At 34.1% G+C, this 72,089-nt stretch overlaps 3 protein-coding genes across 3 annotated transcripts; 2 read left to right on the top strand and 1 right to left on the bottom strand.

Annotated features, from left to right (window-relative positions):
* Window positions 1-36,878: 36,878 nt before the first annotated feature.
* Window positions 36,879-37,940, top strand: LOC133038408 (uncharacterized). The gene has a single exon (XM_061116550.1). It carries the CDS (start codon window positions 36,879-36,881, stop codon window positions 37,938-37,940), a length of 1,062 nt encoding a protein of 353 aa, XP_060972533.1.
* On the top strand, window positions 37,085-45,239 carry LOC115717101 (plastidal glycolate/glycerate translocator 1, chloroplastic). Its single transcript, XM_030646045.2, has 8 exons — window positions 37,085-38,866; window positions 39,155-39,470; window positions 41,071-41,332; window positions 41,491-41,606; window positions 42,579-42,688; window positions 43,284-43,461; window positions 44,525-44,654; window positions 44,865-45,239. The coding sequence occupies exons 1-8, from the start codon at window positions 38,546-38,548 to the stop codon at window positions 45,013-45,015; spliced, it is 1,584 nt and encodes a 527-aa protein (XP_030501905.2). The 5' UTR covers window positions 37,085-38,545; the 3' UTR covers window positions 45,016-45,239.
* Window positions 45,240-49,174: 3,935 nt separating this feature from the next.
* On the bottom strand, window positions 49,175-50,065 carry LOC133038407 (uncharacterized). The gene has a single exon (XM_061116549.1). It carries the CDS (start codon window positions 50,063-50,065, stop codon window positions 49,175-49,177), a length of 891 nt encoding a protein of 296 aa, XP_060972532.1.
* Window positions 50,066-72,089: the final 22,024 nt, after the last annotated feature.

Genomic DNA, 72,089 nt, shown 5'->3' with positions numbered 1-72,089 from the left:
TTTGTTATCTCTTACATGATCAACAATTCTAACTCCTCCGACATGGACAAGCTCGAAGCAGAATTACGAGCCCATGAACGGAACTTGATTGCAATGGGTCCCCCTGGGTTTGCAATCAATAATCGAAGGAAAAGGACTAGGTATGAAGGATCTAGCAAAACTGCTTCTTCAAGTACAATTATCAGACATGATCTTCTATGTTCGAATTGTAATGAAAAGGGACATCATGAAGAACGATGTCCCAGGCTTCTAAACAATTCAAACGAAGGTAATGCTTTTGTCTTTGAATCATGTGTTTTAGAGAACGAAAAGTCCATCTGGATTGTTGATTCTGGGTCTACTAACCATGTATGTTCTTCACTGCAATTGCTTGAAACTTGGGAAAATCTGCTTCCAGGAGAGTTAAAGCTTAAAGTTGGCAATGGCAAATTAGTATCGGTCAAAGCTAGAGGAAAAGCCCGCATCAAGTTTCAACAAAGATTTTTAATTTTAGAAAATGTTTTGTTTATTCCAAACTTTAGTAGAAACTTGATTAGTGTCTCATGTTTGCAAACACAATCTTTTATATTGAATTTTTCGAGTACAAATTGTTCAATTTCTCGTAATGGATTTCAAATATGTGTTGCGATAATGGAACAAGGGCTTTATGTTTTAAGACCAAGTACTCAAATCTCACTAAATAGTGAACTTTTTCAGTGTAGCTAAACCTAGAAACCTAAAAAGAAAAGAGATTGATAATGATGCTCAAACTTATCTATGGCATTTACGTTTAGGTCATATAGGCTTTGATAGACTTAATAGGCTCACCAAAGACGGTCCATTGAAAAATGTCGTCTTAGGTGAACTGCCAGTATGCGAGTCCTGCCTAGAAGGAAAAATGATTAAACGTTCTTTCTCTGCAAAGGGAGAGCGTGCCAAAATCCCTCTAGGGTTAGTGCATTTCGATGTCTGCGGACCTTTGAATGTCAAAGCCCGAGGTGGTTATGAGTATTTTGTCACTTTCATTGACGATTTCTCTAGATATAGTTTTCTTTACCTAATGCAAAAGAAATCTGAAACGTTTGAAAAGTTTCAGGAGTTTCATGCTTTGGCCCAAAACCAATTAGGTAAATCATTAAAGATCTTGCGAACTGATAGGGGTGGAGAATATATGGATATGCAGTTCAAAGATCATTTAATTGAACTTGGAATTGAATCCCAATACACTGCCCCAGCCACTCCACAACAAAATGGAGTTGCAGAAAGAAGAAATCGCACTCTTTTGGAAATGGTTAGGTCTATGCTGAGTTATTCAACTCTGTCTACGTCCTTCTGGGGATATGCTATACAAATGGCAAATGACATTCTAAATGTTGTTCCATCTAAAGCAGTCCCTAAGACACCCGTCGAACTTTGGAATGGTCGAACACCTAGTTTACGCCATTACAGAATTTGGGGGTGCCCTGCTCATGTCTTAAGAAAGAAAGAAGGCAAACTTGAATCACGTACCGAAGTATGCATGTTTGTCGGAAATTCTAAAGAGACTAGGGGTGGACTATTTTATAGTCACAAGGATAACAAAGTGTTTGTTTCTACAAATGCTACTTTCCTTGAAGAGAACTATATTAAAGACTACAAACCGAAAAGTAAAGTTGTTCTAGAGGAATTGCTATCAGATATAAGTCCTTCCAATGTTCCGTCCTCTTCCACTCGTGAAGAAGACAATCCCACTCCCTCAGTTGAACAAACTGAGGAGTCTACTACTAAAGTTTCTGTTCAGAAGACAACAGTACCTCGTCGTAGTGGGAGGGTTTCAACAAAACCTGCTCGTTATGGCTTGGATGGTGAAATCAATATGGTCGTAGGTGACGGTATTGATGAAGATCCATTAACCTATAAACAGGCAATGGCTAGTCCGCAACGGAAACGATGGTCAGCCAGCATGGATTCAGAAATGGATTCCATGAAAAAGAACAAAGTCTGGGAATATGTAGACACACCTGACGACTATCATCCGATAGGATGCAAGTGGGTTTACAAGAAGAAAAGAGGAGCTGGAGGCGAAGTCGAAACTTTTAAAGCTAGACTTGTAGCCAAGGGTTATACCCAAAGAGAAGGTGTGGACTATGAGGAAACTTTTAGTCCTGTTGCCATGCTCAAATCAATCAGAATTCTTCTCTCCATAGCTGCTGCTTTTGATTATGAAATCTGGCAGATGGATATCAAGGCTGCCTTCCTTAATGGGGTACTTGAAGAAACCATCTATATGGAGCAACCAGAAGGCTATGTTCTTCACAGGCGGGGAAAAGAAAGTTTGCAAGTTAAACAGGTCTATCTATGGACTTAAGCAAGCTTCTCGCTCATGGAATAAGAGGTTTGATGAAATCATCAAGACCTACGACTTTCTTCAGAATGAAGATGAACCTTTTGTTTACCAACTCAAGGAAGACCAAATAGTAGTATTCCTGGTCCTTTATGTTGATGACATTTTGATCATTGGAAACAATGTCAAGAAAATGACTCACATCAAGGAATGGCTCAACACTCAATTCGATATGAAAGATTTGGGTGAAGCAGCCTATGTTCTTGGTATTCAGATTATAAGAAACCGGAAGAACAGATCTCTTGCTCTCTCTCAAACAACCTACATAGACAAAGTCTTAGAGAGATTCTCCATGAGCAACACCAATGGGGCAAACATGCCTTCTAGATATGGTATTCGTCTATCTAAGGAACAGTCTCCGACTGATCCTCAAGAGATAGAGGACATGGCAAAAATTCCTTATGCCTCTGCAGTTGGAAGTCTAATGTATGCAATGTTATGCACTAGACCTGACATCTGTTATGCTGTTGGAATCGTGAGGAGGTATCAGTCTAATCCAGGACAAGAACATTGGAATGCAGTTAAGTATATTCTGAAATACTTAAAGAGTACAAGGAATCTTGTGTTAGTCTACAAGGGTGGTGCTTTAAATCCCATAGGCTACACTGATTCAGATTTCCAAGCAAGTCTTGAAGACAGGAAATCTACATCTGGGATGGTGTTTACTCTTGGGGGTGGAGCAGTGGTTTGGAGAAGTGCTAAACAAACCGCGATATCGGACTCAACTATGGAAGCTGAATACATAGCAACAGCCGAAGCTGCTAAAGAACTTGTCTGGCTAAGAAAGTTCTTCACCAGCATAGGAGTTGTTCCTGGAATGGAAAAGCCTCTGGTACTACTCTGTGATAACAATGGAGCAATAGCAAACAACAAAGAACCTCGAAGCCACAAGAGAAGCAAGCACATTGAAAGGAAGTATCACATTATCAGAGAATACGTGGCAAGAGGGGATGTACTAGTTGAGAAAGTTGACACAGAGGACAACCTAGCTGATCCATTTACCAAAGTCCTGGCCGTGACAGCCTTTGAAAAGCACCGTCAGAATTAAGGATTAATTGATATGTACTAATTAGTTTTATATTAGTGCAAGTGGGGGTTTGTTGGGTTTTATGCCCTAAATAAAACTCCATTTCAATGTAATCTATTTTATTCAACATCAATAAAGAAACAGAAGTATTTTTCATTCATTTGTGTATGTTTTGGTTCACTTTATCAATTGCTTGTCTATTTGATTTATAAATTCATCTTAAACCCTTTTCACATACTTGATCATGTTTATTGTGCCGTCATCACATTGGAAAGTAAACATGACTATGTGAATAAAGTTTCCTAGATTTATCAGACACAGGGTTTTACTGATATGATAATCTACAACAAGAATTTACTTGTATTTGGAGAAATACTATGTTCTTTCCAGAACATTGGTTAAAGTAAAGCTGAGGTTGGATGCATGGAGTATGTATCGGACGGGACCGATATTGAACTTTGACTTAGATTTAGTTAAACTTACCGTAGAATCTATTCAAGTCAATATCGCCAAGTTGATCCTAGATCAAATGATCTTAATCCTGTTATAATTAGGCTCAATCTTGAAAGGCTATTCGTGTTCTTTGATTTGTTAGTTAAGCCTACTTTTAGGTCAGGGTGATACGTACATTTTGGGAACACGGTAGTGCAATTGAGTGGGAACGCTAGCATAAACATGGAATCTATAGCTTCTATCTGGCGAATAGTAAGCAAAGGATGATCTCCTTCGAGCTTGACCAAACGAAAATAAATGGTGGAGATCTCATTTCACATAAGCTGAAATATCATTTATACGGGGTCAAGTGTTTTAAGGATAAAATACATAGTAGGGTGTTACGGTAATCTAATCCCTTTACTTTGTAGATCATTCATATAGAGAATCATTGATCAAATTAGGATTATAACAATGGATAACTAATGATGTGTCTATATGGTGGAACATATAGAGCATTCTATATACTGAGAGTGCAATTCTAAGTTCTATGCGTGGATTCAACGAAGAATTAATAAGTTAGTGAATTTTAGTGCTAAATTCTTGATCTACTTATTGGAAGCTCGGTTATATAGACCCATGGTCCCCCCACTAGTTGAGATAATATTGTTTGTAAGACTCATGTAATTGGTTTTGACTAATCAATTATAATTCACAAATTAGACTATGTCTATTTGTGAAATTTTCACTAAGTAAGGGCGAAATTGTAAAGAAAGAGTTAATAGGGGCATATTTGTTAATTATGATACTTTGTATGGTTCAATTAATAAATATGATAAATGACAATATTATTTAATAATTATTTATAGTTCTTAAATAGTTAGAATTGGCATTTAAATGGTTGAATTAGGAAATTGGCATTTTTGAGAAAATCAGATATAAAAGGTGTTAAAATTGCAAAATTGCAAAAAGCAAGGCCCGATCCACTAAGCCATGGCCGGCCACCTTTGTAGGCTTTTTAAGTTGATATTTTCATTATTTTAATGCCAAATAATTCAAACCTAACCCTAGTGGAGTGCTATAAATAGATAGTGAAGGCTTCAGAAAAATAACACACTTCTGATTCAGAAAACCTGAGCCTCTCTCTCTACCTTGGCCGCCACCCTTTCTCTCTCTTCTTCCTTGATAATTTCGACCTACCTTAGTGATTAGAGTAGTGCCCACACACATCAAGTAATACATCAATCATAGTGAGGAAGATCGTGAAGAAAGATCATCAGCAAAGGAGATTCAGCATCAAGGATTCAGAGAAAGAGATCCAGGTTCAGATCTTGATAATACTCTGCTACAGAAAGGATTCAAGGGTTAGAGATCTGAACTGAAAGAGTCATTTAATTCCGCTGCACCCAATGTAAGGTTTCTTGAACTTTATATGTGTTTAATTTATTGTTTTAGAAAGTTCTTATTTAGGATGTTAATAAACATACTTGTGAGTAGATCTAAGATCCTGGTAAAATAATTTCCAACACGAATATCTCTTGATTAAAGCTTATTATTTAAAATAATGTATTTTTAATTAATCATTTATTTTAATCCATATATTTTAATAATGAAAATTATTTAATTTAAAGTTGGTCCAAAATTAATTAAAAATTAATTTTCAACTTGAATTTAATTTTCAATATTTCATTTTTGAAAATCATTATATAATAATATATAAAATTTCAAAAAATTTAAAATATAATAAAATAAATACTTGAAAAATATCTAATTTAAGTTGTTCTAAAATAACAAGATTTTCAACTTAAATTATTTTTCAAAATTTAATTAAATAACAAATTAAGTTACTAACCACTTAATTTAAAAAATATTCCATTTTAAGTTGATCTAAAATTAACAAACTTTCAACTTAAAAAATATTCCAAGAATCTTTCAATAACTAATTCGTAGAATTCCTCAACTTAATTTTTAAATTTAAAAAATATTCAAATTCAAGTTGATCCAAAATTAGCTACAAATAACTAATTTTCCACTTAAATATATTTATTGAAATTTTTAAATAATTAAGCTTCAGAAGAATCTAATTAGTTATTCATTCTTTATTTAATTAAATACAGAAAAATACATTTAGTTTATCTTGAATTTGAATTTCATTAAAGTAAGTGTGTTTTTCTAAATTAATTTCAAAATATTCAAATGAAAAATTAATTTCATATATTTCAAAATTAATTATGTTGCTAATCAATTTTATTAGGTTAAACTAGTTTAATAAACCTAGTACATTTATTCAAATTAGGCAAATGGGCCTTCACAGTTGGGGTTGTTCATGCGAAGGAGGGCTGGGTTCAGTATGTCGTACCCACTGCTATGGTCCCCTAACTCTCACACAAGGCCCAAAAGAGAGGAATTTAACCTTAAAATGAACAACTGTTATTAATTAAATAGGCCCATACACTAATTGGGCCTAAATAAAATTTATCATGGTGTGACATTTTATTTAGCAACCTAGTCTATTTTAATTAAAAAATTAAATGGGCTACGTATATGCATCAAAGCCCAAAGCAAACATATAGGCTCACATAGGCACACAGATTTGGATGGATCCTATCATGTTACTAGGTCATACACAGATGAAAGAAGACTGTAAAATTTACCTGTTACAAATTATTGATTTGACCTATTGACAATTGAACCATGGGTTAAAATCAGATCATTTGATCTGTCAACAAGTTAACCATGGAAATTTAGATGAAGCAATAATAGGTTTTATAAAACTTGTTTTGACAATCAAACAATACATAAAATACATACAGCTACAACAAATTGGATAGTTGGATATAGGGTTTATTTAATTTTAAATTAATTCAATTTAATTTAATAATTTCGAAAAAATAAATAAATAATAAAAAAATAATTTTTTTAGGAATAAAATAAATAATAAATAAATTAATTAAAATAATTTAAAATTAAACGTATAAATTTGAAAAAATTAGGTTTCAACTAACCTAAGAATCTTTTACAAAAAAAATGCTAACAACTTTTCAAATTTCATATTATTTTTAAAAATTAAATATTCAATAAAATAAAATAATAATTTAATATCATTTTTTCTCATTTTATAATTTAATTTAAATAAAAAATAACAAAATTTAAAAATTAGCAAATTATCCTATTTCTATTTAAAATTTCTTGATTAAAATAATCTTATTTTAAATTTCAAATAAGGTCAATTTATTAAAAAAAATAATTTAAAAAAATTAAATATCTGACCTTAAATTTAAAAATAAGATAAAATAATCAAATTTAAAAAAAAAAATAAGAAATTAAGCAAAAAGATAGATATTTACCTATTTTCAAATTCAAATTTCACTAATATCTTAAATTAATTTAAAAAATACTAATTAATTTATTTCTGATAATTAGATTTGAAATATGAAAAAATAAAAATGTAAATACAAAATTACACAAAAAATTAGAAATTAATTCCATGAAAAAGCATGAAAAAATTGGAAAAAATTGCATTTGGCTCGGATGGTATGCAATGCATACCATCCAGGCGCGGATTGGGGCTGATTTCAGGCACACGGATGCTGCCAGCAGCATTTTCGCGTGCGCAGCAAGCCTTCAGACACGCTCAGCGCCTTCAGACCGAGAATTCTCAAACATGTGCGTGTCTGATGCGCGTGCACCCGAGAATTCTAAGACACCCGCTCGCGCATAAGGGTGATGTCACCCCTGATATTTTCTGATTTTCAAAAAATCATAACTAATTCAAATAAAATTGAAATCAAGTTCTGTAAAAAAATGAATTGCTTAATTTTTCACAAACTATCCAAAAAAAATAGTTGTAGAACGAAAATTCAATTATTTTTCATAAAAATTTCACAAACATCAATCAATCATCAAATAACACACAGATCAACACGAAACCATCCAAATCACACATAAATCGTTTTAAGTCCAAATTTCTTGAAAATAAATCAATTACCATGGCTCTGAGGCCAGTTATTGGAATTATTTTACCAGGATGTAGATTTACTAACAAGTATGTTATTAACATCCTAAATATGAACTTCTAAAACGATATGAAATAATCACATATAAAGTATTAGGAACCTTACAGTGGTTGCAGCGAAATATAATGTCTCCTTCCACTCAGATCTCTAACCCTTGTATCCTTTCTGTAGCAGAGTATCACCAAGATCTGAGTTCGAATCTCCTTCTCTTGAAACTGGATTCTTCACAGCCTTACAGACTATGATTGAGTACCACTTGATGTGTGTGGGCACTCACTCTTTCACTATAGGCTACAATTTAGAAGAGAGGAAGAGTGAGAGAGAGGTTTCGGCTAGGTATAGGAAGAGAGGCTCAAAAATTTTACTGAAGGAATGAGATGCATCATCTTTTCCCTTAAGCCATCACTACCTATTTATAGGAAACCACTTACGGTTAGGTTAGATTTAATTAGCATTAAAATAATAGAAAAAAAAAAGTGACAAAATCAATCCCTAGTGGCCGGCCATGGATGGTATCGGGCCCCACTTTGCAATTTTGCCATTTTGTCATTTTTCCAACTTATTTTCTCAAAAATGCCAATTTTCCAATTTAACCACTTAAATGCTAAAACTAATTATTTAATAACTAAAAATTAATTATTAAATAATATTGTCATTTAATATATTTATTAATTAGACTTAAAAAGGCCTCTTAATTAATAAATAAATCCTAAAAACTCTTTCTTCACAATTAAGCCCTTACTTAGTGAAGATTCATAAACTAGATATAGTCTAATTTTAGAATTATAATTGATTAATCAAAATCAATTAACTGAGTCTTACAAGTAGTATTGTCTCAACTAGTATGGGACCATGGGCATATATATCTGAGCTTCCAATAAGCAGCTCTAGAATTTACCAAGTAAATTCACTGACTTATTAATTCCTTGTTGCATCCACCATAGAACTTGGAATTGCACTCTCAGATATATAGAACGCTCTATATGCTCCACAAAATAGATATGCTATTAGTTATCCATTGTTATAATCCCAATAATCAATGATCCTCTATAGATGATTTACATTGTATAGGGATTAATTTACCGTTACACCCTTCAATGTATTTTATCCTTAAAACACTTAGCCACCTATAAATGATATTTCAGTGAACTAAACATAATCACTGAAATGAGTACTCAACCATTTCTCTCTGTTTAGCCAACCTCGAAGGAAATCATTACTTCACTTCTATGTCCTGATAAAAGTTATGGATTCCATATCTATGTTTAGCGCTCCCACTCAATTTCACTACCATGTTCCCAAAATGTATGTATCACCCTGACCTAAAAGTAGGCTTAACTAACAAATCAAAGAACATGTATAATACTCTTGAGATCGAACCTAACCATGTCAAGATTAAGATCATTTGATCTAGGATCAACTTGGTGATATTGAACTGAATAGATATTACGGTAAATTTATCATATCTAATTCAAAGTTAAATATCGGTCCCTTCCGATGCATACTCCTTACATCCAACCCAAGCTTTACTTTAACCAATGCCCTAGAAAGGACATAGCACTTATCCAAGGTGCACGTAAACTATGTTGTAGATTATCATATCAATTAAACCCAGTGTCATGATAAATCTAGGAATATATATTTAATCACATAATCTTGATTACTTTCCACTGTGCTGACGACACAATAAACAAGAATATTAATGTGATAAGGGTTTGGATGAATTTATAAATCAAATAAACATATAAATGATAACATGAACCAAATGACACATTAAATAAGTGATGAAAATGCTTCTGTCTCCATATTGATATTCAAATGATAGAGATTACATTGAAATAGAGTTTTATTTAGGGCATAAAGCCCAAAACGTACAACTTCCAAGTATCTTCGTCTCGTTGAACAAGGGGATTTTCTTCTGGAGTTATTCCTTCTATTAAGAAATCTGCCAAGGCTTCGCCCTTGGTGGATGTTCTTGGGTGATAAGTTATGTCAAACTGCCCCAGTTCAATTGACTATTTTATTAATCTTCCAGAAGCATCAAGTTTTTATAAAACTTGTCTCAAGGGTTGATCAGTTAACACCTTAATCGGATGTGCCTGGAAGTAGGCCTTAATTTGCGAGATGCATGGATTAGGCATAAGGCAAGTTTTTCAAGAGGGGGATACCTCGATTTTGCCCCCAGTAACCTCTTACTAACATAGTAAACAAGTTGTTGGTGCTTCCCCTCTTCACGCATTATTGCTGCACTTATCGTATTTTCTAAGGCAGCCAAGTAGGGAAGTAATGTTTCTCCAGTTATTGGTTTTGCCAAAACTCGAGGTGTCGATAAATGCCTTTTCATGCTCTTGAAGACCTCCTCGCACTCTTCTGTCCACTCAAACGTTTTGTTGCCTCGAAATACATAGAAGAATGGTAGGCACTTATTAGTTGATTTCGAAATGAATCTGTTAAGAGCCGCCATTCTTCCTGTTGAGGCTTGAACTTCCTTCGGTTTAGTTAGTGATGGCATCTCTATCAAAGCCTTAATCTTCTCAAGATTTGCTTCAATGCCCCTCGCGTTGACTATGAATCCTAGAAATTTTCCTGAGGAAACTCCAAAGGAACATTTTTTCGGGTTAAGTTTCATATTTTACTTTCTTAATATATCGAAGCACTCCGCGAGGTCTATTGTGTGATCTCTGATTTTTATTGATTTTACCAACATATCATCGACGTAGACTTCCATGTTTTTTCCTATCTGTTTTGCAAACATTTCGCTCACTAGTCGTTGATATGTGGCCCCAGCGTTCTTCAAACCAAAAGGCATGACTTTATAACAATAAAGTCCCATGTTTGTAACGAAGTTTGTATGTTCCTGATCAGGTACATGCATTTTAATCTGGTTCTATCCAGATTATGCATCCATGAATGACATAAGCTCGTGTCCAGCAGTCGCATCCACTAACTGGTCGATCATTGGTAATGGAAAGCAATCCTTTGGGCACGCCTTATTTAAATCTAAAAAGTCGATACAAGTTCTCCAAGTTCCATTTGGTTTTGGGACAGGAACAGGGTTGGATATCCACGAGGGATAAAACGCCTCGCGTATAAATTTGCTAACTAACAACTTATCCACTTCCTGCTTGAGTGCCCCTTGTCTCTCAGAATCTAAGGGTCGTCTCTTTTATCTCTTGGCTGGGTAATTTGGGTTGACATTCAAGTGGTGACATATAATTTTAGTGTCAATCTTTATCATATCTGAGTGGCTCCAAGCGAATTGATCTTGGTTTGCCATCAAAAAACTTATTAGTTGCTATTTTAGTTTTTCATCCAAGTTTTTCCCAATGAATACACACTTTGTGGGATTTTTTGGATTTAAATAACTTCTTCTAATTCCTCAATTGGTTTCAATTAATTCCGTTCATCTTGAATCCGAGGATCAAGATCCTCATCCCGTCTCTCGCCTTCTTCAGTCATGACTGCCATTAGCTGATGACCAGCTTTTCTATTTTGCATCTCTATGCGGTAGCATTCATGAGCCAGTAGTTGGTCACCTCGCACCACTCCTACACCTGTTGGTGTTTGAAACTTTAGGGATATGTGCTTAATTAAAGTAATTGCCCCTAGTCCAATCAACGCTGGTCGACCCAGCAGTATATTGTAGGCTGATGGCAGGTCGACAATTAGAAAGTCTTGCATTATAGTAGTGGATAAAAGTGTTTCACCCACAGTTAATGGGAGCTCGATTATTCCTTGATTGGCAACATTTTGGCCTGTAAATCCACATAGATTTACCATACAAGGTTTTAACTTTGCTTTTTCCAGACCCATTTTCTTCAGTGTATCCTTATAAAAAAATATTGACTGAACTTTCATTGTCCACCAGCACCCTTTTTATCCTTTTGTTGGTGAGCTAGATGGTAATCACCAGTGGGTCGACGTGAGGATACCTCACGTTCTTTGCATCCTCCTCCGAGAACACAATCGAAGGTTCCTCAATCTTAGCTTTCTTAGAAGATTTTGGAGCAAAAATAGACTGCTCATTCTTAACTTCCTTTACATATCTCTTTTGGGCATTGTTACTTTCTCCAGCGAGATGTGGCCCTCCCGAGATAACCAGAATGTCCTCTCCTTCAAGAAGAGGAGGTTGTAATCTTTGGTTGGCTTATTGGGCGAATTTGGCTGGTTTTTTCCATCGCCTTGTCTTTTCACATATTGCTGGAAGTAACCTCGTGAGATAAGACTTTCTATCTCGTCTTTCGGCTGACGGCATTCTTCTGTCACATGCCCAATGTCCTTATGATACTTATAAAAATTTTTTGCATCTCTTTTATGTCTCGCATGCCTCATGGGTTTAGGTTTACAGAATGTGACCCTATGCTCATATGCGAGATAGATATTTTCCCGAATTTCATTAAGCTCGGTATAAATAGTGTAGATTGGCATGTACTTGTCGTGCTTCTTCTATTTTTTTTTTTGTCCTTAGCTGATTCTTTGGAGTCATCTTTCCTCTTAGAGCCTCTTGGATTGTTAGCTTTCGTTGAGAAGGTACTTATCGAGACAGTGTTGGGTTTACTTCCCAAGCCAGTCTTTAACAACTTCATCTCTTTTCTTGCTTCCTATTTTCGAACAAACACCTGAGCTCTCTCATTGAACTCATTGATATTTTTCACTGGGCGACCGTGCAAGTCATCCCACAGCTCGCCTCCAGCAGTTGAGAGATCAGTCGTGATCTCTGCTTGGAAAGCATTAAGCTGGAGACTGTCGTTTAAATTTCTAACCCTTGCAGCAGCTGTACTAAAATGACTTAAGTAGGCCTTAAGTGTCTCGCCCGACTGTTTCTTTATGTTAGTAAAAGAAGACGTTTCAGGTTGCCCATCTCCTGCTGCCTGGAACTATTTCTTGAAGTCCTTAGACAACTGTTCCTTAGAGGTGATTGAATGATGGGTAAATTTATTGAACCAGTTGCTCGCTGTCCCAACTAGCGAGGTAGGGAATAAAATACACTATAAGTTAATCGTTACATTGCTGGCTCGCATGATAGTATTAAAATTATTGAGATGAGCGACTAGATCTGTAGTCTCGTCGTATGACGAGACATGGGGGTTTTTAAATCCTTGGGGGAATTCAGCGCTCAGAATGTCTGGGTGGAAAGGCTCGGGCTCCTTGTTTGAGTCGTAACCAGGCAGTTTCCCGAATTCCCCATCTTGGTATCTCCTGAACTTGTCCTCCAACTCAATGATTCGCAATTGGATAGGATCCTCTTGCTTTTGATCGAGTTGTTAGCGTAAGTCAGGTTTCTTTTGATTTAGCTGATTACGAAGATCCGACTGTTGTGGATCATAGTTACTTACAAACCTCATCCTTGAGTAACTTTCAGCTCTAGTTGTGCCTGTACTCTCTCGATCAGTACTGCGATGAGTTCTATCCCCTCCTCGTCTAGATCGACTATGAGTTCTTGTACATCCCGAGCTAGAACTTGCCTCATCACGTACCGGCCTTCTCCTTTAGGAACAGGTTGATACATGCCTTCACTTGGGATTTGTATGTGCCCCTTCCCTATCAGTGCGAGAAGGACATTGACGGTGTCTCAGTGGCAACCCACTTGTCCTAGGTTGAGTCCCAAGATCTCTCTCGTTACCACAAGGGATCACCTATTCCCTAGTTCGGGGTTGCCTCATGCTTGCATTCATGCGAGAAGATTCTGGTAAATCACGATTTCCATTTCCCTGGGTTGTAAATCCCTGAGGCCTCCGAGGCACTTCTTGATGATGTGTCTGGTAATTCAGTTGCTCATCTTCAGGGACATCCTCAGTTTCCCCAGGTTGTTCTTCCTAAGCGTTTTGAGGGTCCACCTGAGTTGTCTCCTGCCTCCTGGTTCGTGAGTCGCGAGGTCTGCCTTGTGGCCTCCTTACCCCAGGATCAAGTTGGTTTTGAGTGTTGTCTTCCTAAGCCGCCCTGGCCACGGCTGCCTCCCATTCCAACTCAGCATTTCATCGGTTCGCCTCCTCCAAACATCGCTTAAGTTGGCGATTTTCCAACTCAACCAACGGTACAGATCTGGTGGGGTCATAAGCACCCCCACTCACAGAACCGCCAACGTCTGTGTTGGGCACTTCATTCCCAGTTTTTGGGTTTTGGTCACCTTCACGTTGGCTTCTCCTCGAACGTATTGACCACATAGATCGTGTTGTCCGTGAATTGGGAGGCCTCCATGAGCCCGCCAGCTCTATTCCAGGACAATGAGTAGTCTCTTCAGGTTGATTATTATCATTTTCCCTGTTGTCAGCAATGGAGAAAAAAATTTCCTTTTGGTTATGAGGGTTTTTTTTTAGCTTTTTTCACTTAGGCTCTCAATGAAATCACCAAACTGTCAACATATATTTTTGTTAACGATAATAAGCCTATTTTCGTGATAGGATCAGCATAGAAATTAGTATAAATCTACGAAAAAATAAAAGATCAAAAATAACACCAAATTTTTACATGATTTTGCAGTTAACTCTGCATAGTCCACGAGTCAATCTTATTCAGATTTTTCTGATACAAACTAGGGTTCTTTACTCTCAACGATTTTTTGGTCCCCTTTTTCTGTACATTCTACCCCTATTTATAATAATATAGTTGGCAATTAATTACATTCAAATTCGAATTCCACAACAATATTTCCCCAAAATTGTGGGCCTTAATTACGCTCCACGTAAATAAATATAGTTTATTATTTGAAAATCACACATCTGTGACTTAAACTGCTTTTAATGAGTCAACGCTGACATGGATTAAGACACGCTGGAAAGTGTATCTTGTCGGGGCATCTCACTAGGTACTTGAACACTCGATAGCAACAATAACCCTGACATCGAGTTGGAGCTATTCCCATGTCTTTCTGAGGTTGAAAACATAACGCTCTATCTGAAAATTGTAGTTCTTGATGCCAAGATGAACTTCAACAACCAACTGTTGGATTTTGTGCCCTAAATAAAACCCATTTCAAAATAATCAGATTTACTAATTTATAAAGATCAGAAATTATTTTTTTTTGCCTGGTTCACATGAAGTGGGTACGACATACTGAACCCAGCACCCCCTCACATGAACCACCCTAATTGTGAAGGCCCATTTGCCTGATTTGAATGACTGTACTAGGTTAATTAAACTAGTTTAACCTAATAAAATTGATTAGCAACATAATTAATTTCATTTATTTTGAAATTAATTTAAGAAAATCATAGTTTAAATAATTTTATTCTAAGCTAAACTATATGTATCTTCTTGTATTTAATTAAATATAGAATTATAACCATCTAGCTTCTTTCTGAAGCTTAATTTAAATTTTTCATTAAATATTCCTATTTAAGTTGATATTTAGTTATCTACAACTAACCAACTTAAATCTGAATATCTTTTGGATTTAAAATTTCAAAATTAAGTTGAGGAATTTTAGGCATTGGTTATTAAGATTCTTTAGATATTTTTTAAGTTAATATTTTTTCGAATATTAACTTAAAATGGAATATTTTATATATTTTTTAAGTTAATATCTTTTCGAATATTAACTTAAAATGGAATATTTTCAAATTAAGTGGTTACAACTTAATTTTTGATATTTAATTAAATTTAAATTTGAAAATATTTAAGTTCTAGATTTTTTCTAATACAGCTTAAATTAGATATTTTTTCAAATTTTATGGAAAAGATACTTAGTCCAATAAAATATTTGCTAGATAGTTATTTCTACACTACTTATTATTTTTAATATTAAATATGAAAATATTATACATTGTGAAATTAATTATTTATATAATTAATTTTGGTACAATTTATTTTAAGTATATTTTTCCTAGTATTAAACTAGAGATTAATAATTTAGCCTTCTCTACACGTAATTATTTATTTCTTGAATTTAATATATTTAATTAATTTGAAAATTAAATATCTAAGTTGATTTTCATCATCATACTTAAATATTTATTTTTCATGACACTTTATTAAATATAAAATTATTTTTAGTTGAAATTTATTTTTTCAACTAAATTTAAATAATTTTCAAAATATATTTTTTCTTTATTTTATTAATCAAATTTCGTAATTGCATTTCTTAAATGCTGGAAATTCGAATTTTATTTGAAAAATAGATTAAAGTTGTAAATTATTTATTTTAATTTTGGACCAACTTAAATCAATGATTTTTTCATTTATTGATTAAATTAAAATAAATGAAGTAAAATATATTTTATTAGAAATTTAATTAATTAGTCAAAGGAAAATCTAGATAGGTGATATTTTTGCTTGAAGTATTTTTCTAGTGTATTTAATTAAATAGGAAAATTATATTTTTTGTTGTAAATTAATTTTGGGCCAACATTAAATTAGAATAATTTTTCCAGGATTAATTTTTTATTTTAACATGCATTTTCAAAAATTGTGTCCTTGAATGCTTTAATTTTTCGAAATGCAATATATATTTATAGAAAATTAAATTTGAGTTGTAAATTAATTTAAATTAATTTTGTAACAACTTAAATTGAATATTTTTTCTAAATATTTATTGGAAATTATTACTAAGATGGAAATAATTCATGTTATTTTCATATCCATCTAAGTAAAATTTATAAATATTAAATTAAAATTTATATTTAGAATTTTTCATTCTAAATTAGAAATTTTAATTAAATAAATATATATTTAAAATAAATAGATTAAAATAAGCATCAATGAAAATACAGCTCTCTTTAAATAATGAGCTTGATTATTATTAAGATATTCGATCACTATTGTTGGTCTTACAATAGTTAAATAATTTCAATATAACCTCGAGACGCTAGACTTCGTCCCCCTATGGATGGTTATTTGTTGAACGCATTTAACACCGTAAGATCTCATTTGATAAGTGTTTTGTAAGTTTTCGTCTCTATTAGACTCTCCCCTACGGTGACTACTTAGAGATAAACTTATAAAACATGAAACAATGGTGGAAGCTCATAAAATGAGAATAACCTTGACTCTCGCCTACCGGGACAACGTTGGATTCTTATTTTGATCGAATAAAAGGTTGCTAGAATGGTTTCTATTTTAGATGAGATGACAACTCTATTCAATGAATGATACTTTGACTCTCGCCTACCGGGATACTGTATCAGTTTGTTGAAAACCTTGGAAATTATTTAGGATTGTATGTTTTAGTATTTTCACTTGTCATTCCTACTTGCTATATGTTTAATAATTTCTTAATTGTGTATGAATTTATATTGAACCATGTTATTTTCTGTTATTAAATTGTAGTTTAATTTTGAATCTTCATTGTTGGTCTAACTTGGTTTGTTTATCTAATGAGATAAATCCCTAATGGATTTTCACCATTAGACATACATAATAGTGTTAGATCTCGAAAGATAAATATTGTATATGCGACATCTAGCTGTTCATCAATTGATGACACCTTAGACTAGTATTTTTACGATATGAAACAAGAAAATTATATAAATAAGATTACTTTGACTTTCGCTAATCGAAGCATCGTTGGATTCTTATTTAAACAACGAAATTATCCTAATTCCTCTTAGCTTATTCATTGCGAATTAGCTCAATAACATATCATTGGATGAATGGTCTATAAATCATTTCATGTCATTCTATATTTTCTCTTAAGAAATTAAATGACGCATATGATTATAATCCTGAAATTCTATTCCCGATTGATATAAATCCTCAATCTTAGAAATCTCCTACTTGTATGGGCAAATCAGACTTAGAGTTAAATTAGTAGTGGTGGTCCAAGAAAGAATTACTCATTATATTTGGTTGAATTTAAGTCTTTGACTTTAATTTTAGAATCCAAACATAAATTATCTTATATTTCTATTTCCAGGAAGCAATACAGTTACACTTTCCAAGTGTTTAATATCCATCTTCTATTAATGGATTCAAACTGTATGGAATATGAGTTTAGTATTCTGTGACCAGGATCCACTTGCACTATTCTAAGAACTCTTTGATGTAACTAAACCTAAGTCATCAAAACGACACAACCACATTTTTATTAATCTATGGCATTTGTATCTTGTTCATAGTGGATTTGAGAAGATCAATCTCTACAAAGAGTTAATATGCCTATATCCACTGAATGTAGTTCATCTCATTCGCAGATGGATGTACATTCAGGGGTGGATATGAGCTTTTCGTTGTATTCTTAAAACAATAACTCTAGATATACCTTTTAGCAAGAAATTTGAAATGTTTGAAAAATTTCATTAATTTCTAGCAATGGTTAAAACCATTAAGGTAGGTGGTTAAAGATCTTGCGAACTGATAGGGGTGGAGAAATAGTTAGTAGATATGCAGTTCAAAGATCATTAAATTAATTTTTGAATTATATCCAAACTTACCTCCCCAGAAATTTCGAGTTGCATGTTGATGATTAGTTACTAGTCGTTGCCTAATTCCTTCTATGGTAAAACAATTTCAGAATGATGTAATGGTTGTATACTTAATGTAAATCATTACTAGATTCATGGATGACCTAATCAAAATCTTAAGAAAAGCTAGAACTGTTAACCATGGTTTGTTAGCTATTCTAAGTGATTAGGGGTGGACCATCCCATAGTCAATAGATAAAAAAGTGTTTGTTCAAACAAATACTACTTTTCTAAGAAAATGACTAAGTCTGAAAATAAAGTAGCAAATAAAAGAGATATTTTTCTTGATTCCAAAAGTGTTCTATCATCTTATATGACATATGATGATCCCACTGCCTCTGTTGTCTTGCCACAATCGAAGAGATCAATACCATTTAGTTTTCTTCGACATAATTCACGGTACCTTGTCGTAGTGGGAGAGTTTCTAGGAACTTCACTTCTTATGACTTGGGAGACACTAGTGATTAAAATCCATTGTGAGTTTAAACAAGTAATGGATTGTCAAGATAAGAAACTAAGAAGAAAGCAAATAGAACTATGGTTTAATCCATTCACATGGAATAACCTAAAGTTTTCTAATACAAGGACATAAAAGGAAATTTTCATTTATAAGTCTATTCAATGTACTTAACAAAACTTCCTGTTCCTAGTATAATAGGTTTGAGTTTATCTAAACCTATGGCTTGTGGTATACCTGGTAATTACTTACTCTAATGCAAGCAACTTACTTTAATAAGATGCTGAAGCATTTTCTTTCTAATGGAAATCTATAGAAGCTTCACAACTTCTTAGGCATAGATTTTATTTATCTAAGAAAAAGTCTAAACTATTCCAGAAAAGATAAAGCCATGAAAGAATTTCTTATATCAACAGTGAGAGGTCTTAGATATGCTTTTGTATGCCTTAGACCAGACACCTGCTGTTGAGTGCGAGTAATGAGTAGGTATCAGATTAATTCAGGAGAAGAACATTGGAAGACAATCAAGTAAATCTTAAGATTAAGAAGAGGAACTATATGTTAGTCTATAAGGGTGTGTTTAAAACTCTTAGACTACACCACATTAGATTTTGAAATTTGCCTTTGTGCTAGAAAATCTTTCTAATAAGATGGTGATTACTCTGGGGGTAAAGTAGTGATTTTGGAGAAGTGTAAGAACCTATCTGAAGTCTCTTAGTCCACCAGAGAAGGACTGAATGTTAAAGTTGCAGGAAAGGTACTTATTCAGTCTAAGGAAAGTTCTATACATTTTTGGCACCATTCTAAATTGCCTAAACTACTAGTGTTATTTCCCTATTAACCAAAAGTAGTTGCCAAAAGTATAGAATCCAGTATCCCAAGAGAGTATACATATAGAGAGGAATTTCACATTATAAATAATTTTGTGATTAAGGAAGAGTAATGGTGGAGAAAAGGTTGTGGTTAATTCAACCTTTCAGATCCTATTACGAGGAGTTTACTACTACTACACTTGATTTGTATATCGAGGTGTTGAGATTATTTGAAACGCACTTTTTGTTTTATATTAGTGCAAGTGGGAGTTTGTTGGGTTTTGTGCCCTAAATAAAACTCATTTCAATATAATCAGATTTACTTATTAATATAGATCAAAAATAACATTTAATGTTGCATGGTTCACATGATTTATTTCATGATTATATGTACATAATGTATAAATTCGTCTGAAACCCTTTTCACATACTTGATCCTGTTTATTGTGCTGTCAACACATTGGAAAGTAAACATGACTATGTGAATAAAGTTTCCTAGATTTATCCAGAGCATTGGTTAAAGTAAAGCTCAGGTTGGATGCATGGAGTATGCATCGGAAGGGACCGATATTGAACTTTGACATAGATTTATTAAACTTACCGTAATATCTATTCAAGTCAATATCGCCAAGTTGATCCTAGATCAAATGTTCTTAATCCTGTTATGATTAGGCTCAATCTTGAAAGGCTATTCATGTTCTTTGATTTGTTAGTTAAGCCTACTTTTAGGTCAGGGTGATACGTACATTTTGGGAACACGGTAGTGCAATTGAGTGGGAGCGCTAACATAAACATGGAATCTATAGCTTCTATCTGGCGAATAGTAAGTAAAGGATGATCTCCTTCGAGCTTGACCAAATGAAAATAAATGGTGGAGATCTCATTTCACATAAGCTGAAATATCATTTATACGGGGTTAAGTGTTTTAAGGATTAAATACATTGTAGGGTGTAACGGTAATCTAATCCCTTTACAATGTAGATCATTCATAATAAGATCATTGATCAAATTAGGATTATAACAATGGATAACTAATGATGTGTCTATATGGTGGAACATATAGAGCATTCTATATACTGAGAGTGCAATTCTAAGTTCTATGCGTGGATTCAACGAAGAATTAATAAGTTAGTGAATTTTAGTAATAAATTCTTGATCTACTTATTGGAAGCTCGGTTATATAGACTCATGGTCCCCGCACTAGTTGAGATAATATTGCTTGTAGACTCATATAATTGGTTTTGATTAATCAATTATAATTCTCAAATTAGACTATGTCTCTTTGTGAATTTTTCACTAAGTAAGGGCGAAATTGTAAAGAAAGAGTTTTTAGGGGCATATTTGTTAATTATGATACGTTGTATGGTTTAATTAATAAATATGATAAATGACAATATTATATAATAATTATTTAAAGTTATTAAATAGTTAGAATTGGCATTTAAATGGTTGAATTAGAAAATTAGCGTTTTTAAGAAAATCAGATGCAGAAAAGATAAAACTGCAAAATTGCAAAAAGTGAGGCCCAAATCCACTTGGCATGGCTGCCACTTTTGTAGGAAATTTAAACTGATATTTTCATTATTTTAATGCCAAATAATTCAAACCTAACCCTAGTGGAATGCTATAAATAGATAGTGAAGGCTTCAGGAAATTTACACTAAATTTCTACACTTCTGATTCAGAAAAAACTAAGCCTCTCTCTCTCCCTATCTTTAGCCGCCACTTCCCTCTTCTTTTCTTCTTCAATATTTCGAAATTCTTAGTGTAAGAGTAGTGCCCACACACAGCAAGTGATACCTCAACCATAGTGAGGAAGATCGTGAAGAAAGACTTTCAGCAAGAAGGAGTTTCAGCACCAAAGATTCAGAGAAAGAGATCCAGGTTCAGATATTGATAATGCTCTGCTACAGAAAGGAATCAAGGGCTAGATATCTGAACGGAAGGAGTCATTATATTCCGCTGCACCCAATGTAAGGTTTCTTAAACTTTATACGTGTTTATTTCATCGTTTTATAAAGTTCATATTTAGGGTGTTAATCAACATACTTGTGAGTAGATCTAAGATCCTTGTAAAATAATTTCGAAAACACCCTAATGGTGGCGACTGTATAAGACTTGCAAGAGTATGAAATAATGGTGGAAGCTCTTAAGATAGAATAGCCTTGACTCTCGCCTAAACGGGACAACGCGGATTCGAATCTTGATCGAATAAAAGGTTGCTAGAATGTTTATCATTTTAGATGAGTTGACAACTCTATTCAATGGATGGTAGCTTTGACTCTCGCCTAAACGGGACTCTGATATTAGTTTGTTGAAGACCTTGGAAATTATTTAGGATTGTATGTTTTAGTATTTTCACTTATCATTCCTACTTGCTATGTGATTAATAATTTCTGAATTATGTATGAATTTATATTGAACCATGTTATTTTCTGTTATTAAATTGTAGTTTAATTTCGAATCTTCATTGTTGGTCTAACTTGGCTTGTTTTTCTAATGAGATAAATCCCTAATGGATTTTCACCATTAGACAAACATAATAGTGTTAGATCTCCAAAGATAAATATTGTATATGCAACATCTAGCTGTTCATCAATTGATGACACCTTAGACTAGAATTTTACAATATGAAACAAGAAGATTGTATAAATAAGATTACTTTGACTCTCGCTAATCGGAGCATCGTTGGATTTTTTATTTAAAACGAAATTATCCTAATTCCTCTTAGCTTATTCATTTCGAATTAGCTCAATGACATATTTTTGGATGAATGGTCTATAAATCATATAAAGTCATTCTATATTTTCTCTTAAGAAATTAAATGACGAATATGATTATATTCTCGAAATTCTATCCCGAAATGATATAAATCCTCAATCTTAGAAATCTCCTACTTGTATGGGCAAATCAACTTAGAGTTAGATTAGTAGTGGTGGTCCAAGAAAGAATTACTCATCATACAGTTACACTTTCACAAGTGTTTAATAACCATTTTCTATCAATGGATTCAAACTGTATGAGTTTAGTATTCTGTGACCAGAATCCACTTGCACTATTCTAAGAACTCTTTGATGTAACTAAATCAAGTCATCAAGAGACACAACCAAATAAATCTATGGCTTTTGTATCTTGTTAAGTGGTTTTGACAAGATCAATCTCTGCAAAGAGTTAATATGCCTATATCCACTGAAAGTAAGTTCATCTCATTCGCAGATGGATATACATTCAGAGGTGGATATGAGTTTTCGTTGTATTCTTAAAACGATCACTCTAGATTTTACCTTATGCAAAAGAAATTTGAAATGTTTGAAAAATTTCATGAATTTCTAGCAATGGTGAAAAGCTATCAAGGTAAGTGGTTAAAGATCTTGCAAACTGATAGGGGTGGAGAATAGTTAGTTGATATGCAGTTCAAAGATCATTTATTTGATTTTTGAATTATATTCAAACTTACCTCCTCAGAAATTTGATTTGCATATTGATAATTAGTTACTAGTCGTTGCCTAAATCCTTCTATGGTACTATAATTTTAGAATGATGCAATGGTTGTATACTTAATGTAAATCATTACTAGATTAATGGATGACCTAATCAAAATCTTAAGAAAAGCTAGAACTGCTAACCTTGGTTCGCATGTTTGTTAGCTATTCTAAGTGATTAGGGGTGGACCATCCCATAGTCATTAAATAAGAAAGTGTTTGTTTAAACAAATACTACTTTTCTAAGAAAATGACTAAGTCTGAAAATAAAGTAGCAAATAAAGGAGATAATTTTTTTTCTTGATTCCAAAAGTGTTCTATCATCTTATTTGACATATGATGATCCCACTGCCTCTGTTGTCTTGACACAACCGAAGAGATCAATACCATTTAGTTTTCTTAGACATAATTCACGGTACCTTGTCGTAGTGGGAGAGTTTCTAGGAACTCACCTTCTTATGACTTGGAAGACACTAGTGATTAAAATCCATTGTGAGTTTAAACAAGTAATGGATTGTCAAGATAAGAAACTAAGAAGAAAAGCCAAGAGAACTATAGTTTGATCCATTCACATGGAGTAACCTAAAGTTTTCTATTACAAGGACATAAAAGGAAATTTTCATTAATAAGTCTATTCAATGGACTTAACAAAACTTCCTATTCCTAGTATTATAGGTTTGAGTTTATCTAAACGTATGGCTTGTGGTATACCTGGTAATTACTTACTCTAATGCAAGCAACTTACTTTAATAAGATGCTGAAGCATTTTCTTTCCAATGGCAATCTATAGAAGCTTCACAACTTCTAAGCATAGATTTTATTTATCTAAGGAAAAGTCTCAACTATTCCAGAAAAGATAAAGCCATGAAAGAATTTCTTAAATCAACAGTGAGAGGTCTCAGATATGCTTTTGTATGCCTTAGACCAGACACCTGCTGTTGAGTGGGAGTAATGAGTAGGTATCAGATTAATCCAGGAGAGGAACATTGGAAGACAATCAAGTAAATCTTAAGATTAAGAAGAGGAACTATATGTTAGTCAATAAGGGTGTGCTTAAAACTCTTAGACTACACCACATCAGATTTCAAGACTTGCCTTTGTGCTAGAAAGTCTGCTGATAAAATGGTGATTACTCTTGGGGTGGAGTAGTGATTTTGGAGAAGTGTAAAAACCTATCTGAAGTCTCTTAGTCTACCAAAAAGAGACTGAATGATAAAGTTGCAGGAAAGGTACTTATTCAGTCTAAGGAAAGTTCTATACTTTTGTGGCACCATTCTGACTTGCCTTAACTACTAGTGTTACTTCCTGAATAACCAAAGAGTAGTTGCCAAAAGTATAGAATCCAGTATCCTAAGAGAGTAGACATATAGAGAGAAATTTCACATTATCAAGGATTTTGTGATTAAGGAAGAGTAATGGTGGAGAAGAGGTATTGTTTAATTCAACCTGTCAGATCCTATTACGAGGAGTTTACTACTATTACACTTGATTTGTATATCAAGGTGTTGAGATTATTTGAAATGCACATTTTTTTTATATTAGTGCAAGCGGGAGTTTGTTGGGTTTTGTGCCCTAAATAAAACCCATTTCAATATAATTAGATTTACTTATTAATAAAGATCAGAAATAAACATGATTTATTTCATGATTATATTTATATAATGTATGAATTCCATTTAAGTCCAGAACATATGAATTTGTTAATGATTATAGTGTTGTCAGCACAGTAAAATATAATCTTAATTATATGTTCGAAAGTTTATTCCCTGATTTGTCAGAACATTGGATTTAGACTGACATGGTATAATCAGCGATAGGTATTCTTACACCTTAGAAAAGTGTTGTGTCCTTTCCAGAACATTGGCAAAGTTTACCAGTATTGGATGTATGGAGTATACATCGGAAGGGACTGATATTGAACTTTGATTAGATATATTAGAATTTACCGTAATATCTATTCAATTCAATATCACCTGTTGATCCTAGATCAAATGATCATAATCCTAATATGATTAGGTTCAATCTCAAGAGTGTTATTCGTGTTCTTTGATTTGTTAGTTAAGCCTACTTTTGGGTCAGGGTGATACGTACATTTTGGGAACACGGTAGTGCAATTGAGTGGGAGCGCTAACATAAATATGGAATCTATAGCTTCTATCTGGCGAATAGAAAGTAAAGGATGATTTCCTTCGAGCTTAACCAAAAAAAAATAAATGATGGAGTACTCATTTCACTTAGCTGAAATAACATTTATACACGGTTAAGTGTTTTAAAGATAAAATACATTGTAGGGTGTTACGGTAATTTAATCCCTTTACAGTGTAAATCATCTATATAGAGGATTATTAATAAAATTAGGATTATAACAATGGATAACTAATGACGTATCTATATCGTGGAACATATAAAGTGTTCTATATGACTGAGAGTGCAATTCCAAGTTCTAAGAGTGGATTCAATAAGGAATTAATAAGTTAGGAAATTTACTTGGTAAATTCGGTTCGACTTATTAGAAGCTTGGTTATATAGACCCATGGTCCCCATACTAGTTGAGACCATACTGCTTGTAAGACTCAGTTAATTGATTTTAATTAATCAATTATAATTCTAAAAGTTAGACTATGTCTACTTTATGAATTTTCACTAAGCAAGGGCGAAATTGTAAAGAAAAGGGATTCTAGGTTTATTTATTAATTAAGATATTTTATATGTCTAAATTAATAAATATATTAAATGACAATATTATTTAATAATTATTCTTAAGTTATTAAATAATTAGAATTGGCATTTAAATGGTTAAATTGGAAAATTGGCATTTTTGAGAAAATGGGAATGAGAAATAACAAAATGGAAAAGTTGCAAAGTGAGGCCCAATTTCCTTATATGGGCCTCCCACATGCATAGGCTTTTACCATTTTAATTTTTCATTATTTTAATGCCACACAATTCTAACCTAAACCTAGAGGGCATTCTATAAATAGAAAGTATTGGCTTCAGGAAACTCATAACTTTGCACATTGTTTCCTTCAAAGAAAAGCCAAGCCGCCCCTTCTCTCTCTTTTCTTCTCTTCTAATTTCAAAATTCCCTTGAGTGATAGAGTAGTGCCCACACACATCAAGTGGTACCACAATCATAGTATGTAAGACTATGGAAAATCAGCATCAAAGAAGGAGAGAAAGAGATCCAGATTCAGATCTTGATAATGCTCTGGTACAGAAAGGAATCAAGGGCTAGAGATCTGAATGGAAGGAGTCATTATATTCCGCTGCACCCAATGTAAGGTTTTCTTAAACTCTTATGTGTTTATTTTCATTGTTTTAGAATTCATATTAGGATGTTAATAAAACATACTTGGTAGTAAATCTAGATCCTGGTAAAATATTTCCAACAGGTCTAACTTAGCTTGTTGTTTTTAATGGGACAAATCCTAATGAATTGTCATCCATTAGACAAACATAATAGTGTTAAATCTCGATAGATAAATATTTGTAAATGCAACATTTAGCTGTTCATCAATAGATGACACCTTAGACAAGTATTTACAATATGAAACAAGAAGATTATACAAATAAGAATAACTTTGACTCTTGCCTACCGGAACATCATTGGATTCTTATTTTAAATCGAAATTATTCTTTACTTATTCCTCTTAGCTTATTCATTTCGAATTTGCTTACATAGTATATCATTGGATGAATGGTTTATAAATCATTTGCTTATAATGTCATTCTATTTTTTTTTATAAATTTGACTGGCGCATATGATTGTATTCCCGACATTCTATCTTAAAATGATATAAATCCTCAATCTTAGAATCTCCTACTTATATATGCTTACTTTAGGCAAATTAAACTTAAAGTTAGATTAGTAGTGGTGGTCCAAGAAAGAAGAATTACTCATGTATATTTGGTATAACTTTAAGTCTTTGACTTTAAATTTTAGATTCTAAATAGAAATTTTATATTTTTATTTCCAAAATACAATACAGTTCAACTTTCACAAGTGTTTAATAACCATTTTCTATTAATGGATTCACACTGTATGTTAAAGTATGGAATATGAGTTTCGTATTCTGTGACCAGGATCCACTTGGACTATTCTAAGAACTCTTTATTGTAACTAAACCTAAGTCATCAAAAGACACAACCACATGTTAGTATCTATGGCATTTGTATCTTATTCATAGTGGTTTTGACAAGATCATTCTCTGCAAAGAGTCAATATGCTTATATCCACTGAAAGTATAATCATCTCATTCGAAGATGGAGGTACATTCAAGGGTGGATATGAGTTTTCATTATATTCTTAAGACGATCACTCTAGATTTTACCTTATGCACAAGAAATTTGAAATGTTTGAAAATTTCATGAATTTCTAGCAATGGTGAAAAAACATTAAGGTAAGTGGTTAAGGATCTTGCGAACTGATAGGGGTGGAGAAATATTTGATCAATATGCAGTTCAAAGATCATTAAGTTGATTTTTTGAATTATATCCAAACTTACCTCCCCAGAAATTCGATTTACATATTGATGATTAGTTACTAGTCGTTGCCTAAGTCCTTCTAGGGAAATACCCTAGTGATAGGAAAATTTCAGAATGATGGAATGGTTGTGTACTTAGTATAAACTATTACTAGATTCATGGATGACCTAATCGTAATCTTAAGAAAAGCTAGAACTGTTAACCAAGGTTTGCAGGTTTGTTAGCTATTCTAAGTGATTAGGGGTGGACCATCCCATAGTCATTAGATAAGAAAGTGTTTGTTTTAACAGAAACTACTTTTCTAAGAAAATGACTAAGTTTGAAAACAAAGTAGCAAATAGAGGAGATATTTTTTTTTCTTGATTCCAAAGTGTTCTATCATCTTATTCTGCATAAGATGATCCCATTGCCTCTGTTGTCTTGACACAACCGAAGAGGACAATACCATTTAGATTCTTAGACAAAAGTCATGGTTCTTTGTCGTAGTGGGAGGGTTTCAAGGAACTCACCCCTGTTATGACTTGGAAGACACCAGTGATTAAAATCCATTGTTAGTTTAAACAAGTAATGGATTGTAAGAATAAGAAACTAAGAAGAAAAGCCAAGAGAACTATGGTTAAAACCATTCATATGGAACAACCAAAAGTTTTCTATTACAAGGACAAGAAAGGAAATTTTCGTTAGTGGGTCTATTCAATGGACTTAACAAAACTTCCTGTTCCTATTATTATAGGTTTGAGATTATCTAAACCCATGGCTTGTGGTATGCCTGGTAATTTACTTACTCTAGTGCAAGCAACTTACTTTAGTAAGATGCTGAAGCATATTTCTAGTGGCTAAATCTATAGAAGCTTTTCGAGAAGAACGCATTGGAAGGGACCGATATTGAACTTTGATTAGATATGATAAATTTACCGTAATATCTATTCAATTCAATATCACCTAGTTGATCCTAGATCAAATGATCTTAATCCTGACATGGTTAGGTTCGATCTCAAGAGTGTTATTCATGTTCTTTGATATGTTAGTTAAGCCTACTTTTTGGTCAGGGTTATACGTACATTTTGGGAACATGGTAGTACAATTGAGTGGGAGCGCTAAATGTCACGGGCTCACCTTTTCAGGCAGCGGAACACCCGTGCAGCACCTTGACTTCTCTAAGCCAAGGTCAGCCTTCAAACCATCCGAGTAACAATGGGCTCATTTTTCGCGCGACCGTGTGCCTCGTGCACACTTCCGTCTCTCGAACAACTCCCGCCGAGTCATGCTCGCAAGCATCCATGAGTGCATCCATGCATCGAGGCTCTCTAGCCAAGATACTCGCACTGTCCATAGGTTCTCACTATGATAAGGCAAATCCCAACACCGAAGCTCACCTTGTCACTCCTGACCAAGGTAGCATGTGTGGCAAGATGCCAACACCAAGCTAACGTGCCAACGCTTCTATCATGCCCCATTCAATACTGTTCGAACAGTCTCCCTCGTCACCCAAGGACTCTCACACGTCCATGGACTAATCCTCAAGGCGCCATGCCTCCACGCATGTTGGCAGGCCCTCAAGACAAGCCACCAAGCTAGTTGCATACATTAGACCTCTGTCCCTTTGCAAAATGGTGCATCCGTCCCATGCGCGTATACCAACTAGCCCACGAATGACTACCCGTGTCATCTCGTGTTGAGACTCGTGGCCAAGGCGCACCACAACGTCTCTTAGAGGATCTAGGCCACGTCCCATGCAAGCGACATACCGGCAAGCCAAGGGAAACGTACCAGTGAACCTCTGGCAGCTTTCTTCAACGCACTACCTGGTCGGCCTGATAATGTCCATGAGTTGGACATATGAGTCCCCTCGTGGTCCTCATATGCCCGCCCTACTAGCCCCACTGACTAGTAGTAGCTCACTTAGCACCAAGGTGCAAGGGGTGGTGGAGAGCTGACACCAGGGCACCCCCTTAAAGAGCATTATGAGCTTTTAGCCTTCTACCAGGAACATAGATGATTTTTGCTCTGTAGACATATGGGAAGAACCATATACCATCACCTAGTTTTGCCAAACCGATTGCACCATTCCATTTGTAGACCCAAATAAATGGCGAATACCAAGTCCCGTCCTGATCCGGACAATATTGAAGATATTTACAAAAATGCCACTGCATACAAACTAAGCATCAGCATGCCACCTGCATGCACCACAACATGCACCACCACTTAACCACCACTTGGCCAACTTGTGGGCATCACTTAGTTTGTAACATGCTATTTTGGACTGCACATAACACTAAACATAGATATGGAATCTATAGCTTCTACAGGTATTTAGAAGTGAAACAATGATTACCTTCGAGCTTGCTACATAGAGATAAATGGTTGAGATCTCATTTTAGTGATTATATTAATTCACTAAAATATCATTTATAGGTGGCAAGGTTTTAAGGATAAAATACATTGCAAGGGTGTAATGGTAATTTTATCCCTATGCAATGTAGATCATCTATAGAGGATCATTGATTATTGGGATTATAACAATGGATAATTAATAGCGTATCTATATCGTGGAACATATAGAGCGTTCTATATGACTGAGAGTGCAATTCCAAGTTCTATGAGTGGATGCAACAAGGAATTAATAAAGTTCTGGGTCTGCTTATTGGAAGCTCGGTTATATAGGCCCATGGTCCCCATACTAGTTGAGACCATACTGCTTGTAAGACTCAGATAATTGATTTTAATTAATCAGTTATAATTCTAAAATTAGACTATGTCTAGTTTATGAATTTTCACTAAGCAAGGGCAAAATTGTGAAGAAAAGAGATTCTAGGTTTTATTTGTTAATTAAGAGACTTTGATTAGCCTAATTAATAAATATATTAAATGACAATATTATTTAATAATTAATTTTTTGTTATTTAATAATTAGAATTGGCATTTAAGTGGTTAAATTGGAAAATTGGCATTTTTGAGAAATGAGATGGGAAAATGACAAAATGGCAAATTTGCAAAGTGGGGGCCCAATCTAATACCCATGGTCGGCCACTTAGTGTATGTTTTACCATTTAATTTTTTCATTATTTTAATGCCAAATAAATCTACCTAAACCTAGTGGTTGCCTATAAATAGATAGTGATGGCTCACACTTAAAGATTGATGAGATTTCTTGTCTTCAGAAAATTGAGCCATCTTTCCTATTCCTATAGCCGAACCACCATCCCCTCTCTTTTCTTCTTCAAATTTTCATACCCTTGAGTGATAGAGTGAGTGCCCACACACATCAAGTGGTATCTCAATCATAGTGTGGAAGACTGTGAAGAATCCAATCAACAAGAAGGAGAATCAGGCTCAAGGAAAGAGAGAAAGAGATCCAGGTTCAGATCTTGATAATGCTCTACTACAGAAAGGAATCAAGGGCTAGATGAACGAAAGGAGTCATTATATTCCGCTACAATCAATGTAAGGTTTTCTTAAACTTTATATGTGTTTAAATTACATTGTTTTATAAATTCATATTAGGATGTTAAACAACATACATGGTAGTAAATCTAGATCCTGGTAAAATAATTCCAACACCAACATCATTTGAATGTCAGCTCCTTTTTGGAGAGCTGACTCGACGTAGCAGTGGAGCTCATTGAAAGATGTCTAGAGCTGATTAGTGAAGGTACCAGGAATATGCCTTCCTATAGCGAGATGGATGTCTCACTAATCGCTATTCATGTCCTACTTAGTTAGTATAATGTACGCTAAGTGTTCTAACAGCCAACACGTCTCGTATCGCGAGGTAGATGCCTCTTTACGTATTATCGATGTCCTCCTTACGACTGTGTCCTCTGACGCGAAATGGTTTCTCGTCAATACACAAATCACTAGTTTGTACATCTTTGTCTCGCTAAAGACTGTGCAGTCTGTTAAAAATATACCTTATTGACTATGTATTTAATGAGTTATTCCATTTAATATATTTTAATATAATTGCCATTATATTTGTTAATTCATATTTTCCAGGGTTGACACGCGTCATCTTCTAAAGTACCAATAGAATTTCTAGTATAACATAATTGATTAATTAAAATCAATTAACTGAGTCTACAAGAAATATTATCTCAACTAGTGAGGGGATCATGGGCCTATATAACCGAGCTTTTAATAAGTAGATCTAGAATTCACCAAGTAAATTTTCTAGCTTATTAATTCCGTCTTGCGCCACTATAGATTTAGAATTGGATAGACTCTCAATTATATAGAACGATCTATATGTACCACAGTATAGATATGTTATGATTATCCATTGTTACAATCCTAAATGTCAAAGATCCTTTATAGATGATCTACATTGAATAGGGACAAATTTACCGTTCTACCGTTCAATGTATTTTATCCCTAAAACACTTAGCTACCTATAAATAATACTTTAGTAAACTAATATAATTACTAAAATGAGGCCTCAATAATTTATCTCTATTCAGCCAAGCTCATAGGAAATCATTGTTTCACTTCTAAATGCTTATAGAAGCTATAGATTCCATATCTATGTTTAGCGCTCCCACTCAATTGAACTACCATGTTCCCAAGATGTAAATATTTTCTAGAACCATAAGTTAGCTTCCAGAACAACTTGAAGAACATAAATAATACAACTAAGTTGAACCTAACCATATCAGGATTAAGATCCATAGACTTAAGATCAACCATTGATACTGACTTAGAAAGATATAACGATAAGTTTATGATATCTTATCCAAGATCAATATCGGTCCCTTCCAATGTATACTCCATACATCCGATACTGGTAAACTTTGCCAATGCCCTAGAAAGGATATAATGTTGGGATTTTATGCCCTAAATAAAACCCATTACAATACAATCTGATTTGTTATCAATAGAAGATTAGAAGTCATTTATGTTTACATGTAGTTTTCATGTTTATGGTTTAATGTGTACAAAATCTATTAAGTCCAGAAGATATAGTTATTCACAATTACAGTGATGTCAACACAGTAGAATGTAATTGTGATTATATGCTTAAAAAGATAATGTCCCTTGATTCATCAGTGCACTGGATTTAACTGATGTGATAGTCACCGATAAAGTATACTTACACCTTGGATATGTGTTATGTTCTTTCTAGGACATTGGCAAAGTATGCTAGTTTCTGATGTATGGAGTATACATTGGACTGGGACCGATATTGATCTTGGTAAAAATATTATAATCTTACCGTTGTATCTTTCTAAGTCAATATCACTGGTTGCTCTTAGATCAAAAGATCTTAATCTTGACATGTTTAGGTTCAATCTCAAGAGTGTTATTTGTGTTCTTTGATTTGTTAGTTAAGCCTACCTTTTGGTCTGGGTGATATGTACATTTTGGGAACATGATAGTACAATTGAGTGGGAGCGCTAAACATAGATATGGAATCTATAGCTTCTATCTGGACATAGAAGTGAAACGATGATTTCCTTCGAGCTTGGCTTAATAGAGATAAATGGAAGAGCTCTTATTTCAGTGATTATATTAGTTTACTAAAATATCATTTATAGGAAGCTAAGTGTTTTAAAGATAAAATACATTAAGGGGTGAAACGGTAAATTTATCCCTACTCGGTGTAAATCATCTATAGAGGATCTTTAATTATTGGGATTGAAACGATGGTTAAATATTTATAGCATATCTATATCGTGGAACATATAGAGCGTTCTATATAACTGAGAGTGCAATTTCAAGTTCTATGTGGATGCAATGAGGAATTAATAAGTTAGGGAATTTACTTGTAAATTCTAGTTCTATTGGAAGCTCGGTTGTATAGGCCCATGGTCCCCATACTAGTTGAGACAATATTGCTTGTAAGACTCAATTAATTGATTTTAATTAATCAATTATAATTCTAAAATTAGACTATGTCTAGTTTATGAATTTTCACTAAGCTAGGGCTTAATTGTGAAGAAAAGAGATTATAGGGTTTATTTGTTAATTAAGAGACTTTATTAAGTCTAATTAATAAATATGTTAGATGGCAATTTTATTTGATAATTAATTTTAATTATTAAATAAATAGTTTTGGCATTTAAGTGGTTGAATTGGAAAAATGACATTTTTGAGAAAATAAGATAAATAGATGAAAAAATAGCAAAATTGCAAAGTGGGAGCCCACATCCATGGTCGGCCACTTATGGCTTCTTTTACCATTTATTTTATCATTTTTTAATGTCAAATCATTCAAACCTTAACCTAGTTGGATTCCTATAAATAGATAGTGATGGCCTCAAATTAAAAGATGATGAATACACTTGCCTTCAATCAAAATTTTGAGCCATCTTTTCTATCTCATTCCAATCCTTCCTCTCTCTCTTTCTCTCTTCAATATTTTCGAACCCTATAATGATAGAGTAAGTTTCCATACACATCAAGTGGTACTCAATCATAGTGTGTAAGACTGTAAAGAATCCAATTCAAGAGAAGGAGAATCGGGCTTAGATCTTAGTGATACTCTGCTATAGAAAGGATACAAGGGTTAGAGATCTGAGCGGAATGAGTCATTTAATTTCGCTGCACCCAATGTAAGGTTTCTCAAACTTTATATGTGTTTAAATTATATTGTTTTCGAAATTCATATTTAGGATGTTAAATAACATACATGGTAGTAAATCTAGATCCTGATAAAATATATTCAAACACATAACACTTATCTAAGGTGTAAGTATACCTTATCGCTGATTATTATGTCTGTCTAAATCCAGTGAACTGACAAATTATGAGAATTAAACTTTTGAATATATAATCATAATTATATTCCACTGTGCTGACGACAATATAATCATGAACAAATATATACATATTTATATATGTTCTGGACTTAATAGAACTTATACATTAAGCATAATCATGAAATAAATCATGTGAACCATGCAACATAAAATGCGATTCTGATCTTTATTAATTAGTAAATCTGATTAAATTGAAATAGGTTTTATTTAGGGTACAAAACCCAACAATTTTGTGGTGGTAGAGGATTTGCATCCTCACTGCCAGCCTCGAGCCCCGAAAGCTCATGGTTACCCTACCAAATCGCCTCAGGTGCATAATCTAATATATCTGCGACCATAGACTTTCCGAAATTCAGAATTCCCAGGACAACACCAATTCTAATAAGCATTTCCATACTCACATAAATACAATATCATTATTTATAAACCTATCATGCTCTTCTAATAGCACATGCATCTCATACAAGCAATTATTTCAAATAATTAGCAGATAATCAATAATCAATTAACACTTACTATATCATGAGTCGAACGGGTCTTCAAAACTAATATACATATTCAACTAGTCTTCGCTTTTTAGAATCTTTAAATCTTAGTCGCTCTAATACCATGTTGTAACGCTCTAACCCCGTAAGGGCACTGCGTGTGTGTTTTTATAAATTTGTTTATAATCATAAACTCATAGTTTAAGTAAAGTGAATTAATTAAAACTTTAAAATATTTCTTAAAATCTTTTTCAAAATATTACTGGACCGGGGATCCCCTCTATTTTAAACTTTTACTAAAATACTATTGTATTCATTTATTACAAATTATTAATATATGTTCAAAATACTATAAAAGTTGGATCCTGTCAACTAAGCATAAAAGACGGCAAGGTCGATATACATTCGACGGGAGACCTCTAACCCATGGCTAATCTACTTTTTCTTTTTCCTTACCTGCACCACAAAACACTCGTGAGTCACAAAGACTCAGCAAGAAAAGCGAGAAATGAAAATACAAAGTCCATAAATAAATAAGCCAATAATCAATAACAATTACATACTTAAACATATATTCACATAAAACATCGCAGCTTAATACAATAATAATAATCAATTATTTGTCTAATAAAACAAGCTATTCTCGATACTTTATAAAGTATCCATCAACCCTCGTTTCCAATGAGTCAGCTAATTTCACTATTGTTGCCTAATGAGGCAATCGATAAGTAAAAAACCTAACAACAATTTCAGAATAGAGTTATAACTCTTTCATATTAACGGTCACTATTGTATCTCAACTTATACATGCAAAGTAGTACAATTGACTTTTCTCACCTTAAGTCCACATTTAGGTGTGCGGGCCGACCTGAGTGGAATAGTGCTCGATGATCTCAAGACCTATATCACGACAACAACAAATTGATAAATAACTTAGCCAATCCTGTTATAAGACTTAAACTCAAAATCGAACAAACCCCTATCGATGAATAGCGCAGAATTAGCCTAAATATCGATAAAACGTAAAAACTTAGCTGCTGGAAACACCCTAAAAAGGTCCACCATTTTTCTGGGTTTTGCCCTAGAAAAATGGTCCACTGTTTTTATAGTACCCTGTAAAAACAGTAAGCTATTTTTCCTGCAGAAATAGCCTGCTTGGAGTTTTACACTCCAAACCCCATCAAAACTCCTCCAAACCTAATGAAACTTTCCAAATATGTTTATAAACATACATCCAATATAATTAAACATTCAAAACCAATAATTTACTTAAAATCACAAAATCACCATTGTTGAGTGAGTTCTTTAACTTAACTCACTCAACTCAAACTATAACAACCCTTAAACTTAAAAATTAGAACATAATTACATTTCTGGGATATTACACTGGTCTTGGGGGTTTCGATTCAGCTGAAATAGATCTTGGTGCTTGGTTACAAGGTCGGTTGGGTAGGAGAAGTCTTGATGAGGTTGCCTGTGTTTTAATGCTTTGTTAGGCGATTTGGAATGCTCAGAACGATGTCCTTTGGAACCATAAGATGCCTTCTGTGGAGAATGTGGATGTCTCTGTAAGAGTTTGTTTTAATCAATTTATAAAAGCTTAGTAAATTAATTATGTTCTATCTTTGGGGCCTTGGTGCTTTGGAGATGGTGCTAAGCTTTGGTCTAGACCAGCATAAAATAGTATTAAAATAAATGTTAATGTAACTATGTTCTTTGAGGAGGCTAAGATTGGTTTAGGAACTGTTGTTCAAAATCATCATGGGAATATGGTGGTTGCTTGTTCTTAGATAAAATTTGGTGTAATGCAACCTGAAAAAAGCTATGGGTTTAAAGGAAGCACTTAGCTGGATCAAGAAAATGCAGTGGCACAGGATGATTATTGAGATGGATAGTTTAGTGGTTGTTCAAGCTATGAGAAGTTCAATATCTATGTGTATTTTGTTTGGTTTAATTATTAGTGATTATAAAACTTTTTTCTCAGAATTCTTACATATCAATTTATGATTTATTGAACGATCTGCGAATCATGCGGCTTGTTGCTAGAGTTAGTCGATCTATGGTGATTGTATTCTTAGTGAGAATGATATCTCAGCTGAATTAGCCTCACTTTTTTTTTTGGCTGATTGTATTTAGGGGTGCCTATGAGACCTACCAAATGGAGAATGGAGGACTGTGGAGTAATTGTTGACAAGATCAAAAAGAAGCTTCACACATGGGCTACGAGGCATCTTTCATATGCAGGTAGACTTCAACTCATTCACACTGTTTTGCTTGGTTTGAGGAACTATTGGATGAACATTTTTGTTCTTCCCCAAAGTGTAATCAAAGAGATTGAGAAACATTGCAGATTATTCCTTTGGGGACAATCTGGGAATCGGTGTAAAGTCCACTTTGGTTCTTGGGAGAAGGTGTGCAGGCCTAAACACCTAGGAGGTCTCGGGTTCATGGAAGGAACTAAATGGAACATGGCTACCTTGGCTAAATTCCTATGGGCTATTATGGAGAAGCATGATGTTCTATGGGTCAAATGGGTTAATGTTGTATATATGAAAGGAGATGACATATGGAACTACAAGCTTGGAGTGGATACAAGCTGGTATTGGAAGAAGCTTTGCCATTTAAGGAAAGACTTCAAACAACAGCAGATTATGGCTGCAGGAAGGAATGGCAAATTCATGGCATCTTTTCTTTATAATAACATGGTGTCTTGTGAGGAAGATCAGTACTGCAAAGCTGTTTGGAACAGATATAATATCCCCAAGCACAGATTTATACTTTGGCAAACTGTACACACCCAACTCTTAACTAGAGATCAGCTCGCAATTTTTCACATCAGCATTTTATCATCAGATTGTCCGGTGTGTGGGTTGGAAGCTGAAACTCATCAGCATTTATTCTTTGATTGCTGTTTTTCTAAACAGGTTGTGTATGAGATCTTTAGTTGGCTAGGCTTTCAGGCTTGGAACTTGCAGTTCACAAGCTGGAGAACTTTTTTGTCTATAACAGATAGCAGGTTCAAGGATAAAGTGGTGGTCATGCTGCTTGCTGCGGTTGTCTACTATATTTGGCTAAATAGAAACAAATGTACACATGATAATAGCTCTTACACAATTGGTCATATAGTTAAAGAGATTAAAAGGATTGTAAAGTATAGATTGTATAGCTATAGACAAAGGAGGATTGATTCCAATAGCCAAGGTTTAATGTGCATGCTGCTAACTTGATGTGTAAGCTGCTGCCGTGCCTCGTGCCTCAGTTTTTTTGTGAGGCTTTGTTTGTAATTTGTTTGTTGATTAATGAGAACCCTTCTCCTTTGATCAAAAAAAAAAAAAAAAAAAAATTAAAATCCCTAGAAAATATTCACTCTTCGTTGAGCCAGTTATCGTGATTTGTATATCATTAGCATGATAAATCTGACAACCGTACACATGGGTAATTTTATGATAGTAATTCCAATTTCCAAGCTTATGGGAAGCTTCGTGGGTTCAGTTTTCAACCCAGTAATGAAAATGCTAACGGAATAGTGTCAAAGAGAAAAGGGTGGGTGACCACACTCAAACTATAAAAGGGAATTTGGGGCTATTTTCTCCACCAATAGAGAATGGAATGGACCAGTTTGAAGAAACGAACAACAAGCACCCATTTTTACATATTTTATTTCCCACCAAATAAAACCAAACGAATCTCATCTTCTCTGATCAGAACCACATTGTTTTCTGTCCATACAAATATATGTTATTGTTTGTTATATCAGACCCCACAAACATAATTCCTGAAATGGATTCTCTTGTCTCTTCCCATCACACTCATTTACTTCATCACTCTTTCAATGGCGGCCTCCTCAGCCATAACTCAGGCTGTTCCGCTCTCTTTTCCAAACCACCACTGCTCTAGGTTCTTTCTGCCAGGTGGTCTCTCTTCGGTGTCACGTTTTCGCACAAACCATCCAAAAGCTTCGCTTGGTGTTGCTTTCAATGGGGCCCGGACGTTATCTCATTTCTCAAAACGGGTGTCCCCTTCTGGGGCTGTTGGGTTCACCTCCAGTTCCAGGTTCTTGCAAATGGGCTCTCGAGAAACTTGTTCTGGCAGAGAAATTTCAGCCCAGTCTAGCGGTGCAGAGAGCAGTAGCACTTCCACATTTTCACAAAATGTGAGTAAATTTGTTTTCTTTAATATTTGATTTAATTATGTCGTTGTTGAGTCTTGAAGGGTCTTTTTCTTTGTTGAGTTTTGCTTTTCATTGTTCCAAAATATTGGACATGTGTTCGTTTGTGTTTCCTTTTTGTGGGGATTTCAAGATAATGCATATGATAATCACTCGTGAAATTGAGATGGGCTGTTTTTGTTTCGTTTTAGAAAAAATGATGTATTTGAATGTTCAGTGATAAAATTGTAATATGTTCTTTCGTGTGTGCATTATTTTATATTTTGTTTTCAGGTTCTTAAGCTTGTACATTTGATTGTTTCACTTGGATTGATACTGGCAACGGACAAATATTTAAAAAAGGCATTTGTGGCAGCATCAATTAAGTTCCCAAGTGCTCTCTTTGGGATGTTTTGTATATTCTCCGTTCTAGTGATTCTAGACACCATTGTTCCGGCAGCAGCAGCAAGTGTGATGAGCTTTTTTGAGCCAGCTCTATTGTTCATCCAGAGATGGCTCCCATTATTCTATGTTCCGTCTTTGGTTGTTTTGCCTCTCTCCGTCAAAGACATTCCAGCAGCTTCTGGCATCAAAATTTCGTTGATCACAGGTACTTTATGAATAATTTGTTGGCCAACATATAATTTCAAAGGATAGTCGTTTCTGGGGTGTCGTTGAATTTTGTTACCAAATTGTTTTAGTTTGAAGATGTTATGCTATATATATTTGGAACTGAAAATTTAGTATTAAACGACTTGCATCAACTATAAAAATATTATAATTAAGTATGATATTGTTAGGCTCCCACATGGCAAAGTATGATGTTGGTTAGTAGTATATAACTTCTTTGACACCCTCTTCTTTTAGGCTAGCTTTTGAGAGTGAGTTTCTACCCAAATAATTATCAGTTATCCTTGTAAGCAATAGTGGAAGTTGTGATGAACGGTTAGTCACTTCAAATCCATTTTCTTGGATGTTTATGTGTATATTGTCACTTTTTTCCTAACTTGACTAACACAAAAGAATATTACAATTACAATGGTACCATATGATTTTCATCTCTTTTTCTGGTTTCCCTAAATTAATTTGAAGCATCCAAATGATGGAAACTATGATGAAACTTATTTTTTAATTTACTCTTTTTCAAAAATCACCTTCATGAAGTTTCTTTTCCAATCAACTTATAACGTGTTGATTGCAAACTTCTGGTTGTCGTTTATTCAAGGCAAAGATAATATTTTGCAATTACCATGTACATATAATGTTCTTTGATTGTACATCTGGCATATGGTGCACCCAGTGTGCATTGTGGCGACACACAATACGTCGCTGGTGCATGCTGTATGTGACCGTGGTCACACATAGCATGCAACTGGTGTACACTCTGAGGAGTTTGGCTGCACTCATGCATCTAATGCTTGCGGGGTGCCATGTTTGGTAGCTTACACTGTGTTCCCTGTACACAAGCCATGTGTGGCCAAGTGCATACTGAGTAGCATGTGCAGCATTTGTCTAGAGCATGCTGAGTGCAGCAACCTCTTCAATACAGGTGCATTTGATGTGCAACCAACCACATCCACTTCTGGGGTGTCGAGTATTGTTGCGTGTGTGTGGCATACAACTGCTTTCAAGAGTAGTGTGAAGCTACTGTATATTTTGAAAGCTCATTATAACATAGAGATCGACGAGAAGTCATGGAAAGCATTATCTTTAAGGAATACAATTTGGTTTCTCAACTGTTTTTAGAAAGCTAATACATATATATGCTGCAAGATTCTCCTTAAAAAAGAATGACTTTAACATTTACTTATAAAATTGTGCCATGATGAGTATCCAATGATATTAAAAGTTTGTTGTGTACAGCATGTGGATCTAAAACCCTTTAGAATTTTCCCAGCAAAACCAAAAATGTTTAAATGGAAGGAACCGAAGTCTTCTCTCCTTATGGGTCTAGCGATCATCATATTATACATGCATCTTTTATTTGCTTATTTCTGCAAATTCAACACTAAAGTTTAGTTTCATGCACTGAAAAGCAATCACAAGAGTTGTGCCCACTCCATCAGCTAACTATTTCAAAGTTCGTCCATTATTTCTTCATTTCTTGCAGTCATAACAGATACAGAACGCAACCCCTTAACGTAGTTTTTTTATTTCTGTTTTCTTTTTATTAGTGCAATCACATGTTAATTCATATTGGCTTTCTGCAGTTGGAGGTTGGTTTGCTACACTTTGTGTTGCAGGATTTACAGCTATAGCTGTAAGAAAACTGGTAAAAACAGAAATGGTTGATGCTGAGCCCATGGCAAAACCCTCTCCTTTTTCTTCTATTGAAACCTGGTCTTGGAGTGGGATTCTGCTCATATCATTTGTCAGTGCATTACTATACCCTACAGCGCTGGGCACAGGTGCTCGAACATGCCTTCCATTCCTTCTTGCATCCACTGTTCTAGGCTACATTGTTGGTTCAGGGTAAAATTTCAGTTTTTACTTTTACATCACATCTAATAATTTCATCAAAGTTTTCCCCCTTCCTACATAAGACAGGTAGTTCCTTTATATTCCAAGTTTCATGTGATTTAGATTTTCACATTTTTCTTTCCTTTAAACGTTATAAATTATATTTCCAGGTTGCCATCAGGTGTGAAGAAAGTGTTCCATCCAATTATATGTTGTGCACTATCCGCAGATCTCGCAGCATTGGCTTTTGGGTACTTTTCTCGGTCTGGACTTGATCCTGTTCTAGGTACAGTAAAACCTTTTAGTTTTTGCTATTTACTTTCTCTGGTTGCAGATCAAGATGTAGTGCAATTTACATACAAACAAACAAATTATGATTACAGTTCGTCTGGTGGTGCTATTTACATGACTTTATTAGCCTTTTTAGTACTTCATTTTACTTTGTGGCTACTGCCTTATTATACTTTTCTTCGCTTTCTCTGTCCCCTTCCTGAGGGTCCTGTTTTTTTTCCTCTCTTTCCTTTTACGGCAACATGTCCATTTATGTTGGCACTCTAATAGAACTACACATAAGGAAGAACGAGAAACACCACCATTGAGCCAAAAGATGTATGTAAGAGTAAAATTTCACAATTATAATTGTCTCACTTGACGTACTACGATGATGAGCACATAGATGTGGAGTCAGGGCCGGCCCTAGGCATAGGCGGGCTAGGCCCGTGCCTAGAAAAAGTGTGGGCCCAAAATGAAAAAATAAAAAAAAATTATTAGGCTTTTATTAAGTAAAATTTAAGTGTATTACAAACAACAAATATTTATAGCTTAGTTGGTTGAGGTGGAAGCCATAATGCTTAAGGTCATGGGTTCAAATCCCACTATACTCTTTTTTTTGATATTTTTTTTATGTATTTTTGAGGGCCCTAAAATTTAATTTGTCTTGGGCCCATATATTTTCAGGGCCGGCCCTGTGTGGAGTGCATGAAAAAATGTCACAATATTATTAGAAAACAGGACTGCAGAAAACTGTGATAGAATGGGCTAATTTTTTTTTAGGATATTTGAATAACAAAGGATTTACGTGATGCGAAAACTTAGCTATTTAATGCTCTCTCTTTTCATGTAAGAGCACCACATACACAGACATAAAGCAAGGGTGAGATCCCTCTCCTCCATAGCATGCAAAAGTCATATGTTTAGTTTTAATTCTTATTACCTGTTACATATTCAAGTACATGATTCCTTTACCTGATACACACAGGCTTTTACCTAACAAAGGTTTCATCTGATCCTGGAGCTGGGGATGTACTGATGGGATTTTTAGGTTCTGTAATTCTCTCGTTTGCTTTCTCAATGTTTAAACAAAGAAAGGTATTTTTCCATTTCTCATATTGGATGGTACAAGCTCCCCATTTCAATTTAATTTTATTTTCTTGTTGGCATCTAACGCATGCATAGACCACTCTATACTGGTTTCGAAGACCATCTCCTAGCAAGCAGTGTCTTAAATCATGATCAATACAAAAGGATTATTCCATCCTTTCATAACTAGGATAATTATTTTCGTCATATAGAAGCCAAGTAGTACAATTTGCATATTATGCAATAGTAATTGAGTTTCTATTTCCTTTTTTTTCACATGGAAATTCAATCATCATTTTCCCAGGAATGTAGCTGTTTTGGGGTTTTTACTTAGTGAAATTCCATTTCAAATGCTTCTTTGAGCAGAAGTAGTTTTATTTCTCTTAGCTGTATTGAAAAACCTAACCATTCCTTTGGCTTTGTGGTCTACTAAAACCTCTAAAGATTATTGTGGAAAAATTACTACAGTGCAGATATACCCAAATATTTATTTTAGTTTTTCCTTAGTTGGAAAAAAAAAAACTTAGTTGTTTGTATCATTATATATTCCTTCAGATTTACTATTATGTTGCTAAACAGAGATTATTACTGAATATATTTTCAGCTGGTTAAGAGGCATGCAGCTGAGATCTTCACGTCTGTCATCCTCTCAACAATATTCTCATTGTATTCAACAGCTCTTGTTGGACGTCTACTTGGGTTGGAACCGACCTTGACTATATCAATTCTACCCAGATGTATAACTGTTGCATTGGCTCTCAGTATTGTGTCTCTGTTTGAAGGTAAGAAAAGTGTGCTTGTATCGAGGATAAGTAATCAACTGCAACCAAATCTTGTGTTGCAGCTACCTCACTTTTCTAAAAGGTCTCCAAATAATATATGAAAAATGATGATAAGCCTAGTTTATTTTCTTTTCTAAACAGTTTCTTCCACTCATCACCCAAGAGGGGTAGCTCAAATGGTCTGACATGTGGTTTGCTCCCACATTATTTGAGGTTCAAGTCCCTCCTGAGTACCTACATAGCAGTTGCTATAATTTTTTTGTCTCCCAAATATTATAGGGCTAGGCCGGGATCCTAGTTTCAGAAAAAAAAAAAAGACAGTTTCCACTCATCCAATGTCCTATCAAATTTTCACTCCTTTTTCCTTTACCAACATTGTAGTACTATGATAAGAAAGAACATGAATTTCGAACTCCTTTGTGGTGTATGTATGCCCTGAGGTATGAGACATACAACTTTACTTTCAAAGCTTAGAGTTCATCAGGTCAATTGAGTGGCTTACACCTCTGATGCATGAGGCTCTTTCAGTTAACTCATTGTTTTCTTGTCATTCAACTTTTTACCACTATTGGGACCTTAAGCTTAGGAGTTGGGATCCATATTTTGCTTCTTCCAACTGAAATACCTTAAGGAGAATTAGATTGGATAAGATTTGATTAAGAAAAAATAGAGAAAACTATAGAAGAATGAGTTAAATAATTTGTCAACAATTAACTATAAGAAAATAAGTATTTTCTTTTATTATTGAGGTACGTGAAAAAGGAAGGATTGAATAGGATAAAATCATCAGAAGTTTTTCAATTTGATTAAGTTGTCTCATACTAGGGTGATTAATTAGCTTGCTGGAATTATTTTTTTTAATATCCTCTCCAAATTTTATTACAAAATTACATTATAAATTTTTTCAAATCCTACTTTTTAAATATAATCTTAGAGTGTTAACGCACATAATATATCGCAACAGCTTAAATATGCTAAATATTTTGACCATTTACACAATGACTGTTAAGCATTTTTTGTTTCTCACTTTTAGCTAACCTGACTCGTGAAATATCTTTTTCAGGTGCCAATTCATCCCTGACAGCTGCTGTAGTTGTAGTAACTGGTCTCGTTGGGGCAAACTTTGTTCAAGCAGCACTGGATAAACTACGGTTTCGTGATCCTATTGCTCGTGGTATAGCAACTGCTTCTAGGTATGAACTTGATACCTTTAATTCTTATAGTAAAAGGTCTACTTCCCTTTTTTCATGTTTTTTACTTCTGCTGTTAAGAAATTACTAGTTGTGATAACAACTTACATTTAAGAACGGAACCCTTAATTAACGAGTTTATACTGATATTCTGATTGTTATTATTATTATTGTTGTTGTTGTTGTTTATCATTCATTCTTCAATTGTTCCAGTGCTCATGGGTTGGGCACAGCTGCCTTATCAGCCAAGGAACCCGAGGCTCTTCCATTCTGTGCTATTGCTTATGCTCTGAATGGTATCTTTGGCTCTTTGCTTTGCTCAATTCCGGCAGTAAGGCAAAGCTTGATTGCGATCGTTGGGTAAACTAGAACGGCTGATTCTTGATTTTTGCTGCCTTGTCATGAACGTTATTTTATTTGGTTATGAATGGAGGGTCGTCTTGCATTGTGTACATAATATATAATATGAAGAAAACTAGTATGGAAATCATTATGACATTTATTAGACCAAGTTAAATTCTTGTCATTTTTTATCCTCTTCGTGTACTTATGAATAACAACTGAATAAGAATCAGATAATTATCTCAACAAGGCTGTTGGTCTTACTATGAAGCGTGAGTGACTCAACATGAACAGAACAACATTAACAATTTAAAAAAGAGAGATGCAAAGGAGAAAGAGATGCTTCAATGGCTTAACTGTTTTTCATTCTTTCCATAATGTCTTTGCGTACTTGAAAAAGCAGGTTAGAGAAATAGCGGAAGAAAATCAACTCTTAGCAATCACGTGTTAAAGAAAATTCACATCTATGTCGAGAAACAACACCAAACTTTATTTAATTGAAAATATTACAAGATAACTCTCAATAATAAGACTAATTGTCTTATTTCTTTACTTATATTTATTTAAGATGTAAAGAAATGGGTATGTATAGCAACCCAAGTAGAATACCAATCACACATCTTAATTTGGTTAATTAATTATGTTATATACTATATTATATATACTTAATTTAGATTTAGTTTGATTTAGGATCAAATATTGATTTTAACACACTCTCAATGTTAGCTCTTATTCTTTGAACAACTCCAAGTTGACGACAAAAGTTTTCAAACTTTCCAATACTCAATTTTTGTGAATAAGTCTCCAACTTGCTAATCTATTTTCACTTGTCTCAATAAAATCTTGTCTTGTAGAACTTTCTCTCAAATAAAATGAAAATTCCTTTCCACGCGCTTAATTCTTGCATGAAAGATTGGATTGTTTGCCAAACGAATTGTCAATTGATAGTACAACGTAGTCACATAATCTATTAGTTGGTGCGAATAATTTATTAGTTCTATCAACCATATACTCTCTTGAACTGTCATTGCTGCTAGGATTGAACATCGAGCAAGTTGATCGGGTTTTAGGCTCACAAGTTTTGAATTAAAAAAAAATACGCATAATGTTGTGAAATGACTAGGTTAACAAGTCAACGGGTCGCGAGTGGGCGGGTCTGGTACGAATTTCCTAAAAAAATATATTTAAGAAATAAAAATTAATTATATATTATATACATTGAGAAAAATAAGTTTGTACTAATATTTAGTGAGAAAGAGATACATATATAAACGTGTACAATGTAAAATAATGAAATTCGCTTCTCAAAATAAAATTTTCTAGGGTAAATACTAGTTTGGACCCAGTGTTTTGTAAAAGTTACCAATTAAACCCTGTGTTTTATTAAATGACAAAATAGATCTTGTATTTTTCAAAATAGTAAAAATAGGACCCTGAGCTTAATTTTTGATAACTTTTTTTAATATAACTAACGTGAAGATAATTTCTAATACGAACAGATATAAAAAAAAGTAAATAGTTTTGTCATAGTACTTTTAGATCGGATTATAATTAAATTTTATTTTGACAAAAAAATAATTCAAGGTCCTATTTGTACCATTTTAGAAAATAAAGGGTTCATTTTGTCATTTAACAAAATAGAAGGTCCAATTAGTAATTTTACAAAATACAAGGTCCAAAATGGTATTTACCCAATTTTTTATCACATGAAAAAAAAAATGTTATAAAATTTAGCGCCATATAAATATCTAGCATCTTTATAAAAGAAACCATCGCAATACATATATATGCCCTCAAAGAATATATTTGTTATCAGTGTTTTCAGATTAGTGACGTGTGCATTTTTTAAAGCCCAATATCAATCAAAGCATGCCCATTTTTGAGCCCAGTCAAGTTAATAAGTCAACCTAATTATGGAGTCAAACTCACTTTCAAATCCGGATGTAAGTCCAGCTTACAAACGCCGAAAGGCCGGACCACTTCTGTTCGAGAAATGTTGTTTGACCCAGAAGATGAAGGGTCCATCAAGATCTATCTGATACCCTCATAGGGTGATTCGGATATGGAAAATTGAAGAGACATCCAGAAGCCCCTGGATATCATCCTATCTAGTGTCCTCCAAACACAAACCCCCACCATGTTAGGGGTTTGTCTCCTACGTCAAACACAGGGAGTGTGTGCACCACCAAAAGAAAGTCACTTTTTTGTCCAATACCATATTTTGTCACATTCTCATACTAACACAGTAGCTCACGACACGTGGTGTAATGCCCTAATCTATAGGTACACCACGTGAGTGATTTTATAAACTAGTTTAGTATTAATAGATTAATTAATCATTAAAATCTGTGATAATATTAAAAACTTCACAAAAATAAAATCCTAGTAATGGACATTATAACGACACTAAAACTTTGTTCTATGGATCCCTATTATCAAAGTTTTACAAAAGGACTCTATACAATAACAAATCAAAATACACAACAGATACAACCCAAAAATAACTAAAGATAACTCGGCAAACAGGCCGGTAAGGTCAACATGTACATTGCTGGAGAAGATCGTCATCTCATGGCTGCTCTAACTTTTCCTTGCCATTACCTGCACCACAGAATACCCGTGAGTCACAAGGACTCAGCAAAAAAAGTAATAAAGGAGTATACATGTGATAACTAGTGATCCATTTCACTAATATAATTTAATTAAACAATAACATTCCAAAAACATATAATATAACCAACCGTATACATGGAAATAAGAAGGAACCATATATTGTATTGCTTAATCAGACAAGCCTGTGTAATCATCTGACACCCATATATTGCATCACTGCATCACCTAATCAAGTAAGACCGTGCCAAAATCTAGCACCCATGTATCGCATCGCCTAATCAGACAAGTATGTGCCCTACCCTGGCACCAATATATTGCATCACCTAATCAAGTGAGCCTGTGCCATAGCCTGACAGTCATGTATTGCATCGCCTAATCAAACGAGCATGTGCCCTATCCTGGCACTAATATATTGTATCACCTAATTAGGTGAGCTCGTGCCATAGCCTGGCACACATGTATCGTATTGCCTAATCAAACGAGCATATGCCCTATCCTGGCACTAATATATTGTATCACCTAATCAGGTAAGCCCGTGCCATAGCCTGGCACACATGTATCGTATTGCTTAATATGACTTATCACGGTCATCTCACAAGAACAACCTGAATACCGCTCCTCGGTATCTATTTATCACATTTCCTAATCAGGCAAGCTCATGCCATAGCCTGGCATCCGTATATCGCATCACCTAATCAAGTGAGCCTGTATATCACATTGCCTAATCAGGCAAGCCCATGCCATAGCCTGGCATCCATATATTGTATTACCTAATTAAGTGAGCCCGTATATCACATTTCCTAATTAGGCAAGCCCATGCCATAGCCTGGCATCCATATATCGTATCACCTAATTAGGTGAGCCCGTATATTATATTGCCTAATCAGGCAAGCCCATTCCATAGCTTGGCATCCATGTATCGTATCACCTAATTAGGTGAGTCCGTATATCACATTGCCTAATTAGGCAATTCCAAGCCATAGTCTGGCATCTATATATCACATCACCTAATTAGGTGAGCCCGTATATCACATTGCCTAATCAGGCAATCGATAATCAAGAAACCTTTCATGCTATATGGTACATTATACTTTTCTTACAATTAATCTAAATTCACGTATTTTGGCCAACCCAAGTGGAGGAACATTCCCAATGATCTGGGTCCTATGTCACAACAATGGTAAACCAATAAGTATGTATCCAAAATACTGCTTAATATTTGCAAAAGACAACCTAGGGTTTTCTACCAAATCCCATGCTATAAATACACTAAAATAAAACTTATATTTTGGCTCTAAAATATACACCATATTGTAGAGCTCGTTGCAATCTTTGAAACGGTATATAGAATGTCCAAGATGGACACCCGAGTGAAAAGTTATGACCAAAATTCTATTAAGTTATATTTTTTTTAGATAAAGGCTATTATATTAAAACAAGTGTTATAATACAATAGACATTAGTGGAGGTGGAAGTTCCCTTAACCATAAACAATCAATATCCACTGAAAGAGCATACTTAGCAAAAGAATGAGCAGCAATATTTGTAAATCTCTTGACATGAGAAATCTACACTCCAAGGAAATTGGACACTAATAATAAAATATCAGCCAACAAGCAATGAAAGTCTGAGAATGAAGCACAATGAGATTGCAATCCTTCAATGACTACAAGAGAATTTGATTCTATATAGTCAACAGGTAGTTGTAGGTCTTTCATCCATTGTAGGCTATGCATCAGGGCCAATGCTTCCATAACTTCTAGTTTAAAACAACCTGGGAAAGGTCTTGACATTGTAGCGATGGTATCACCTCTACTGTTTCGTAATATAGCACCAAAATCAAAAGTTTGCATTGCTGTGTTAACAGCGGCATCAGTGTTTAACTTCAGCCTACCCAAAGGTAGGTTCAACCACTTCGGTGTTGGTTGAATTGATTGAGAATGGGCCTGCTGATGTGTGAGTTTAGAGTCCATAGGCTTACGTACTGAATGGAACTCATTCAAGTATGATATGGTCTTGAATAGCAGCAACTTAGTTGGATGTGGTTTTGTACCATGACGTTCCATATATCTTTTCGTCCAAAGACTCCATAAAATGCAAGCAAATTGTTCCATTTGTAAATCAGACCATATTGTAGAGACATGAATCAGGAGCTCTTTGTGCGAAATGTGACTAGAAAGGAGGTTATCAATGGAGAAATTTGATAACTTTTGAAATTTCCTGGGCCGCTTGCAAAAGAAAAAAGCATGTATAATAGTCTCTTTCTCTCTATGATATAAAGAACAAAGAGCAGGATCACTTATGTGTCTCGTATGCAGGGTATCGATGACAGGTAAACAATCTTGAATTGCTCTCCATAGGAAAATTATTTGAACCTTAGATGGAATGGAGAGTGACCAAAATTTCTTCCACCAATTTATTGTTGTTGTATTGTTGGTGTTTGGTTGTTGTTCTTCCATGAGTAAAGTGAGTTTATAACCTGATTTAACAGTATAACCTCCATTTTTTTCATGGTGCCAAATTAGTTGATCATTCTAGCCAAATAGAGTAAGAGGAATGCTTTGTATCTTCTCAATGTCTAGATCTAAGAAAAGATATTTAAGAAGAGCGGTATCCCATCGTCCTATTATCTAAATCAGGTTCAAAACTTTCAGTCCCATATCTTCTCCTTTGAACAAAAGAGGCTTAAAATAAGTGAAACCAGGGATTCATGGATCGGTTGCACAGCTTATATTGTGACCATTGCCAACCTTCCATCTTAAACCATGTATCAGGAGTTCTTTTCCCCATATGATACCTCTCCAAGTTAAGGATGGATAAATTCCAATCTCAACATCCAAAAAAGTGTTATGCTTAAAGTATCTTGGCTTGGGAACACGACTAAGGAGGGAGTTAGGATCAGAAAAAATTCTCCACGCTTATTTAGCGAGTAAAGCTTGATTGAAGTGAACGAAACTTTTGAAACCCATACCACTTTCAGCTTTGGCTTGGCATAATGTAAAGCCCGCTTAGTTAATTTGGAAATTAGCAGTTGTTTATGTTTAATTATGAAATTATTTATAGCTATTTAAATAATTTATTACTGTTATTTATGGAATTCAGAAATGCATGATTATGTCATCAGTAGTTTTTATATTTCGCATTTCCGGTGTCCGGTATTTTGGAACTCGGCGTTTGGCTCAGTAGAAATCACAACTTAGTATGTTGGTAATTTGGGGACGGGTTTAGACATTGGGAATGTCGGGAATGGCCGAGAATTTAGAATGTCCCAAAAATACCCCTTTAGTATGATTTATGTGGTTTTATGGTGGAGGGGCAAAATGGTCTTTTTGCCCCATTAGTATTTTGTCTTATGTGATTTATTAAATGGAAAAATAAATGTTTATTTTACTATTACATGGCTGAAAAGAATGAGTATTTGTGACTTGTTTCATTTTATTCCTTTTTCTCAAAAAAATCACTAAGTAAAGAAAGAAGAAAAATTTTCAAAGAACACTCTCTTTTCTCTCTATTTCGGCTGTGCATGTGGGTGCTTGGAGCTGGGTTTTGTTCAAATCTTTCAAGTGAATTCTCATCCTAATCTAAGCATTTTTCCAAGCTAGGTTAGCTCTCTTGATTTCTTCCTTAAATTTATGAAAAAAATGATGAAAAAGTTGAGTAAATGCTTGTTAATTTGAAGTTCTTGCTGCTGTGATTTGTTGTTGTTTTCTAAAGTTTATCTTGCTATTTTTAAGTAATTTAGAGCTAGTGTATGCATGTTGATTACTTGGATTCATGTTTTGGGAGTTTTTAGTTCAAGAGCATGAATTTTGAAAATGTATGTTGAATCTGTAAATTACTGGCTGTGGTTGATCATTTTCATTTTCAGAGGCTTAGTTATGCATATTTATGTAGGTTTGATCTAGCTTGATTGCATGTTAGTGGATTTTAATCAAGTTTGAGTTTTGGAACTCAAAGCTTGGTCTTTAATGGCATTTTGTGATTCTGTGAGTTCTGGGTGAATTTGTTGCCTTTGGATGGTTATTTGGGGCATATAGATCAGGTCTGGAAGGTCTTGCATGATTTGGGTTAGATTTGATCGAGTTATGAATTTTTGAAAAATTCTAGGAACCGGAATTCGGTTGTGCAACCGGAATCGGATGGGTGTCCAAGATAATTCCCGAACCGGAATTCGGTTGGGCAATCCGGGTTGGGGAATTTTTCCGAACCCTAGTTTTCCTCGTTTTTATGTTTTTAGGGGTATTGCCATGCTTTTTATCGATAGGGAAACTTTTAGTTCCTAGTTTAAGTCCCCGGGAAGTGATTTAGCGTGTCACTTATAGCGTTGTGATTTTTATGGTTTAGGAGCCAGTAATGTCCGTAGCTCGGCTTCGGTTCCGGTCGGGTTGGCACACCTGAAATCGGAATCCAGGTAAGATTAGTATAACAGTATGCATATGTAGATTACATGTTTAGCGAGCATGTAGGAAGCCTGTTAGATTACATTAGTTATGTATGTTGGCTTCGAACCATCCAACCCTGTCACGTCGGTACAGGCTGGAGTATGACCGACGGGAGTATGACCGGTTGACCGATCAGCCGACACTTGGTTGGTGGTTCCGTGCTATTGACGTATCCCGTCGGTACGACAGTGGAGTATGACCAGGCGGAGTATGACCGGCTCGACCGATCAGGAGGATATAGTAACACGTCGGTACAGGCTGGAGTATGACCAGCAGCCGGAGTATGACCGGTTCGACCGATCAGGTTGTTACGTGTCAATAGTACCGTCCCTATGAACGTTCAGAACTCAGTACCAAGTTGGACATGGCAGTAGTGGCTCAGTACCATGTTGGACATGGCAGTAGCGGGACTCAGTATCGTGTTGGACACGGCAGTTAGTATTATGTATGAGTATTATTATGCTTTTCTTACTGAGTCTGTCGACTCACAGTTTATGTTCATGTGTAGGTAAAGGCAAGGCTATAACTGATGGACCGTGAGCGAGCTTATGAGATTGTACATGTCGGGGCGGTTAGGCCTGGAGCGTACGATCCTCGGGACAGCAAGGCTGAGATTTTTGTAACTGTCGTTAGACGACTTTTATTTTGATGTAATAGTTAAACAGTGAAACTTTTTGTAAATATTTTTATAATCGGGATCCCGAGTCTTTTTTAATATGTTTTACAAGTTTAATCAAAAAGCAAAATTTTAATTAATCACGTTTTTCCATAAACCTCGTTGATTAGCAACGAGCTGCACAGTACGTTTAAAAATCACGTAATACGCCTAAGGTAGTTAGGGTGTTACACATAAAGCTTTCCAAGTCTTCCAATTGATACCACTTCTTGAAGAATTGGAGCCCCACCAGAACTAATTCATCATAATCTTTATTTGATTAATGAGGGAATTTGAGAGGTAAAAACAACTCATGGCATATGTTGGAATTGATTGTGCAACTTATTTTAAGAGCACCTCTTTTCCTCCAATAGAAAAAAGCTATTCTTGCCAATAAGATAAAAATTTCCACAACTTATCTTTAATATCAGCAAACATGATTTTTTTTATCCCTTCCAGAGTATGATGGCGATCCTAAGTATCTTTCATGACACGGTTGGATCGACATTTCCAAAATCTACTGTAGATTAGATTGAACCGGCAATGTAGTGTTTGATGAGAAAGAAAGCACCAATTTTTCTGCATTTAGCTTTTCAGATAGCTTCAGCAGAACGTGTATTGGCTTTACAAAGAACCAGGTTGTCGTCTACGAAAAATAAGTGGGAAATTGTTGGTGCACCACGCAAAACACGCAAACCAGTGAGATTGCCATTCATTTTTTCAAATTGAAACAATCTTGAGAGTCCTTCAGCACACATTATAAACAAATATGGTGATAATGGATTGCCTTGACGTATACCACAACTCAGAACCAAGTCACCTTGTGTTGATGTTGGGAATATTTTACCGGGATCTAGATTTACTAACAAGTATGTCGAATTAATATAGATAACTCTAGAAATTAGAGTTATTTTTCACATTTTTTTAACTAAAATTGGTTTAGTCCTTAAGTTTTTAATTAATTTATTAAGTTTTTAATTATTTTTGAATTTATTAGCTTTATTGTAATTTTATATGTTTTTGTGTGTTTTTATAATTAATTTGTGATAATATGTTATATGGTATTTATTTTTTTAATTTTTAGTTTTCTAATTAATTTTATGCATTTTTAGGTGTATTTGGTAGAAAAAGATTGGATTAAATTGAAGAAATATTGGAGAAATGGAGCCAAAAGTCTAATTTTAAAAAGAAAATCAGATGAGGCCCTTTGCAAAGCTCACTCTCGGTCAACTCTTTGACCCAATCAGAGTCGTCCGCCTACAGATCTAACGGCTCAGACGCGTGCGTGAGGCACACCCCAAACAGCCGAGAGTGGCACTCTGCTTCCTCCTGCTGCTTTTCTTCCACGCGGGACCCACGAGTCAGCGTCAGTCCCAGCCTCAGCTCGCCACGCAAGCGCCCCATCAGCATCTTCAGCTAATCAGGGCCTGCAACCCGTCCACCCGTCAGCTCTTCTCCCATTCAGCGCCTGCCAAGTGTCCCTGCAGAAGAAAAAAAAAAGAGAAAGAAAGTGGGATGTTAATTGTTTGTCCACACCCGAAAATTATACTCACAAACACCAAAAATCCATATTTTCTCCCACATATTACACATAAATACTCTATTTACTCTTCCCAATTTATTTCACCTAAATAAACATTTCTATTTTATTTTTACCCTATCTTTTCACTATTTTTCCATCCAAACAAACATTTATTTTTTCCAATACTCTTACACATACTCTATTTATCTGTTCTCTAAACACTAATTAAATTAATCATTTTATTTATTTTATTTTGATTAATTTAATCCTCAAATTTTGCCTATAAATATGGTGTTGGAAGACCATTTCAAAAGACATCTCTTCATCCCCCTAAACACCTCTTCACTACCAAAACATCTCTTCATCTCAAACACTTTTCACTCTCCATTCCACACTCTTCATTTTCACCATTTTCTTTCTACCATTTTTATATTTTGAAGAGCATGTCAAGCATGTCATCTTGTAATTTTTATTTCAATCTAGTTATGGGCTTCTAATCTTTTTTCAAGATTATTAAGATAATGATGAAGCAAAATGTAACTCGATAGTGTTTATTTTTGTATGTTGATTTTCCATTTGTGCTATAAAGTTCATGGATTTTTCTATCAAAAATATGTATTTTTTCATCTTCATAATCATGTATTTTTGATTGTTAAAGCGTATTTCCACTTAGTTCTTCATTATGCAAAAATATAATACTCTTTGATTAAATGTCTTTCATTAAATTGTTTACATCTAATTCTTAGAATATAAGTGTTATACTTTGCCTAAACATAGTTTCTTTGATTTTGTGTAGTTTTATTAACTTGTAACACATTTAATGCTTAGAAATTATACATTTTATAAGTGAAGAAAAATCCTATCTTTTTGAAAATAACTTGTGCCTAAATAGAAAATATATTTTGGAAAATATAGTGTGATTTATTTCAACTATATTTGAATTTAGAAATCAATATATACTTATAAATATTATTGAACTTGCATTTTGTGGATTCTAATATCTTAATAATCTTATTTTACACATCTTATTTGAAAATCATTTTCATACTCACTCATCTTTAATCTTAAGTATTTTAGTTACTTGTCTTTTATTTTATTTTGCAAAACCAAAATCTCATCAAATATTTGGAGTTAGATTAGAATATTCTTCTTTTGTTTGAAATAGTTTCTTTTAATGTTAGTCAACTCCCATGGGTTCGACCTTGCACTTACATGAACACTTTATTCCGAAACAATTCGTACACTTGCGAGTACAAATATTAAAACACTCACTTTTGGGTACAACAAATATCCTAAATATGAATATCTCTAAAATAATGAAATAAACACATAAGGGATTAGAAAACCTTACATTGGTTGCAACAGAATATAATGACTCCTTCCTTCCATTCAAGATCTCTAGCCCTTGATTCCATTCTATCGCAGAGCATTATCAAGATCTGAACCTGGATCTCTTTCTTTCCTTCGGGTTTGGTTACCACCGTCTTACTCACTATTATTGAGTACTTGACTTGCTATGTGTGGGCATGGTACTCTATCACTCAAGGGTTCGAATAGTGAAGAACAATGAAGGAGGTGAAATCACTAAGGAAGGAACTCTCTCATCTACTAGTTGTCTGACATAGAAAAACTAGGTTTGATTTGGTTGAAGGCATCAAGTGGATGAGTGAGAGCATCATGTTCCTTTTATAGTGTTTCAACTAGGGCTGAGGGCTGAATTATATGAATTAAAAAAGAATAAAATATTGGGCAAAAAATCCACACTTAGGGCCGGCCATAAAGGGACCAAACTCTAGTTACAATTTTGCCACTTTTTCAACCACTTATTTTTCTTTCAATAATACTATATTTTCCAATTCAATCCTATAAATGCCACAACTATTTATTTAATAATTATAATCAATTATCAAATAAAATTCTCATTTATATAATTTATCAATTAGACCATGCAAAGTCTCTTAATTAATAAATTGACCACAAACCTCTTTTCTTCATAATTAAGCCCTTGCTTAGTGAAAATTCATAAATAAGACATAGTCTAATTTAGAATTATAATTGATTAATTAAAACTAATTAACTGAGTCTACAAGCAGTACTATCTATACTAGTGTGGGAACCATGAGCCTATATAATCAATCTTCCAATAAGTAGTTCTAGAATTACCAAGTAAATTCTCTAACTTGTTAATTCATCATTGCTCCACTATAGATTTGGAATTGAATAGCACTCTCAATTATATAGAATGCTCTATATGTAGCACGATATAGACACGTTATGATTATCTATTGTTGCAATCCTAATAGTCAAAGATCCTCTATAGATGATCTACGCTGAATAGGGACAAATTTACCGTTCTACTCTTTAATGTATTTTATCCTTAAAATACTTAGCTACCTATAAATGATATTTCAGTAAACTAATATAATTACTGAAATGATATCTCAATCATTTATCTCTATTCAGCCAAGCTCGAAGGAAATCATCGTTTCACTTGTAAATACTTATAGAAGCTATAGATTCTATTGTTGACCAAAAGTCAATCACTCACTTATTTTGATAAAAAAAACAAATATTTGATTATTATTTGTTACTAATCGTTTCTTGATCATTTTGAAAGCAAATTCACAAAGTATCAATATTTGCTCGGTAAAGTCAAACATAATCAAAGAAGTAGATTCAACAAGTATATCAACTACTTCATACTTCATAAGAGCAAAAGATTCATCAAGGGATCAAGAATTCAAGACCCTATTCAAAAGAGGTCTTCAAAAGCTCAAAGTCAAAAGTCAACCCAAAAGTGAAAGTCAAAGTCAAAGTCAAAGTTAACTCTGGGGAAAAATCAACTTTGGATCAAAACATGCAAATCAAAGCTCATCTACATCAAGACTACACACAATCAAATGGTATAAATTTGCTTTAGTCTTGTTAAAGTGATTTTCATAGTACACTAGGGTTTATAAGTACAAATGGCCCATTCACTAACTTGTGCAACAAGTTTTCTCACTCGATAGTTCAAAATTTTTTTTTGATTGGATTTCTAAATCACATTTTATTTAACTAAGAGAACAAAATTGGAATTTCTGAAATCAGATAATCGAGTAGAGAGTTATGGTCGTTTTAGTGCAAAAAAATTGGACTTTTCCCACTGCCTGAATTTAGGTTAACCGGTTTCAAAGAGGTTAACCGATTCACCAGAAACCGGTTTGCCTAGTGGCAGTCTCATTTTTCACGTCCAACGGCTATAAATGTTAGTTTTCATTCCTACACTATACAAACTCATTTTTTCACTCAAAAATGAAGGTTGGTTGAGCTTCTATTCATCATATAACATCATTCTAAGTGTTCTAAGCTAAAGAATTATCATCTTTTCATAAACACACCAACCACACACACTTGAGCCAAACTTGTTCTTATCTTCTCTAGTGTGCTTGCAATTCTCTCTAGGATTTCACATTATTTTTCATCTTATTAGAGAGAGTTTGCTTTGTATTTTAAAATTACATATTTATTGTATTAAGAGGTGAGGTTGGCACCGGTAGAAAAATAACTCGGTTGTAGGTGAGGTTAACACTGATTTTTGTAAACAACCTGAGAAAAGTGAGATTGGCACTTTAACAATCTGGTGAGGTTGATAGTCCTTGGAAGAAAACTATTGTGAGAGGTTTAGGAAAAACCTTGGTGAAAAATTCCCCAATTGTAAGGGTTAGTCAAGCCCGTTAACTTGGCTCGATAGTTGAACTCAAAGCTAGGTCCATAGCTTTGAAGACCAAGGACGTAGGTGGCTTAGTTCTACCGAACCTTGTAAAAAATTGAGAGTTTGCAATTTCTATTATAAACTCGTTACATTTCTAGTTTGTTATTTGTTTATACTTGTGATTATCTTTGTTATTGCATTAAACTTGAATATTTGCATGAATTGTCTTTAGAGTTTTTAAATTTCTTAAATTAGCTTAAATTTCCAATTCACCCCCCCTTGGAAACATATCTTGGGCTAACATCTAAATCTATGATCAGTGCTCCCACTCAATTGAACTACCATGTTCCCAAGATGTAAATATCCGCCAGAACCATTTGTTAGCTTCCACGAACAACTTGAAGAACATAAATAACACAGCTAAGCTGAACCTAACCATATCAGGATTAAGATCCATAGACCTAAGATCAACCATTGATATTGACTTAAAAAGATATGACGATAAGTTTATGATGTCTTATCCAAGATCAATATTGGTCTCATCCAATGTATACTCCATACATCTGATACTGGTAAACTTTGCCAATACCCTGGAAAGGACATAGCACTTATCCAAGGTGTAAGTATACCTTATCGCCGATTATCATGCCAGTCCAAATTAAGTGAACTGACAAATCATGGGAATTAAACTTTTGAACATATAGTCATATTTATATTCCACTGTGCTGACGAAACTATGATCATGAACAAATATATATAAATAAATTTATATATGTTTTGGACTTAATAGAATTTAAACATTAAATATAATCATGAAATAAATCATTGAACCATGCAACATAGAATGATTTCTAATCTTTTATAAATTAATAAATCTAATTATATTAAAATATGTTTTATTTAGGGCACAAAACCCAACAGTTAAACGGTTGATAAGAAAAGAATAGGATACACTAGATAAACATCAAAAAATAAGCTCCACGATTGCATGATCGAAACCCATAGCAGACAAAATTCCTTGAATAAAGTGCCACTATACTCTCTCAAAAGCTTTACTCATGTCAAGCTTTATAGTTGCATATCCTTCTTTACCTCTCTTCAAATGTTTTAGAGAATGAATTAACTCAAATTCCACCAATACATTATCAGTTATGAGCTGTGAGGATAAGAACGCACTTTGTGATTTAGAAATGACTTGTGGGAGATACGACTTCAATCGTAACACAATCGATTTTGAGACAAGCTTATACATGACATTACAAAGGCTTATAGGTCTCAATTGTGACATGTTGATTGACTTCTTAACTTTTGGAATGAGTGTTATTAAAGTCTGATTGAAACTTGAAGGATCTCCACCGTCGTTGAGTACTTTTAGCACAGATCTAGTGACCAAATCACCTACAATGTGCCAATAATCGGAGTAGAACATGACTGACATGCCATCAAGTCTAGGACTACCCTCTGAATTCATAGTAGATAAGGCTTCATAAACATCAGCAGCAGTATAAATGTGTGTAAGAGCTCTGTTATCTGCAACAGAGATTGAACATGGAACTTTGGACATGACATATTGCATAGCCTCGGCATCTACACCTCCAGTAGTGTATATCCCACAAAAAATAGGTTTGTACATTGGCAATAACAGATTGTGATGTATGCTCAACACCGTGTTCATCAATCAATTTGATAATAGTATTGTTTTTCTTTCGACTATTACCTTTTTGATGAAAAAACTTTGTATTTGAGTCACTTGATTTGAGCCAATCCATACGTGACCTTTGTTTCCAATAATCCTCTTTTTGTGCCAAGAGTTCATCCAAAATATTATCCCAATGTTTGAGCTCCTTAAAATGTTTGAAAGTAGTATTGTTTGAGCTTTGAAGTGCAGAAACTTTGTCTTACATTATGTTAATTTTTCTTGACAGTTCACCAAATTTACTTATGTGCCTAATTGAAGGTGAAAGGGTCAAGAAGAAAGATTATTAGTAATCTACAGGATTGGATCAACAGCTATATTGGTCCAATTCTTGTTGATAATGTCAAGTGCTTCATCCTCCTTCAGCCAAATTTTTTCAAAATGGAATCTTGACTTGCATTTTGTGCATGGAACTTGTGCCAACAAGGTTAATGGTACTAGTAAAGCTCGATGATCAAATTTGAAGAAATCCAGATGTGTAACCTCATTAGCCCCAAACAAGTTAGGCCATGCATTGTTGATAAAGGCATAGTCAAGTCTCTCCTTAATATTCATTCTATTTGCACTATTGTTATGCCAAGTGAATCAGGCACCAAAAAAAGGCAAATCATGTTAGACACAGTAGTCAATTGCATTGCGAAAACTATCTATTTGTGTATCACAATGTAATTGTACTCCAAGCTTATCTGAGTGAGATTTGATTTCATTAAAATTGCCCATAACAAGCCATGGCATCAATAGAGCAGTTGCTTTAAGTCGTTTCAAAATTTTCCACGTGAGAGGTCTTTGAGATGTTACAAGTGCTCCATAGAAACCAGACAAATGAAATAAAGGGCCATCAATAGTCGCGGTGTATCAGTCAATAAAGTTTATACCATAGTTAAGAATTGTTACATTTACATCAGCTTTCCAAAGTAAAAGTAAACCCCCACTAAGACCTACTCTAGGAACTTCTATCCCATTAGAAAAATTAAAGACAGTACGAAATTTAGGAATTGCACCTGCACTAAGTTTAGACTCCATAATAAAAAGTACATCAGGAACATGTTTAGAGATGAGCAATTGAAGTTGTCTTAATGCACAGGGGCTGTCCAAACCCCGAGCATTCCAGCTAATCAAATTCATGGTGATTGGAGAGGCTGGAGTTCAGCCATCGCCAAAGAAGCATCACCATCTTCCTCCACCAGTGAAAGTGCAGACAATTCAAAAGTGGGTTCATGTTGTTGATGCATAAATGTGTTGGTAATATCTATCAAAGATGTGTCGTTGGTGCGATATCTTTTAAAAACTTGCCTTATATTCCCTCATGGATTGACCATTTGCCGTTTAGTAAAGGTGGATTGAATTTTGGTTGCTATAGTTGAAGTTACATCAGCAGCAGCATCAGTTATAGGAGATGGGTTATTTGGAATTTGAGACACACTTTGGCCAGCATAGGAGTGCATGACAGGTGATTCTTGGCAATTAAATGCTGAGATAAAAGTTTTGTTAGTGACATCCTGAGTATGTAGATATGCTGGAGGACTTGCCACAAAAAATGGAATTGTTTTATTTGGTAGAAAGCTAGGGGTATTCATTGATATTTGATGAATTTGTTGCTGCAGACAGTGTAGTGCTTGATTGTCCTCCATCTTTATAGTAACTGGCTTTTATTTTTGGCAAAATTATATCAGCATCAGCAACACTTTTGCCATAGGATTCTACCATTTTTTTGCTTTCTAGAAGTGATACAATGTTGTTTAATTGCAGTGCAGTTGGGAAGGATGCATCGTTCTTTTTGGATTCATGTGTAATAGCCATGCATGCGGATGTGATGCCAGCAACAGGATAGACAATTGATTGTCCTATGGAGTTAGCAGGTTGTTGTAGAGGATTCTCATACTGAATTTGAGTAGATTCATCTACTGGTGTGTATTTCTTGTTAGGTTTTATGCCCTAAATAAAACTCCATTTCAATGTAATCTATTTTATTCAACATCAATAAAGAAACAGAAGTATTTTTCATTCATTTGTGTATGTTTTGGTTCACTTTATCAATTGCTTGTCTATTTGATTTATAAATTCATCTTAAACCCTTTTCACATACGTGATCATGTTTATTGTGCTGTCATCACATTGGAAAGTAAACATGACTATGTGAATAAAGTTTCCTAGATTTATCAGACACAGGTTTTTACTGATATGATAATCTACAACAAGAGTTTACTTGTATTTGAAGAAATATTATGTTCTTTCCAGAACATTGGTTAAAGTAAGCTCAGGTTGGATGCATGGAGTATGCATCGGAAGGGACCGATATTGAACTTTGACTTAGACTTAATTAAACTTACCGTAAAATCTATTCAAGTCAATATCGCCAAGTTGATCCTAGATCACAGACACAGGGTTTTACTGATATGATAATCTACAACAAGAGTTTACTTGTATTTGGAGAAATACTATGTTCTTTCCAGAACATTGGTTAAAGTAAAGCTCAGGTTGGATGCATGGAGTATGCATCGAAAGGGACCGATATTGAACTTTGACTTAGACTTAATTAAACTTACCGTAAAATCTATTCAAGTCAATATCGCCAAGTTGATCCTAGATCAAATGATCTTAATCTTAGTTTTGATTAGGCTCAATCTTGAAAGGCTATTCGTGTTCTTTGATTTGTTAGTTAAGCCTACTTTTAGGTCAGGGTGATACGTACATTTTGGGAACACGGTAGTGCAATTGAGTGGGAGCGCTAGCATAAACATGGAATCTATAGCTTCTATCTGGCGAATAGTAAGCAAAGGATGATCTCCTTCGAGCTTCACCAAACGAAAATAAATGGTGGAGATCTCATTTCACATAAGCTGAAATATCATTTATACGGGGTCAAGTGTTTTAAGGATAAAATACATAGTAGGGTGTTACGGTAATTTAATCCCTTTACAGTATAGATCATTCATATAGAGGATCATTGATCAAATTAGGATTATAACAATGGAAAACTAATGATGTGTCTATATGGTGGAACATATAGAGCATTCTATATACTGAGAGTGCAATTCTAAGTTCTATGCGTGGATTCAACGAAGAATTAATAAGTTAGTGAGTTTTAGTGCTAAATTCTTGATCTACTTATTGGAAGCTCGGTTATATAGACCCATGGTCCCCGCACTAGTTGAGATAATATTGTTTGTAAGACTCATGTAATTGGTTTTGATTAATCAATTATAATTCACAAGTTAGACTATGTCTATTTGTGAAATTTTCACTAAGTAAGGGCGAAATTGTAAAGAAAGAGTTAATAGGGGCATATTTGTTAATTATGATACTTTGTATGGTTCAATTAATAAATATGATAAATGACAATATTATTTAATAATTATTTATAGTTATTAAATAGTTAGAATTGGCATTTAAATGGTTGAATTAGGAAATTGGCATTTTTGAGAAAATCAAATACAAAAGTGTTAAAATTGCAAAATTGCGAAAAGCAAGGCCCAATCCACTAAGCCATGGCCGACCACCTTTGTAGGCTTTTTAAGTTGATATTTTCATTATTTTAATGCCAAATAATTCAAACCTAACCCTAGTGGAATGCTATAAATAGATAGTGAAGGCTTCAGGAAAATTACACTTTCTGAATCAGAAAAACCTGAGCCTCCTCTCTCTCTTCCCTAGCCGCCACTCACTCTCTCTCTTCTTCCTTTGATTTTTGAACTTACCCTAGTGATTAGAGTAGTGCCCACACACAGCAAGCAATAGCTCAATCATAGTGAGGAAGATCGTGAAGAAAGATCATCAGCAAAGGAGATTCAGCATCAAGGATTCAGAGAAAGAGATCCAGGTTCAGATCTTGATAATACTCTGCTACAGAAAGGATACAAGGGTTAGAGATCTGAACGGAAGGAGTCATTTAATTCCGCTGCACCCAATGTAAGGTTTCTTAAACTTTATATGTTTTTAATTTATCGTTTTAGAAAGTTCTTATTTAGGATGTTAATAAACATACTTGTGAGTAGATCTAAGATCCTGGTAAAATAATTTCCAACAACTGGTATCAGAGCTATGGTAATTGATTTACTTGCGAGAAATTTGGACTTTAAAACGATTGTTTGTTTGTTTTTGGATGGTATCATGTTGTATTGAGTGTTATTTGATGATTGATTGGTGTTTGTGAATTTTCGTGAAAAATAATTGCGATTCTGTTTCTAAAATTATTTTTATTGGATAGTATGGAAAAAATTAAGCAAGTTACTTTTTTACAGAACTCAATTTCGATTTAATTTGAATTAGTTATGATTTTTTGAAGATTCGAAAAAAACGGAGCTGTGCTGAAATTTTCCTGCGATCGCGAAAACTGTCCGTACAGCTCACAATTTTTTTGTTTTTCTTCGTTTTTTTTATGCTTTTTCATGGAATTAACTTCCGATTTTTTTGTGTAGTTCTGTATTTATACTATTACTATTTCTAATTCAATTCTAATTATCATTTTGAATTAATTTAATAATTTTTAAATTTAATTCAAGATATTAATGTAATTTGAATTTGAAAATAGTTAGTATCTATCCTTTTTGCTTAATAATCTATCTTATTTTAAAATTTGATTATATCTTATTTTATTTTTTAAATTTAGGTCAGATTTAAAATATTTTAAATTAAATTTTTTTTAATAATTTGACCTTATTTAAATTGAAAATAAGATAACTGTAATCATGTAATTTTTAAATGATATAAGATATTTTGCTAATTTTTTTAAATTTTGTTATTTTATTTATTTAAATTACATTTAAAATTTGGAAAAGATTTTCATTTATCTTTTCTAATTTTTTATTTAATTTTTATTTATAAAATAAGATTTAAATTTTAAAAGTAGTTAGCAAATTTTTGAAATGATATTTAGGTTGGTTGAAACCTAATTTTTCAAAATTGTAGGTTTAATTTTAAATTTAAATATTTAATTAAATTTCGATTTTTTTTTTATTTTTCAAATTTTTTTCTAAATTTTCGAAATTTTTTTTATTTAATTAATTATTTTCGAAATTTAATTAAATATTTAAATTTAAAATTAAATAAATCCTACATCCAACTATCCAACTAACCTTGTTGCAGGAGTATGTGTTTTAACTTGTGTGTAAGTTTTCAAAAACCTATTATTACTTGATTGAAAATAACCATGGTTACTTTTTGCCCGATCTAATGGCTCCCTTGGTCAAGATAATAATTTGTAACAGGTATATTTACAAACTTCTTTCATCTGTGTATGACCTAGCAACATGATAGGACCCATCCAAAGTGTGCCTGTGTGAGTCTATGTGTTTAATTTTATTATAGATGCATATAGGTTGTTGTTGCTAAAATAAATTATCATAGTTCTTGATAGAATTTATATAGGCCCATTTAGTTTTTGGGCCTATTCAATTAATAACAGTTGTTCTTATTAAGGTTAAATTCCTCTCTTTTGGGCCTTGTGTGAGAGTTGGGAGCCATAGAAGTGGGTACGACATACTGAACCCAGCACCCCCTCACATGAACCACCCCAATTGTGAAGGCCCATTTGCCTGATTTGAATGACTGTACTAGGTTAATTACACTAGTTTAACCTAATTAAAATTGATTAGCAACATAATTAATTTCATTTATTTTGAAATTAATTTAGAAAATCATAGTTTAAAGAATTTTATATTCTAAGCTAAACTATATGTATTTTCTTGTATTTAATTAAATATAGAATTATAACCATCTAGATTCTTTCTGAAGCTTAATTTAAATTTTTCATTAAATATTTCTATTTAAGTTTATATTTAGTTATTTACAACTAACCAACTTAAATCTGAATATCTTTTGGATTTAAAATTTCAAAATTAAGTTGAGGAATTTTAGGCATTGGTTATTAAGATTCTTTAGATATTTTTTAAGTTAATATCTTTTCGAATTTTAACTTAAAATGGAATATTTTAGATATTTTTTAGGTTAATATATTTTCGAATATTAACTTAAAATGGAATATCTTCAAATTAAGTGGTTACAACTTAATTTTAAATTTAATTAAATTTGATTTGAAAGATATTTAAGTTGATTTTTTAGATTCTTCTAAAACAACTTAAGCGAGATATTTTCAAATTTGTTCCATTTAAATATTCGAATTTATTTTTCGAATTTAAATAATAATTGAAAATTAATTAAAGTTGATTTTTTATTTAAACCAACTTTGATTTGTAATTTTTCATTATTATTTTATGGAACTTGTTCGATATTTATTTGAATTTATTTTTCAAATTAAATAATAATTGAAAATTAATTAAAGTTGATTTTTTATTTAAACCAACTTTAATTTGTAATTTTTCATTATTATAATATCGAATATTATGATTATACAAAATATATATATATATTTTTCTTAAATAATGAGCTTTTAATCAAAAGATATTCGATCTCCATTGTTGGTCTTACAATAGTTAAACTTTTTCAATATGACCTCGAGACGCCACACTTCGTCCCCCTATGGATGGTTATTCGTTGAACACTTTTAACATCGTAAGATTTCATTTGATAAGTGTTTTGTGAGTTTTCGTCTCTATTTAGACTCTCCCCTACGGTGACTACTTAGAGATAAACTCATAAAACATGAAACAATGGTGGAAGCTCATAAAATGAGAATAACCTTGACTCTCGCCTACCGGGACAACGTTGGATTCTCATTTTGATCGAATAAAAGGTTGCTAAAATGTTTAATTTTAGATGAGCTGACAACTCTATTCAACTAATGTTATCTTTGACTCTCACCTACCGGGACACTATATTTCATTATGTTGGAAACCTTGGAAAATAAACTATGTTAGATTTAGTATTTCTATAACATATGTCATTACTTGTTATTTTCTGAACTTGTGTATGAATTTTGAACCAAAACCTTACTTCTGTTTTATTGATGTGTTGTAGTGTCTATAATCCCCTTCTCATTCCACTCCTAGTTAATATCTTAGCAATTGAACTTGAAGTTATAAACTCCTTGTCAGAGTAATACTTCACATATGCTCATGATGGACTTTAAATTCCAGAAAGCAGGTAAGCTGGGAATTGTTCACTCTGAAGAGCAAATAGTTCATAACTCCATAAATCCTACTACTTCAAGCTTAGTTGAGAATATAAGAGAAAGTGATTCCACTTCCTCAAGTTATACTTCACAAAAAAATGAACTAGCAAGAACAACAATTAACAAACGAATAAGCAGTAATGCTTTAGTCTTCGAATCATGTGTGTTAGAGAATGATAAATCCATTTGGATTCTTGATTCTGGGTCTACAAACCATGTAAGTTGTTCATTGCAATTGCTTGAGAATTGGAATTATTTGAAATCCGGAGAGTTGAAACTTAAAGTTGGTAATGGTGAAATGGTTTCGGTTAGAGCTAGAGGAAAAGCCAAACTCAAGTTTCAAAACAGAATTTTGGAATTAGACAATGTCTTATACATTCCAAATTTCAGTAGAAACTTGGTTTCTGTTTCATGCTTACAATTGCAACAATACAAGTTAGATTTTTCAGATTCTGGTTCTACCATTTCTCGAAATGACATTCAGATTTGTGTTGCATCCATGGAACAGGGGCTTTATGTTCTTAGACCAGAAACACCATTTGCCCTACATAACGAACTTTTTAAAGTAGCTAAACCTAGAAACCACAAAAAGCAAAAGATCGTTGATGATAATGAAACATATCTATGGCATTTACGTTTAGGTCATATAGGCTTTGATAGACTCAATAGGCTAACCAAAGACGGTCCATTGAAAAATGTCGTCTTAGGTGAATTGCCAATATGCGAGTCCTTCCTGGAAGGAAAAATGACTAAACGTTCTTTCTCTAGAAAGGGAGAGCGTGCCAAACAACCCTTAGGGTTAGTGCATTCCGATGTCTGCGGACCTTTGAATGTCAAAGCCCGAGGTGGTTATGAGTACTTTGTCACTTTCATTGACGATTACTCTAGATATGGACATATTTACCTTATGCATAAGAAATCTGAAACATTTGCAAAGTTTCAAGAATTTCATGCTTTGGCCCAAAACCAATTAGGTAAATCATTAAAGATCTTGCGAACTGATAGGGGTGGAGAATATATGGATATGCAGTTCAAAGATCATTTAATTGAACTTGGAATTGAATCCCAATTAACCGCCCCTAGCACTCCACAACAAAATGGAGTTGTAGAAAGATGGAATCGCACGCTTTTGGAAATGGTTAGGTCTATGCTTAGTTTTTCAACTCTACGTACGTCCTTCAAGGGATATGCAATTCAGATGGCAACCGACATTTTAAATGTTGTTCCGTCTAAATCAATCCCTAAGACACCTTTAGAACTTTGGAATGGTCGTACACCTAGTTTACGCCATTACAGAATCTAGGGTTGCCCTGCTCATGTCTTAAGAAAGAAAGACGGCAAACTTGAGTCACGAAGTGAAGTTTGCATGTTTGTCGGTAATTCTAAAGAGACTAGGGGTGGACTATTTTATAGTCGCAAGGATGATAAAGTGTTTGTTTCTACAAATTCCACTTTCCTTGAAGATGACTATATTAAGAATTTCAAATCACAAAGTAAAGTAGTGTTGGAGGAAATGCTTTCAGATATAAGTCCTTCCAATGTTCCGTTCTCTTCCACACGTGAAGAGGACAATCCCACTCCCTCAGTTGAACAAATTGAGAAATCTACTACTAGAGTTTCTGTTCAGAAGACAAGCGTACCTCGTCGTAGTGGAAGGGTTTCAGCAAAACCTGCTCGTTATGGCTTGGATGGTGAAATTAATAAGGTCGTAGGTGACGGTATTGATGACGATCCATTAACCTATAAACAGGCAATGGCTAGTCCGCAACGGAAACGATGGTCAGCTGGCATGGATTCAGAAATGGATTCCATGAAAAAGAACATAGTCTGGGAATATGTAGACGCACCTGACGACTATCATCCGATAGGATGCAAGTGGGTTTACAAGAAGAAAAGAGGAGCTGGAGGCGAAGTCGAAACTTTTAAAGCTAGACTTGTAGCCAAGGGTTATACCCAAAGAGAAGGCGTGGACTATGAGGAAACTTTTAGTCCTGTTGCCATGCTCAAATCCATCCGAATTCTTCTCTCCATAGCTGCTGCTTTCGATTATGAAATCTGGCAAATGGATGTCAAGACTGCCTTCCTTAATGGGGTACTTGAAGAAACCATCTATATGGAGCAACCAGAAGGTTATGTTCTTCCTGGGCAGGAAAAGAAAGTTTGCAAATTAAATAGGTCTATCTATGGACTTAAGCAAGCTTCTCGCTCATGGAACAAAAGGTTTGATGAAATCATCAAGACCTACGGCTTTCTTCAGAATGAAGATGAACCTTGTGTTTACCAACTCAAGGAAGACCAAGTAGTAGTATTCCTGGTCCTTTATGTTGATGACATTTTGATCATTGGAAACAATGTCAAGAAAATGACTCACATCAAGGAATGGCTCAACACTCAATTCGATATGAAAGATTTGGGTGAAGCAGCCTATGTTCTTGGTATTAAAATTATTAGAAACCGAAAGAACAGATCTCTTGCTCTCTCTCAAACAACCTACATAGACAAAGTCTTAGAGAGATTCTCCATGAACAACGCCAATGGGGCAAACATGCCTTCTAGATATGGTATTCGTCTATCTAAGGAACAGTCACCGACTGATCCTCAAGAGATAGAGGACATGGCAAAAATTCCCTATGCCTCTGGAGTTGGAAGTCTAATGTATGCAATGTTATGCACTAGATCTGACATCTGTTATGCTGTTGGAATCGTGAGCAGGTATCAGTCTAATCCAGGACAAGAACATTGGAATGCAGTTAAGTATATTCTGAAATACTTAAAGAGTACAAGGAATCTTGTGTTAGTCTACAAGGGTGGTGCTTTAAATCCCATAGGCTACACTGATTCAGATTTCCAAGCAAGTCTTGAAGACAGGAAATCTACATCTGGGATGGTGTTTACTCTTGGGGGTGGAGCAGTGGTTTGGAGAAGTGCTAAACAAACCGCGATATCGGACTCAACTATGGAAGCTGAATACATAGCAGCAGCCGAAGCTGCTAAAGAACTTGTCTGACTAAGAAAGTTCTTCACCAGCATAGGTGTTGTTCCTGGAATGGAAAAGCCTCTGATACTACTCTGTGATAACAATGGAGCAATAGCAAACAGTAAAGAACCTCGAAGCCACAAGAGAAGCAAACACATTGAAATAAAGTATCACATTATCAGAGAATACGTGGCAAGAGGGGATGTACTAGTTGAGAAAGTTGACACAGAGGACAACCTAGCTGATCCATTTACCAAAGTCCTGGCCGTGACAGCCTTTGAAAAGCACCGTCAGAATTTAGGATTAATTGATATGTACTAATTAGTTTCATATTAGTGCAAGTGGGAGTTTGTTAGGTTTTATGCCCTAAATAAAACTCCATTTCAATGTAATCTATTTTATTCAACATCAATAAAGAAACAGAAGTATTTTTCATTCATTTGTGTATGTTTTGGTTCACTTTATCAATTGCTTGTCTATTTGATTTATAAATTCATCTTAAACCCTTTTCACATACTTGATCATGTTTATTGTGCTGTCATCACATTGGAAAGTAAACATGACTATGTGAATAAAGTTTCCTAGATTTATCAGACACAGGGTTTTACTGATATGATAATCTACAACAAGAGTTTACTTGTATTTGGAGAAATACTATGTTCTTTCCAGAACATTGGTTAAAGTAAAGCTCAGGTTGGATGCATGGAGTATGCATCGGAAGGGACCGATATTGAACTTTGACTTAGACTTAATTAAACTTACCCTAAAATCTATTCAAGTCAATATCGCCAAGTTGATCCTAGATCAAATGATCTTAATCTTAGTTTTGATTAGGCTCAATCTTGAAAGGCTATTCGTGTTCTTTGATTTGTTAGTTAAGCCTACTTTTAGGTCAGGGTGATACGTACATTTTGGGAACACGGTAGTGCAATTGAGTGGGAGCGCTAGCATAAACATGGAATCTATAGCTTCTATCTGGCGAATAGTAAGCAAAGGATGATCTCCTTCGAGCTTCACCAAACGAAAATAAATGGTGGAGATCTCATTTCACATAAGCTGAAATATCATTTATACGGGGTCAAGTGTTTTAAGGATAAAATACATAGTAGGGTGTTACGGTAATTTAATCCCTTTACAGTGTAGATCATTCATATAGAGGATCATTGATCAAATTAGGATTATAACAATGGATAACTAATGATGTGTCTATATGGTGGAACATATAGAGCATTCTATATACTGAGAGTGCAATTCTAAGTTCTATGCGTGGATTCAACGAAGAATTAATAAGTTAGTGAATTTTAGTGCTAAATTCTTGATCTACTTATTGGAAGCTCGGTTATATAGACCCATGGTCCCCGCACTAGTTGAGATAATATTGTTTGTAAGACTCATGTAATTGGTTTTGATTAATCAACTATAATTCACAAGTGAGACTATGTCTATTTGTGAAATTTTCACTAAGTAAGGGCGAAATTGTAAAGAAAGAGTTAATAGGGGAATATTTGTTAATTATGATACTTTGTATGGTTCAATTAATAAATATGATAAATGACAATATTATTTAATAATTATTTATAGTTATTAAATAGTTAGAATTGGCATTTAAATGGTTGAATTAGGAAATTGGCATTTTTGAGAAAATCAGATACAAAAGTGTTAAAATTGCAAAATTGCAAATAGCAAGGCCCAATCCACTAAGCCATGGTCGACCACCTTTGTAGGCTTTTTAAGTTGATATTTTCATTATTTTAATGCCAAATAATTCAAACCTAACCCTAGTGGAATGCTATAAATAGATAGTGAAGGCTTCAGGAAAATTACACTTTCTGAATCAGAAAAACCTAAGCCTCCTCTCTCTCTTCCCTAGCCGCCACTCACTCTCTCTCTTCTTCCTTTGATTTTTGAACTTACCCTAGTGATTAGAGTAGTGCCCACACACAGCAAGCAATACCTCAATCATAGTGAGGAAGATCGTGAAGAAAGATCATCAGCAAAGGAGATTCAGCATCAAGGATTCAGAGAAAGAGATCCAGGTTCAGATCTTGATAATACTTTGCTACCAAAAGGATACAAGGGTTAGAGATCTAAACGGAAGGAGTCATTTAATTTCACTGCACCCAATGTAAGGTTTCTTAAACTTTATATGTGTTTAATTTATCGTTTTAGAAAGTTCTTATTTAGGATGTTAATAAACATACTTGTGAGTAGATCTAAGATCCTGGTAAAATAATTTCCAACATTTCTCACGGTGTGTTGCAGATGATGAGAATGCAGGGGGTTGTTGTGGATGAGGAATTATTGGAGTGATAGTGTTACGAGCAAGGCGTGTGAGGAATGTCCATGGTCCTAATTTTGAAAAATCTTGCCTATATCGATCATAGTTCGATCTTGGTAAGGTCGATCCTTCCATCCAAGATCCGTATTT

The sequence above is a fragment of the Cannabis sativa genome, chromosome 5 (genome assembly GCF_029168945.1).
Source record: "Cannabis sativa cultivar Pink pepper isolate KNU-18-1 chromosome 5, ASM2916894v1, whole genome shotgun sequence".
Taxonomy (NCBI): domain Eukaryota; kingdom Viridiplantae; phylum Streptophyta; class Magnoliopsida; order Rosales; family Cannabaceae; genus Cannabis; species Cannabis sativa.
Note: the sequence above shows the minus strand (reverse complement) of the source record. Positions and strands in the feature narration are given on the sequence as shown.

Bases quoted from the DNA above. Each gene is read 5' to 3' on its own strand.
- LOC133038408 (XM_061116550.1), top strand. From the start codon at position 36,879: ATGGAGGACTGTGGAGTAATTGTTGACAAGATCAAAAAGAAGCTTCAC.
- LOC133038407 (XM_061116549.1), bottom strand. From the start codon at position 50,065: ATGGAAGAACAACAACCAAACACCAACAATACAACAACAATAAATTGG.
- LOC115717101 (XM_030646045.2), top strand. From the start codon at position 38,546: ATGGCGGCCTCCTCAGCCATAACTCAGGCTGTTCCGCTCTCTTTTCCA. The intron at 41,607-42,578 runs GTACAGTAAAAC...TGATACACACAG, and splicing joins TGGACTTGATCCTGTTCTAG to GCTTTTACCTAACAAAGGTT. The intron at 44,655-44,864 runs GTATGAACTTGA...CAATTGTTCCAG, and splicing joins GGTATAGCAACTGCTTCTAG to TGCTCATGGGTTGGGCACAG.